Source organism: Saccostrea echinata, unplaced genomic scaffold, assembly GCF_033153115.1.
Source record: "Saccostrea echinata isolate AGI-Se365-2 ecotype Australia unplaced genomic scaffold, CSIRO_AGI_Sech_v1 ptg000036l, whole genome shotgun sequence".
Classification (NCBI taxonomy): domain Eukaryota; kingdom Metazoa; phylum Mollusca; class Bivalvia; order Ostreida; family Ostreidae; genus Saccostrea; species Saccostrea echinata.
The window spans coordinates 4,330,482-4,402,570 of NW_026889785.1; the positions used below are offsets into that span (position 1 = coordinate 4,330,482).

Genomic DNA, 72,089 nt, shown 5'->3' on the forward strand with positions numbered 1-72,089 from the left:
CTAAAACCACAAAGTACAAAAATAGTCCTTGACTAAAATAGATGAACATATGTTTTATAATTTGAAGGGTTTTAAACTATTTATCTTAAATATCTTTTTCTAGTTTTCTTTTTATGGTTAAAATAACCTTTGTTTCTCTAACAATAAGTTTACAAGTCAAGCAGTAGGCTTGTAGCAACGGTTTCAAAAGTTGGGGAGGGGGCACCTTCCCCCAAAAAAATCTGTCAAGCAAAAAAAAAAAAAAAAAAAAGAAAAAAAAAAAAAACTAAACTCACCAAAAATAGGGGGAGGGGCTACTTCCCAAAATAATCTGATGGGCAAAAAAAAAAAAAAAAAAGAAACCAAACTAATTAAATGTCCATTTCGTGGAAATTGACAGTGCTTGACCTTGTAGCAACGACGGGGTGGGGATGGGGGGGGGGGGTGGAGGCAATCACTATAGCAAACTACTATACTCGGAAAAAGTAGGTCCCCCCAGCATTCTACGGGCTTGAGCAGCTTTGTAATACTGCACCTGACATAACTCTCACACACTGACAGGAGCTTATAAATGAAGATAAAAACTTACAGTACATGACGTGAGGCAGCTTATTACCTCCTCAATGTAACCATATGCATGAGGGACGGGAGATTATTAATACAAGAAAGTTGTAGGAGATTATACATTCATGACATTGGGTCAGATTATGACACAGATTTGAGTGATAAGCAATTTTTGTGTCAAGTATCAACTACCAATTAGCCTCCATTTGAGAGTAATAGACCAGGTACAAATAACACACCTTTTCTGCCAGAAGCCTTGAACTTGCTGGAATGACCTTGAGTCAAGGTCAGTTACTCAATACATACATGTAACCTTAGGTTATATGCAATATTTATGATCAGTATGAGCATCTCATGTTCTCCATACAAAATACAGGAATTCAATGTTTTTCTTAAAATGACATTTAACTTGATCAAAGGATCTTGAGTCAAGGTCATTAGCAGTCCTTGTGTGCCATTTTCATCATTTTTCCAAAGGAAAACCTTGTTAAAAATAAGGAAGATGAATTTCCCAGGTTCTACTCTTTTTTTTACATGCAGTGTATTTAGCATCTGTTCATATAATGATAAAGTAATGAAATAATTCTTATAATGAAATGTATTTAATATTGCAAAATTCATGAGAATCAAAATACATTAACATATTGAAAACTTATTTGCTCTATCTACAATTAAAAAAAAAAAAGAAAAATAATTTGTAATTTGACCAAATTTGAATTTATGAAAACTTATTACATTTAGTACCAAACACTGACATTGTATCTAAAAATGATGCTACAGACATGGCAAATTCTGATAACACCAATAATGTATCCACAACTGATGTCATGGACATTTCAAACAGACTGAAGATATATGACTCTTTTCATATAAAACTCTGGGGTCTTTCAACTGAAAAAGTCTGCATTCTGAGATAGAATCCACTTCACTTTTTATAACGAGTCACACACAGTTTTCAATTCACATCTTCCATCAATAACTCCATATCGAATATGTTGGCAATGCCAGTTTTAAACTGCATTCAATAATACTGGGACATCATAGGAAATGATAGTGTATCCAGTGACTACACTTTTCTTGTCGTTACTCAAAACTTAAGTCTAATTCTGATTGTTGCAAGAGAAACTTCTATGTTCACTTGTTATTGTACACCTTCATTCCATTTATTTTTAGACCTGTAATTTTGTCTGCCTGTTTATTGATTGTTCTTTGTGGAAAAAGTTGAAAACTTTTCTCGTCTCATTGCTGATATGATCATGATGTTCCCGCTCTCTGTAAGAAACAATAATCTTGTTTTAGTTATTAGTTCAGGTGATAAAATAATTTTCATTTTAATAACAATCAAATGATCTTGTCCACCTGATCTTGTCAATACAGGCCTACAGAATGGTTGTGGTGTGTGTTGGGGGGGGGGTCTGTCCTCCTAACTTTTTTTCTGAGAATAGTATTTGGCTATAGAGTAAATTTTCATTAAGATGTCAGTTGCACCCCCCCTTTTTTTTTACTAGAGGTCTGCATCAATAAACTTGTTACATGTATATGGGCAGTTAGTGATTTCACATACCTAAACCTGTTGGCTTTATTTCAAACATGAAATGTTTAATAAGTTTAACTATGAAACATACAAGTTGTATGTCCCTATGATACTATAAATAAACAATAATTAAGTATGTTTGTATTTATGTATAATTCATAATATTTAATGTCAAACCTAATATACCAGTTAGTATTCATCAAACAGTTACAATTCTTGCATATGGTTAGTGATGGGAAATTGGGATTTTTTTCATAATTGATTATTGGAATAATGGGATGCACTATAATCGAAAAAAAAATTGATTAATTTCAAATATTATATTTCTTCAATTTCAAATGTAGAATAAATTGTTTAGAAATTCTGGAGTGATTTCCAAAATACATTTTTGAAATAGTTTGTATCATTGGGTTCATTTATTAGATTATTATTTAGGATTTAGTTAAATTCAAAGAAGAATGAATCAAAAATTAAAGGAATAATTTGCTTTTAACTAATATTTTGAGTAATCGATTATCTATAATTGGGGACCATTTCGATTAGATAATTGATTTAATCGATTAATCATTACATCACTACATATGGTACTTTCAACTTTATCTAAAACTTGTCATGGGTATCAACTATGATGTACATGTATTTGTCTAAAAGTGACACATAGGTCTAACTGACTGATTATATGTATTTTTATGTTTTTCTTCATACTGTAATATATCACTACATGTATAAAATACAATTTACTTGCTTACTAATTGTGAAATCTAGCCAATTATCAAAGAAAATAATCTAGTAAGTAAAGCCAAGAAAAATGATTGGTTAAACCTGCTTTGTTTCCACTTTTATCATGTTCATGCTGGAAAAATTTAGAGTAGTGGTAGGTACTGGTAGGCATATTTTTAATTTTTTTTTTTTGTGTGGACTTTTTTAAATAAAACAACCAAGTAACACTGATGTCCAGTCTATGCGAAAGTTTTTTGGACCACACAGGACATTGGGTCCTGTGTAATCAATGAACACACAGGACCGAATCAATTTTTGTTGGACCAAAAAACCTAATGTAAAAAAGTGAAACACGTGAAAATGCAGAGTAATAAGCCTAACACCTTTTCTTTTACAAGGTATTGCTCCCGCATAGTACTGTAGATGGTTCATAGGGTTTTAATCACCTTCATTTACGTATTTGGATTTGTGAGAAATTTTTTACTTATAACAAACATTTACATGACTCCCCATCAAAATAACAATGCTCAAAACTGGACATAGACACATCGGACATTCTGGTACGGTGTAAAAAATGACGCATCGGACCAGAGGCACTGCACATCAGTCAGGTCTGACGGTCCGATGTCTTTTGCATAGACTGGAAGTCAAAGAAATAGTGTTTTATTTATGGTGGAAATTTTTTATACATGCTATTATTGGGGAATTTAAAATGAATATTCATATTTTTCTTGAAAAAGCATTTTAAAAAATTAGGGTCAGCTACAAAATAGGGTCGGTTCAATGGGTTGTGAAAGTGGAAACAATTTTGCCTAACAACACCACAGCCTAACATTTTGACAAATGTAAATGTACCTTAATGATAGCTGATGATCCATAAGTTAGGATATTCACAGCATGAAAGAGCTGCTGAAATGGCATGGACATTTTAGAGCATCTGTCATATCACCCCCAGTTCCATAACCCTCCTTCCAAGTTTCCAGATAGCAGATATTAAGGGTTCCAGATCCTGTTCCATCTCAACTTCATGTTCAATGTCCACAATATTAGGGATACCTATTCAAATAATATACATGTACTACTAAATCTATATAGCTGAGATTTCTTCCCTATCACTGCATATATGTAAATGTAGATGCAGTACATACAAAATGAGTGTTTTATTTTATTTTCATATTGTGTGGTGTACATGATTATGATTGAGTTTCACATACTCTATAATATGTATTGATGCTTTTAGCTTTCATGAACTCAAAAGAAAATTCAATTAAAAAAATGATTATAGTCAAAATTGCAATTCAGACACTCCACCATCAACATAACTTGGAAATAAATAAGGAAAGAAATAATCTTAATAAAAAGAAAAGTCCTGTTTTAGGCCAAAGAATTTAGTGGTAAGGTTAGTTGTAGTGTAGTGAATTTTTTATCTAGTATGTTTTGGAAGAAAATATTGTCTAGACAGTGTCCAACACCTTGCATCTGGTTACCTTCAAATTTCATTGAGTTATAACTGTGTCTCATATGACTTGACATTTATAATAAATTATTGTTTCTTTTAATATATTTTCTATGTTTGCTAAATGTAAAAGCATCAATACATACATGTAGACATGATAGAGTACATGAAACTCGAAACGTTTTTCCAAAATCAAGCGCACCTGAATAACATCAATAAATTTTTGAATTTTTATTCACCAACATTCTGGAATGCAATCATGTCACACAATATAAAAATAAATTACAAAACAGAATTGTATATATATCATGTAAATTACCCCCTCATGTGTGCACTGGTAACCAGTGCTATTGTTTTTATTATAATATAGTGTAGTGCTCTTTATCCCTTTTTCAAATCTATATTGTAAACAACAACTAAGGAAGAATATAACAATTTTTAATCTCAAAATCTCTGTTTTTTTTTTTTGTTTTTTTTTAAAAACTTTAACATGAATCGTCACTAATTTATAATGTTGTGTGTTCACTCATGCCCCCAATTCAGAAAAAAGTACCCAGTTCACTCATATATATATATATATATATATATATATATATATATATATATATATATATATATATATCTTATCTAATACCGGTATTTTGCTGAGCCACAATCACTTTTACTGAATCTGAGGTAATGTTAGTTAAATGGTGTCAAATACTAGAGACAAACCTGGGCAGATCGTTTTTGCTAGGCTAGAGTTGTCATGCGTTTGTGATTCGAATGATGGGTTTAATCTTTGCACAGTAATTTTCAGTCAGACGCAGCTCACCATCGCCTTTTTTTGAGTCAACGAAGCCTTGCTGTACCGCTGAATAGATTTGGTTGATGAAAATCCTCGTTTTCTCCGCATTTCATTCTTTTCGAAACATCCGCTTTGTTTACATTACCGAAAAGTAAGATAAGTCGTAAAATTACCTCGACTTGTTTTTAGTTTGAATCCAATGAAATTTTAGTCACATTTTATATGATTTTATATCAAGTATATCTTTAAAATAAGTTGCATTGTAAATTTTTTTCCCAACTCTACTAAAGAGATGAACGACATACGATTCATTTACGTCATTCGGAGTTGCGCGGTGGATTCAAAATCGTTACTACCATACGTCCTTAAAATTGTTGAAACATTTGCCTTGTATTGTTTTAAATACAAAGCACAACTATTTAAAAAAAAACAAAAGATTTGTAAGACAAAAAGATGAAAAGTGCACATAGACCTCTTAAAGGGAGATGCAAAAGATAGCCAAGAATGGTATCCTTTTCCGTAAACATGATTTTAGAATATAAAATGGTACTATTTTAGAGGTTTCTTTTGCTATGTAGAATTTTTTTTTTTTTTAAATTGATTAAATTGAACATTTTTAATTATGAATTCAAATAGATAAATATTAAACTTCTTAAACTTCTCAAAAGTACAGCTCAATTATTTGAAAATGGTGCTATAAGTTCGTAAAATAAAGAAATGTAAATTGGCTTGCGAAAATAAAATCGGGGTTTAACCAGCTCTTACTCCCTTCAAATTAAATGGCATGTAAAATGTTGAATATCTTTCCATACACTTAATACACATACACACCCTAATACACAAACCCTAAAAGACAGACACACATACACGAACCTATTTCTTCGCTATTCAAAACAAGGAAAACATTTTTTATTTATGAAATGGTTAAAAAAAGAATTCTTACAATTGAATCATTTTTAGTCTCCACGTCCTATCTTTTGGAGATCTGTGATTTTATAATCTTAATGACTTTATCCTTTTTAATCTTCAAAGAGTGCTCAGCCTAACAGTTATTACTGCTATATCAAGGAAGGCTGGTTCAAGATAATTTAGAGTAAGTCCAGTTGATGAGAACTTGCTCACAATACTTCTGGACTCCCCAACCTCAAAAATGTGGAGTTAAACATTCTGAAAATTCATAGATTCCAATTAATTAAATATATCCCATTTGTCTTATTAATTGATATAATCACAAGACAAAAGTAGATTCACATCGTCAACGTGTAGCTCACTGGTGGACAGGAATTATGACCGGGACTGAGTTTTTTCAGCGATTTCGATTCAGGCCGGCATCTGTCCTTATTCCATTCCTACATCGTCAGACCCTAAGATCCTGTGCTCTTACCCTTTTACTTCAAGTTCTTTTCACGCTTAGATTTTTAGATATCGGCGATTTTTACCTTTTACCTTTTCGTAGCTGATACATTTTCAACCGTTTCCCCAGTTTATATGTCTCACCAGAAATGGCAGAGTGCATTGACAAGTATAAATACCCACTATGCTCCCAGGGGAGGGAATCAATGGAGGCAACAGAAACGTTGCTAAGACGGTCTGATAGGCTTAAATCTAAAATATAATCTTATTCTTAATTCCCTTTCAGAGGGCAAGAAGTAAAAGGAGTGCAGAAGTGAAAGAGAAAGAATGGAGACTGATGAGGGACATAAAGTTTTGTGTGGGCATGGGGGTATAAAGGATGCCTGCATAAAATATGGGGAAGGTCTAGAGGAACTAGAAATTCTGGCAGAAGAGAGGTCCCTCAAAATGGATTCTTCTAGGTCCGAATTTATAACACAGTTTCCCTTCTTCTCTGGTAAAGTGAAATCTTATTGACAAAAATAGTTGGATATTGAACGATACCCCCTGCAAAAAGTATACTTGGGTATCAAATGAATTTTGTAAGATGCAATAAGGAATGTTATTAATTGTCATGTATAAAATATTTGTATTAACTTACAGAAAATAATTAAAATGCATTAAATTTGAAAAGTACCTCTAGAGCAGACTTGGACTGGTTTTTGAGACTGGGTTTTCCGGTCAAATATCTGTGTTGTTAAAAGTTGTGTAAAACTACATAGCTCCACTCTACAACAAGACTGTCGGCAAAATCTCTTCACAAGGCACCATAATAACTCCAGAAGTGTCCTTTAGTTTCAGTCTGTTGAATGGCACTTCCTCTCCTGTTAATCTCTTTTTGGTGGATTTCCCTGCCTAAATTAATAACACATTTAAATCATATATTGATTATACAATAATTTAAGAATACATATACATTTAAGAATACATATACATTTTTAATAGGACATTGCTGCATTAAATATTAACAGCACTTACTAAGACAATTTTGCCTTAAACGGAGACAGCTGTTTTCAATTAAGTTTGTAGTTGTGAGGACAGATATGCAATCTGTGTTTTTAAATGCAACCTTCTTTTCAATTTGAACGTTGACAAAGCTGGCATTTCTTGTAAATACATTTGACACTAGTGTGATGACCAGGCTTCTACAAGTAATATATAGAGTACCTTTTAACGAGTGTATCTTCAGATATCAGACGAGTTAAAAGGTACTCTATATGTTTTGTATCATTGTTCTCAGGTATTGAGTTACCCATGATCTATCAGTTTCACTTTAATAGCACGTGATCAACTATATTCTCATGCACTGAGTTACCAATGATCTATCAAAATTTCACCATACCATTTAATGTGACCAATGAAAAAAGAGCACGTGATTCGAAAACTATAGCGCGCTGTCCATTCAATTCTGAACGCCATGGATGACGTTTGTGATTTTATGCTTTCGCAATTCTTGACTAGACACGGAAACCGAAATTTTGAAGGAAAATTCTTTAGATCAGTTAGGAAACCAGATACAGGTTGAAGATTCTTTGGGAAGTATTATAATGATGTTTCATCTACCGGAAGTAAAATTTGAACCTATTTTAGACATGATCCTGGTGAAGACTGAGATGAGTGCGTTAATTTCGCCAGTCCCGAGGTCGAGACAAAAACGCAAAATAAACGGTTTGTACATATGTCCGATCCATTCAGCGTTTGATAGAGTAATAAAAAATCCTAACACTCGCAAAAATACTAAATGGGCAATATATTAATTTAAACGTTCAAGCCAATCAAGGAGTGGCGTGCGGCACGGGAAAATGTCCACTTTTGACCAAGATTAACAGCGATCCTCTAAATAACTAGATGCAGCGATTTGTGTTGGAATTAGAAAACTAGGAATATCCACCTCACTCCCTGTACCACATTGTGTGTGGTTTGTTACGCTGAGACGCAGACATTCATTTAAAATGTGCTTGGGTGAATTCTATTTTGGATTTAAAAATTGACGTACAAAATTTAGAACTTTTTATGTAGACCTAAGGAAAGGTATACCTTCACTATGTTTATATGTGTTTGTATTTTGCTTATAAAGTCAGTTACTTTGTTTATATTCTTTTTCTTTATCAATGAAAAGTTGGAATTGTTGCATCAGTACCCTGGCGTGTTCTATCTTGAGAGAGCATGGTTGTTAGAGCACAGTTAGTCATGGTGTATCAAAAAAAAACACAGTGAACATCAAAGCAAAAAACCGCAGCTATGATACAAGCAACAATGGCAACTTCTGAAGCAATGAAAGATAATTTGATGTTTTTATGATTGATGTTGTTTAACGCCGAGTCGGCGAAATTTCAGCCAAATTTTTGCGGTGAAATGTTCAGGTTTGAAAGATATTTTGGGTTTCTCTGGCGGTCCCGGTGAGCCTACTCTTTTTCGAAAACAAAATCGATCTTTTACGTGCAGAGGGGGTTGTAATCCTTCATTGAAAAAAAAATTGTAATAAAAAATAATAGTAAAATTTACTGTCCATACAATCACTATTTACTTAACTAAATTTTGCTAGGTTTCTTGTACTTCTACTATTTAAAAGTAAATTTTACCAATTCAATTGTTATCTGTTCACAAGTTTTGGATAGTAATTTTTACTAACTGAATAGTATGTTTTACTTTCACAAACTAGTAAAATTTACTTTTCAGTTTACTTCTTGTCTTTCGTGAATTTTCACTGATTATTTAACATATGTAAGTAAAGACAAAAAAAAAAAAAACTTTATGCAGATAAAAATAACATTAATGCAGATAAAAATAACATTATTCACATCTGAAAATTTTTCATTTATTTATGATTGATTGATTGATTGTATGTTGTTTTACGTCCCATTCGAGAATTTTTCACTCATATAGCAATCTGATTAAAATCAGATCTTTGTTACGCTCCGAAATTCTGATGGTCGCTGTACAAAGATCTGAAGACATCCCATTGAGGGTCACCTCAGAATGAACTTTGGATTATCCAATGAAAACGCCGCTGGCAGATTCTTTGGATGTGCTTTACGCGAAACATTCCGAAGAAAACGAGTTCCGAAAATACGCAATGGCGGCGCCCATGACATTGTTGAAATTTTTCATCTGAGCAACATTTGCGTTGTTTATTGATCGATATGGATGCAAAGAAATATAAACAGTGGAGGAAAAGTGACCATGCGGAAGATTTTGATAGATGTGCAATATGTGTCTGTTCCCTCCGACTCTGAAAGTTTGCCGAAAGTTTGAGATGATCATGATTCCAAAAACAATGCGAGAAAACTTCAGATCAGGTGTCAGATCTACGATGGAAATGTAAGTTTAATGTTGAATTTTTTTTCGTATGAGTTACGATTACAGAGTTCACACAATTGTCTAAACAGCTTCTAAAGCTTGCATTTACGTCATTTAAATCACCTCGGTTGCCTTGATGATTAAATACACGTACTTCCTATTATAATGACACAACAGTCATCCCTAAATTATATAACTTCATGACAAAAAAAAATATGCAAGGTTTTAATTTTTTTTTTACTTCTGTTCTTGTAATTCTTACCCCATTCTCGATCTTTAATTAATCTCATCCTAACAAATTCAAATTGAAAGTACTTTAAACTTACATATTGTTTGTTTAATTCATGTTTGTTATTATTAATGTTGTAGGTGAAACATTAGCTGAGTTTTCACCATGCCTGCAAGAATTTCTGAAAGGATTGGAAGATTTGTGGTGCACATACTATAAAATGTAATAATTTTTCACATACACATACTTATCATTTGTAAAATCTAACAAGAGGCCCATGGGCCACATCGCTCACCTGAGTAACTTTAGCCATGTTCTTTACCAGATTCCCCCCTTGTAATACTTATTGTGGCCCCGCCTTACCCCCAGGGGTCATGATTTTAACAATTTAAAATTTACACTATCCCAGGATGCTTCCACATAAGTTTCAGTTCTTCTGGCCCAGTTGATCTTGAGAAGATTTTTAAAGATTTTTCCTTACATATTTCAATGTAAAACTTGGATTCCCTATTATGGCCCCGCCCTACCCCCGGGGGTCATGATTTTTACAATTTAGCATCTACACTACCCCAGGATGCATCCACACAAGTTTCAGTTTTTCTGGCCAGGTTGTTCTTGAGAAGAATTTAAAAGATTTTTCTTACATATTTCAATGTAAAACTTGGATTCCCTATTGTGGCCCCGCCCTACCCCTGGGGGTCATGATTTTAACAATTTAAAATCTACACTATCCCAGGATGCTTCCACATAAGTTTCAGTTTTTCTGGCCCAGTGGTGCTTGAGAAGAAGATTTTTTAATGACCCCATCCAATTTTTGTCTTTTCTTGATTATCTCCCCTTGTAAGGGGAATTGGCCCTTTATTTTAACAATTTAAACTCCCCTTCACCCAATGATACTTTGTACCAAGTTTGGTTAAAATTGGCCCAGTGGTTCTTGAGAAGAAGTTGAAAATATGAAAAGTATACAGACGGATGGACAGACAGACAGACGGACGGAGGACGGACAATGGGTGATCAGAAAAGCTCACTTGAGCTTTCAGCTCAGGCGAGCTAAAAATTGATATATTAAGGAAGCGATTGCAAGGCATCACGTGATCGACTAATGTGATGTGTAAAAAAAGAAGATTAACGGTAACCATTTCCGGAATAACAGCTGAATAAGGAGCGTGATTATGATTACGCCCGTGACAAAAGGTCTTCGTGGCAATATTTTTAAAACAGAGAAAGAATAAGATAAAGATGTGATTTTGCAGAGTGCTGGTGAGCGTCGACGCAGATTTTTTTTTCATCCCTGTGTGTTTTTTTTCTTTCGACACGTCTACTTTTCGCCGTAGTTCTGAACACTGAAATCTATTTCATGAATAAATTTAATTCATGTCTGGCTCTTTATGTCCTCTAGTTTTATTTAAAATATTAGAATTTTATTTGAGTTCGGTTTCTTTACTATAGGATCTACATCTATGAATAGATATTCATTTCCTAGAAGCTTAAATTCAGACAGCGTGATTTTCTAAGTGATAATAATGAATATAAGCCTATATGGATGAACAGATAAACGTATGCGATTTTCATATATACGTGTATAGACCAGTTTGAGGTCGCATGCTTGACATGAACGTATTTTTAAAAATATCGCAGAGGAAATTGTTTTCCTCAGTAAGATCTTCTCTAGCATTTTCAACTCTTACATCGACCATGTAAATAATGAATCGTCGGCACAGATATTGCGGAAGCATTTGTTGTGGTAAAATGTTTTATGCGTCGTATTTGGTAAAAAATTGAAACTTAACACACTTCTGATGACAGAGAAGAAAAGTTTCTTCACAAATCTAGCAAAAAATACGCGTGTAAGAATAACAGACGAAACTAAGAGAGTTAATTCTGACAATCGAGGTACTACGGAGGTACCAGTTATACCAGAGAGAGGAAATTATTTTGAGCACATAACGTTACATTTAAAAAAACAAAACATTTTAACTCATCATGCTCACGGGAATATATTTGAAAAAAAAAAATTATTTTTTTTTAAATTCAGGAGGACATGAACAAAGACGCTTCACCTCAGCATATTTCATGACCCGCGTGAGCATGTTTATAAGCGCAAATTTATACGCGATTATTTTTGAAACAAAACAGTTTGCATTATAGTTTTGACGTCAAGTGTGGCATTATGACGTCACAATGGAGATATGTGTAGGCTTACCTAGTTCATGAGAAAATGAATTGTTTTCTAACTTGCAATGAATCTGAAGGAAAAATGTTTGCAAATGTAAATATTAAATAGCAAATCACTAAAATCTATCAAATAAGATAATAGCTAGGATTTTTATATACGGTATATATTGCAGGTACAAGTTCTCTGAAATAACCTATTCATTAAATGTGTTCAAGTGACCCCCCCCCCTTTCCGATTCCAAGTCACAGTGCAGAGAACTCGATGACTGTTCAGAGCATGAACAATTTGGCCCTTGGACCACTGTGCACTGGTTTAGAATGTACTATATTGATATGATAACGGAATGAATATTTTGGAGATGGGAAAATTAAAAAAAATATATATGCATATTGCTTTTTGTGTACTTTCTGTTCGTATCAGGTGGTACATGATACTTTTATCATTCTGCTCTACGTATAAAATGAGCAACCACCATAAGATTTTCAGAAAAAAATATTTATTAATCTATACGTATTTTCTATAGTTTTTTAAACAGATTATGCATATTAAACGTTCAGCAACAAACCATCAGATTAAAATTTATAAAATCTTTTAATATTTTAGGAAGGGGGGGGGGGTATTGAAATGCATATAGCTTAAAAAAGAATGTGATGACCCCACTTCATATTTTAACCATAAGTCACTTATAATAATTGTTACAAAATATATTAATTTTAGGAAAATTCATTGGGCATTTTTTTTTCAAGACGTTGAAAACTGCTCTTGGGGTGAAAATATTACTGCAAATTTACAATGACTACTCCCCAAAGCAACTGTGGCATTACTACATCTATCAATAGTTTCCGATACAATTTTTATTTTCAATGAATATAAAGCATATTATTTAATATCTGGTGAAAATTATTTAATTTGTTTCAATTTTGATACCTGTATGGCATACTTAAAATTCCACTACATAAATATCAAAATATTGAAAAACGGTGGTTACCATGGCAACCATATCTTCCTTATAACCCTGATGAACTTGGTTGACATTTTCATATTATGATACCATTAACGTAAGGCAAATTATATGTAAAAATGAGAAAAATTCATAGAGCGGATTTTTTTCATGGACCCTTGCAATCTCTTCCTTAATTAGGCCATTCTAACCAAAAGAATCAATTTCAGAAATCCTGATTTTGTTTTTTCCCTGTTTTGTGGAGTTAAAACAAACACACACACACTTAAAAATGGCCTTACTTTTATCTGACTCATTGACAAGATATTAAGTAAATTTGTATTCTCTTAGCCCCCACAGTGACTATGTTACCACTATTCTGTCATGATAGTTTTATGATGTCCTTGTAAATTATAAGTCAGGAAATGACCCAAGAAAATAAGAGCAGCAAAATGATATATTCTACTTTTGTCTTATCTCCTTTCATTATTTTCACATCCTTGAGGCACATTTAAGTATTTAAAACATGGATCCTGGTGGGGCATTTGTATCACACCCACACTTTTTGTTTAAGTATCATGCTAACTGAGTGTAAGGTTATGTTACTATATTAACCTGCAAATTTAAATACATTGTACATGCTGAATGTTCCTTGAAATAAAGTAGAATGTATATATTTTTTAGGTGACTGACACTGTGCATTATTTTTGTTGAGAAAAGTCTGCCATGTTAACCTCTAATCTCCAAAATACTGTATACATTGCCATTGTGTGGGAAATGAAAACACAGTATCCTCTATTTCCTGTATCAGTGGTCTACATCTGGTTCAAGAAGAAAGTAGAAAAGCTGAGTCAGAAAAGACAGCATTTCTTCCTATGAAAAAAAAGGAACATAAAGATATAATGATCTTCACTTTGCAGCAGTAAAAAATATGTATGCCCTCATTGTCCTGAAATTTTGAATGTGTTTTCATTAGCTGTCTCTGATTTACATGAAAAAAAAATCATCACACCGGTGTCAGCAGCCATTATGGTCCTGAATTTTATAATATTAAATAAGTAATGATAAACATAATTCATAGAACTTTTTATTACAATTATATATTTCAAAAAAAAATGCGAATTGAATACTTTCTTTTATTGCATACTTGTCTCTCCAGTTCCCATTTGACACGTGTGATGATTGTAGAATGTATTCTAAACAATGAATGTTCATTGATGCAAGTCTGTTTTAGTACAAATTGGAGTTTCATGAAAATAAACAACTTTAACTTTTTACTACTGTCTAACTTTTTACTATTGTCTATAGATACACTTTGATTGGTATGACAATAGTTCTCTTGACAGTCCACCAAGCTTAAAATGGGGGAAAAACATGCACAATACAAGTTTAACAACTTTCTTGTTCATTGTCCTCCTGGGTATGTGAGAACACAGGAATAATGTCCGAGTCCAGAAACGGGTTTGAATATTAATGGGTTTTGTTTGAAAAACCAGAGCCTGGCAGGGTCTGTCATCATATTCACTGCTCCCTGAAACAATGAAAAACAAGTAAATGACAGGGGTTGAAATGGTTGCTACAAATATTATTTTCAACAATGGCAACAACTATTTTTATTTGTAATCAGAAATAAGTATAACAATCTTAAGTGTCTTTTATGCCATGTATGTTTAGCTGTAGATATTAATAGAAACAGAGGTGAATAATTTAAGCTGCAGGAAGGGATAAATTCTTGGGATTATTTTAGAAAGTAACACGTGGAAAGGATTTGTTTGATGGAGCAGTGTTGCAGGAAATCTTAAAGAATTTTGAACAAAGTATGTAAATTTTAATTAGAAAGCTCTGACATGTTGTGTATGGTAAACAATGAAAGTTCAAAAAATGATTTGATGTGCCGGGGGGGGGGGGGTAGAATTTTAGGGAGGGGGTCTACAATTTTTATTGACTGACAGGCCGTATGGAACAGTGGTGCAAAAAAAGGATTATGGTGGTAATGTATACACACCAGAAAAAGAATGAATACATGTGAGAAGAACTATAAAAATAAGATTGAACTACAAATCAAGTATCATAATTAATGAAATTGAATCAGAAACATAACATTTTTCTTTTTAATGCTACATTTATTGTGTGTAAGATACCTTGTTTTTTATGAAAATGCTAGTCTAAATGCAACTTGTGTCAACAGTCACTTTATTTTTAAAATGCAATATATGTTCTTTACACTTATGACTGCCTTTGACATCGGACAATCCCTAAAATTCAGGTAAAGCCCGTGGATCAATATATGTTATTTAAAAAATTTCGTGTAAGATTTTCTAGATTGACCATTATCATTACCACGATAAAATATTTTGTTGACCTGTCACCTGTCTGGTGCTCCGTCTTGAGTGTCACAACGGGACAACACGCCATAGACTTGCAACAGCTGAGAGAGTGACATCCCATAACCAATCGGAAGCAGAATTCTGCATTTCTGCTTGCACATGAAACATAATTAACGCGTTATTCATTTCATACAAAGAACCGATCTGCACTTCACTCACTTCGTTCTTATTTCGCCATGTTTACGCTATGACCATACCCCTTATATATCCCGATCATTGATTGGCGGAAGAGTTAAATTTTCATTGGCTAGTATAAGGTCGTGAACTTTATACAAAGTTCATTCTGAGGTGACCCTCAATGGGATGTCTTCAGATCTTTGTACAGCGACCATCAGAATTTCGGAGCGTAACAAAGATCTGATTTTAATCAGATTGCTCATATAGAGACGTCACCATATACCGGTGAAGGGCTTCAAATTTTGACCTTTACTCGGCACTCAGGGCCATTGAGCAGTGAGGGATCTTTATCGTGCCAACGCCTGCCGTGACACGGTACCTCGCTTTTTAAGGCCTCATCCGAAGGACCCGAAACTTTCACTTCAAAGTGCCGAGCGCATGGCGAAGGAACAGTTGCTATCCATTTTTTATCGACTTAGGTCAGTCGCAGCCGAGATTCGAACTCGAGACCTCACGATCACAGAGCGAGCGCTCTACCGACTGAGCTACCGTGAACGGTCATTTATTTATGAATAAACATAATATTTGCCAAACAAAGGTTAATTCAAACATTAAAAAAGAGGCCACCCCCCCCCCCCCAAAAAAAAAAATAAATACCAGTATACAGTATAACGTTGATTTAATAGCCCTTATACATGTATCTAGTTACGAATGGATCAATAACATTATTACAATAACACCTCCCCCCCCCCCCCCAACAAAAAAAGGAGATTAAATTTTTTGAAATTTATACAAAATAAGTTCCCCTATCCCAGATCCCTTCTCTATACAAAACAGTGCACAATATGATATGAAAGTTATGTAATAAAATGGGGAATAAATACAATGAAATAATTCATTTTTGAAAATGCATGAAAACATGACAATAAAATGAAAACCTCATGAAGACATCAACACAACTGAATGTGAATTCTGATTTTTCTAAATATCTGTATTTAAACATGTGTATAAAAATCATGATTTCAACACATACCTATTTAAGTTTATTTTTTAAAATATACAGATTGAATAAAAAAAATATATTTGAAATGAAATATGTTTATCTGACTGTTGATGCTCATATTAACCATGCATATTCATATACCACTTTAAAATTTGTTATTCAAAACTCAGGAAGACAAAAAAGATATTTCAAGATATTATCATGCTTATGAATCAGGACATCAGGGTAAAACAATGGACGCATACAGGAGGAGTTTGGACTTCCAGCTCATCTTACAATAGAAAATTAAGTGAAGCTAAACCACTGACAATTCTGTTATCCAAATTAAGTTTTGCCCTGTTGGTCCTTCAGCCCAATCAGTACATTTTGAGTAAATCTAAGGGATTTCACCCATTTTCCAGGATATACTAAATTGAACACATAAATTGACGCAATGTAAAGAACGAATGCCTGGAAGAAATTTTCGCAGCCTTGCAGTTCACACCCTTCTACGTACACAGCAAACTCCTCTTGGGTCAAGGTCATGAAACACCCTTGGGTCATAGGCAATCTTTGTGTGGAGTAGTAGATTCTAATGTTCCTCCGTAAGAAAGATATGGACCGGACATGTTTGCACAGACAGACGGACGGACAGACAGACGGACAAGGAAATTCCTATATACCCCCCCAAACTTCGTTTGCGGGGGGTATAAAAATTTTTATTGATACACTGGTAGCCTTAATATTCTTTTGTTTAACTATGATCCTACCGGTATTTAGTAACTCCTCTATTCATGATTTGAACAAATTTGAGTCTACATTACTTTTTTATGCTGTTATATTGACGATAAATCATGGGTTTGTTGTTGAAGTTCTTGAGAAGAATTTTAACCATTTTTCCAATGTATTCCTGCGTTAAACCTTGATCATCCATTGTGGCCCCACTCTATCCCCGGGGGTCATGACTTGAAAACACTTAAATCTACATTACCCAAGGATGCTTTCATGTACACAGATTTGATATTCTCCAGAAGAATTAAGCATTATGGCCGAATCCTTGCCCAAGGGATCATGATTTGAACAAACATGAATCTACACTACCTGAGGATGCTTTCATATAACTATGACCAATCATGGCTTTGCTGTTCTTGAGATTTAAAAAAAAAATTTCCTTGTATTCCTATATTAAGCGTTAACCCCCATTGTGGCCGGCTGGCCGCCAACCCTACCCCGGGGGTCATGATTTGAACAAACTTGAATCTATATTACCTGAGGATGCTTCCACATGAGTTTGATCTTTCCTTGTCCAATGGTTCTTGATATTGTTCATGTGTATTCCAATGTTAAACTTTGATACCCCACTGTGGCCCAACCCTACCCCTGGGGATCATGATTTGAAAAAACTTGAATCTACACTACTTGAGGGTGCTTCCACATGAGTTTAATCTTTCCTGGTCCTAGTGGTTCTTGAGAAGACTAAATCATAATTATTTCCCCTAAGAAAAGAGTGTGGCCCTTTATGAATCCCCTTCACCAAAGGATGTGGGAAGTTTGGTTGAAATTGGCTTAGTGGATCTGGAGAAGTTAAAATTGTGAAAATTTTACAGAGGGACAGACAGACAGACAAAATGTGATCAGAAAACCTCAATCGAGCTTTCAGCTCAGGTGAGCAAAACATTATTTGTGCATTGCAATCCCCTACCCCGAGGTCCTTCATTTGATGAGATATTTTCGATATCAACATCAGCCATGAGAGTTGACACAGAGGTAACTAAGTTAAATTGTTATTCATCATCCATGATATCCATGGTGTATAAAAAGACCTCATTAAAGTTACACTCTTCATCAATTATTGGAAATCCAGCAACACCACTTTCTAGTTTCTTTGAATATATGTCCCATTTTACCTCTGCAAGTTCCTTGAAATGTGATCTATATGCATGAGGATTTGGACCTTTTTCAATTGGTAGCCCTGAGCAGAACATCCGATAATGGAGAACCATCCAAAATATGATCATGGTTTCTGGTCTCAAGCAAACTCCTGCAGGGCCCGGAATAAACAATTCAGTTATGTTACTGCAGAGAAGCACATTGTATTCTGCATCATACATCACTATCTGCATCTTTTCCGAAGAAATTGTGATGTTAACCAACAATATGGCGTTCAATACTTTATCTAAATATATCCTAGGCCGCTTACAACATACATAAAACTTGCAGTGCTTATATCATTTACAATAGACAAATGTGATAACATTACATCTCCCTTTTTTAAGGACTTTTCCATTTCTGAAAGATTAAAGAACTATTAAATTCACTAGAAACATTGAATCAATTAATTAACAGTTTATGTACAAACAAAGTCCTAAAGATATTTTGGTCGTCTCACTGTACGCTGTGGTCTTGGTTCTTGACGCGGAGTGGTTGACGCATCTGTTTGGTCAGATTGTAGCTGCGGTGGCTTATCCAACGTTGATTCAGTGCACGTGTCATCGGGGACAACAGATGGCAAGGTAGTTTCACCAGTTTTGAGCAGTTGTCTGCGGTTTCTGCGATAAAGCTTGTTATCACCGGTGCGCACTAAATAAGATCGGTCTGAGAGTTTCTGATCCATTATAGCAGGTTCCCAGTGTTTTGAATCTTTCTGTACACGAATTATTTCACCTCTGTTGATGTTTGGCAAAGTTGCAGATTGGCGATCATAATAGCGTTTTTGTTTTTCCTGGCGCGCGATAAGTTGAGGTTTGCAAGATTCAACAACTTTATGATTCAACATGTCCGATGTTATTGGTATCTTTGTACGCAACTGTCTATTCATGAGTAGCTGGGAAGGTGAGTGTTCTATTCCGTCAATCGGTGATGCGCGATAGTTCATAAGACTTGTGTAGATATCAGATCCAGATTCATCAGCTTTCTTGAGCAGATTCTTCACGGTCTGAACACACCTCTCCGCCTGTCCATTTGATTGTGGGTATCTGGGACTTGAGGTTGTGTGAATGAAATCCCAATCTGTCGCGAACTTCTTAAATGCGTAACTCGAGAACTGAGGTCCATTATCCGTGAATAGTTCTGTTGGAATGCCATGACGAGCAAACACAGATTTAAACGCAGTGATTGTTTGTGAACTGGATGTTGTAGGCATTCGGACTATTTCAGGATATTTGGAATAGTAATCAACACACAGAAGGTATTCAGAACCTTTGAACTGAAACATATCTGCTGCCACTTTGGCCCAAGGACGTGAAGGTATCTCCTGTGGCGTCAATGGTTCCTTTCAGTTAGAGTTCCGGTACTTGTTACACACTGCACATTGTCCAATAAAGTTTTCAATATCCTGGTTCATTTTTGGCCAAAATAGTATTTCTCGTGCTCGTGTCTGTGTTTTCACTATGCCCATGTGGGCTTCATGTAGTTTATTCAGCATCTCGGTTTTCAAGCTGATTGGTACCATGAGTCTTTGGCCTTTGTACAAAAGTCCATCTATGGCTGTTATTTCATCACGGTAATTCCAGTATTGAATGATATTCAACGGAACACTCAATCGTTCAACTGGCCAACCAACCAATACTGTATTTTTCAGCGTTTGTAAGGTCTCATCTGCAGCAGTTGCCTCTTTGAGTTGTTGCAGTTTTTCGGGGGACACAGGAAGTTGTGCCTCAATCGAATTAACGTCTATCTCATCATCAACGAGAATCTCGGGAGTCTCTTTCAGGCAAGACCGACTTAATGCATCTGAGATGTGCATCTCTTTACCTGGTACGTACACTAGTTTAAGATCATAGCGCTGTAGCTTCATAAGCATTCGCTGAAGTCTCGGAGTCGCTCTGTAAAGTGGCTTGTTGTAGATCGCAACAAGGGGCTTATGGTCTGTTTCCACAGTCACACTTTGCCCATAAATGTAGTGATGAAACTTCTCACATCCATATACTATCGCGAGCATTTCACGTTCAATCTGAGCATACCGCTTCTGTGTCTCTGTTAGGGCACGCGATCCGTATGCTACAGGATGCCCATCCTGGAGAAGTACTACACCAAGACCTTTTGAGCTTGCGTCACCTGAAATTGTCACTGGCTTATGTACGTCGTAAATACTTAGTACCGGTGTGCTGGAAACTAACTGTTTCAGTCTGTCGAAACTCTCCTGCTGAGGCGTATCCCAGTGCCATTCTACATCTTGTTGTAGAAGCGTCCGAAGTGGAGCAGTCACGTCAGACAAGTTCGGTATGAATTTCGCAACATACTGAACAACACCTAACACACGTTTCACTCCTGATACATCCGTTGGTGACGGCATATCTACTATCGCCCGTACTTTCTCAGGATCTACTTTGATGCCACTGTTTGTAATCAAATGTCCTACATACCTCACTTCTGGTACACGAAACTCCACCTTACTCTTATTTAACTTAAAGTTCATTTCGCGACACCGTTGTAACATCTGTTGTACACGGTAATCATGTTCCGCAGTGGTCTCTCCCCACACTAAGATGTCGTCGACAATGCATTCCACGCCCTTCAAGTCGGAAAACATCTCCTGTACCCGTTTAGAAAACACTTCCGGTGCGGAGCTTATTCCAAAAGGCAACCGTAGGTACCTATACCGGCCAAACGGGGTATTGAATGTCAATAACTTAGAACTGGACTCATCAAGTGTGATATGCCAGAATCCATGGGTAGCATCAAACTTAGAAAACACTTTAGCGCGTGGAAGCCTTTCAATCACTTCATCAACTGTTTGTAAGTGGTAGTGCTCTCTCTTAATCGCACGATTCAAATCCTTTGGATCAATGCAAAGTCTTATCTTGTTAGGTTTGCGCACAGTAACCAGACTATGTACCCAGTCTGTTGGCTCATCTTGCTTCGTGATAACCCCTAGTGTTTCCATTCTCTCAAGTTCTGTTTTTACTTTGTCACGTAACGCTGCAGGGACTTTACGCGGTGGGTGTATGACGGGAGTAATTGTTTCATCAATGTTGATGTGGTGTTTCCCAGGAAGTTCACCTAGTCCTTTGAAAACATCCTCATAGGTTTGCAGTACATGCTCCTTCGTCAACTCTTCTCCCACAGAATGTATCCGCACAATTGATCCGATTTCTGAACATGCATTCTTGCCAAGTATAGCTTGTGCCTTTGTATCAACAATAAAAAATGGTAAGTCATATTTTCGGCCACGCACAGAACATTCCAGAATCTTGGTGCCCTTCGGTGTGATCTCAGCTCCACCATATGTGACTAATCTGATCTTTGTGTGTGTGAGCTGCTGATCATTTAGTTCCAACTGATCAAAAACGTTTTGGAAGAATGTTTGCTTGGGCACCTGTATCCAGCTTAAAGTCTACATTGTGGTCATTAATTGTCACTGTCTCAATCCAATCGCTCTTCTCTTGATCCACTGTGTTAATCTGTAAGGTTCCAATGAAGAGTTCTGTATCCTCTTCTAAGTCTACGTTATATGGTACTCCTACGGTATGAATCTTCTTTGCAGTGTTAGATTATTTTGACAAACAATATTTAGCAAAATGATTCTTCTTCTGGCAACGATGACAAATTTTGCCATACGCAGGACAGTCACCAGTCATGTGTTTTCTTCCACAATTACGACACTGTTTACCTCCAGTACTGTCAGACCTTTGATTTTCAGTTCTTTGTTTATCATGCTTTGTGTTCTTTTGTGAGCTGAGTTTCCTACCACTAGTTGACTTACGTATTACTGCTACTGAATGTTCCTCAGATCCTTTCAGAGATTTTAACTGTTTTGTACTCATTTCTTGGGCCCTGCACACATCGATTGCTTTTTTCAGTGTTAAATCCGATTCTCTTAGTAAACGTGCATGACATGCTTCATCCTGAATACCACACACTATTCTGTCTCTGATTAATCCGTCCGTTAAATGTTCGAATTCACAAGGCTGCGCTTTATTTTTCAAATCTGTCACATAATTGCCTATCGGCTCATCCTGACCCTGATTACGTGTGAAAAACACGTGTCTAATATATGTCAAGTTCTTACGAGGCTCACAGTACTCTTTAAACTTATTTTTCAACACATCTATCTTTTCAGCATCTTCGCCTTCGATACCGAAGGTGTTATAAACACGGCGTGCTTCAATGCCGGCCACGTGCAAGAAAGTAGCTACCTGTACCTTCTCGGCTTTTTCTCCGATTCCTGTGGCTGTAAGATAAAGTTCAAAGCCTTGTATCCACTCCTTCCAATTTTCGGCAAGATTTCCTTCCATCGAAAGATGGTCTGGAGGCTTCAGTTGCTCCATAATCCTTGCTTTGACACTTCTGACACCATGTGATGTTAACCAACAATATGGCGTTCAATACTTTATCTAAATATATCCTAGGCCGCTTACAACATACATAAAACTTGCAGTGCTTATATCATTTACAATAGACAAATGTGATAACATTACAGAAATTAAAATATTTGGAACAAGAACATTTTTAAAATCGGGATGATTTTGCTTTTGAAGTAGGGAAAAGACAATTGCTTGTGCTAAAGTTTGTTCTCTTGCACGCTTTGTTGTTGAATGTTTCACTTCAACAATTGATTTTCCACCAGGAGATCCTTCGGTTTTTTCCAACTCACCTAAAATAATAAAAGTTAATAAAATCAACGTGAAGTAATGACTACAAGTGGTCCATAGGCCTTATAGTCAGCTGAGTATCATGCAACAACTTTCAAACAAGTGAATTTGGTTTGTGTTTTACATTTTGTACACTAGAGGCCATGGAATTTACAATTTCAAAAGAGGCACCTTTTCTTAACTATACAATTAGCTTGCTTACTTTGGTTACTTAATATCCAGAGGTAGATCAGAGAAAATGCATTTCCACTTTATAACCAGTTACGCACCCCACCCTACAGGAACCACTGATCCTGGGGCCACATACCAGTATTTAAATATTTTGGAAAAGGCACCTTCGCTCATGATAAAAGGCTGATTAATGAACTATGTACATAGTATACCTCTTCCAAATTTGTGAATATCAGGGCCCCTGGGGCAGGGACTCTGGTGATACGGCGGAGCTCTAATGATTATATAATGAAGATGTATATTCTTTGAAAACCTTTTCCTTTGCTCCTGGGTATAATGCCAATGACCTAAGAACATACAGTAAACCTCGGTTATGACGAAGTCACTGGGACCTGTGAAATTACTTCGCTATATCTGTAATTCGTTGTAACCATATTAAAAAGACATTAAATTTTTAAAGCTCGGGATCGAAGAGGACTTTGCTATATCCGTAAATTCGCAATATCCGTGTTCTTACTACCCAATTTCTGCTTCTCTCCCAGGTTCCCCCGACCTAATGGGCCCTGAAATTATCCAGGAGCAGAGGAGATTTTCAATGAATTAATGTATTTTCACTTTATAATCATTTGAGCTCCGCACTAACACCAGAATCCCTGACCCTTTGGGCCATGAAATCCACAATTTTGAAAGAGGCATCCATTTCATCATAACAATGTGCAACAAAAAGCCCTCAGGACAAAATGTGACCAGAGCAAAAGGCCAACGGGCCATATAGGTCACCTGAGTATCAGGTAACAACTTTCAAACAATGGAATTTCGTTTATGTTTTAAACCAGAGGCCATGAAATTCACAATTTTGAAAGAGGCACCATTGTTTATCATAATTATACACTTAATGTTTACTGTAAATTCCTAATTAAACGCAATTTATTATCGTGTAATTCCGCGAGATGCATCACTCACGAAATAAAATATACAATATACAAAAGTTTAGTTAAATGTTATTTAGTTAATGTTAGTTTATTTAATACCTAGGAGCAGGGTAGTTTGTTTAATACCTAGGAGCAGAGAAGAGGGTTTTCAAAGAGTTAATGCATTTTCACTATATAATCAATAGAGCCCCGCCCTAACACAAGAACCCCTGACCCTGGGGCCATAAAATTCACAATTTTGGAAGAGGCACTCTTGCTTATCATAACATTGTACTAAGTTAGTTTATTTAATACCCAGGAGCAGAGAAGAGGATTTTCAAAGAGTTAATGCATTTTCACTATATAATCAATAGAGCCCCGCCCTAACACAAGAACCCCTGATCCTGGGGCCATAAAATTCACAATTTTGGAAGAAACACTTTTGCTCATCATAACTATGTACTTAGTTTATTTATTACCCAGGAGCAGAGAAGATTTTCAAAGAATTAATGCATTTTCACTATAATCAATAGAGCCCCGCCCTAGAACCCCTGACCCTGAGGCCATGAATTTCACAATTTTGGTAGAGGACTTAATGCGCATTACATTCATGCCAACAGTTTGACTGCTTGATGTCCAGGAGTATAGAAAGTTTTTTAAAGACTTCATTAATTTTAATGGTTTTGGCCCAACCCCTCAGGCCCCAGGGGTCGGGGACCATGAAATTCACATTTTTGTTCCACTTCACCCAAAGATGTTGTATACCAAATTTGGTTGAAATTGGTTCAGTGGTTTCAGAGAGAATGCTAAAAATGTTCAAATGTTAACACACGACGACGGAGGAAAGCGAATAGCAATAGGTCATCTGAGTGAGCTTAAAACTGAAGAGTTTTGGAAAACAGAAAATTATCTAGTAATCAATTATAATCCAGACAAGGCAACTTTGAGACAACTGTGATAGAATGGTATAATGATGTTTCTTTTCCTTGGGGAGATTGTACAGATGTTGATGCTTGTAAATATGGAATTTCTTCCTACATAGCTCTGGCTTAATTGAGAAATTCAAATTCAATTTTATGCAATGCCTTGATCAAATGTTAAGCAATTTAGCCAATGAAAAGCAATATCATTAAACTGATACAGTTTTCCTATAACTATCACTGAAAATAATATAAAAAAATATCAAAGTGAAAAACTGAAAAAAGGTCAAAAGAGGGTATCAACTTCCATTATAACCAAACAACAATACGTAAATGTAAATGAGAAAACATATTCGCCCATAAAATCAAAACGAAAAAATCATTCTCAACCAAGCACTTTATTGCAAAAATATAGTATATTACATAAATACAGAAGTTACATTATATACAAAGCAAATCTGAATTATAACTGCCCAAAAGGAACAAATACCTATCATGCCTGCATTTTGCTTTAGAGAATCCCGAAATATGTTTTCGATAAAAAATAAAATAGGAGGTGCACAATGGCATATGTAATAAAGAATCTGTGAAAGTTTTTTACAATTTCATTCAGTGGTATAAGAGGAGTTGCGGATAAAAGTGTAACGGACAGTTGAACGTACATTCCGATCACTATAATATTCGCTCCCACTTTTCAAGTATGGGTACAACAAAACTCCCTTAGGTCATGGGCAATCTTTGTGTGAAATGAAAACCTACCAAGTTTATCCATAAGAAAGATATGGACCGGACACGAATTATGAAATTTTTCTTCCAGTGACCTTGAACTTCACCAAATGACCTTGGGTCAAGGTCATGACACACCCTGGGTCATGGGCAATCTTTGTGTGAAATGAGAACCTACCAAGTTTATCCATAAGAAAGATATGGACCGGACACGAATTATGAAAACTCCTCTTCTCGCATGGACAACAATTTGTCATTGACTAGTATATAGATGGGGCACTCCTCATCCTGCTGGAATTTGATGAGAATCTCTGGCTTTTCTTTGAAAAGGAGAGGAATCCTCGCTAGAATTAAGCAGTCTTCCACGTCTACAAATATAAATGAAGAACTTACCTTCAGAATATTTTTTTTCTACAAACATATTCGTGAATTAGTTATTTTCATTAATTCTTTTGTTTGGGGGGGGGGGGGGGGGTATGTATAACTAATCTTTGATATTCCTTGTAAGTACTGATTCATGAAATATTAATAATGAAACATTACTGAAGACTACTTACACTTTCTTTGATCAGCTGTTCTAAAGTGATTTAAAGTTGTCTCCACTTCTTGTAGAAAAGTAGCCTGTTTCTTAAGTTTAGAATAGATAGGATGGGTTTTGTGTATTTCTTTAATCCATTTGAAAGTATATCTTCAAGGTCAAGTGTCTCTAAATTAGGTTCAAGCTGTTCGAACTCAAGTATATATAAAATATAAATTTAGAATTGAGCATACATTTTCTGAAGATCTACATTAGTTACTACATGTACCATGTCATAAAATTTCATCCATGTCCATACAAACAATAAAGACAATTTTAACTCGCAGCGAAAGTGCAACCAGGGAAATTTTTCGATAATTTCTGCCAAGTAATTTTTTTCAGTAACAATCAGTTTTCTTCTCTCGGCAAATGTAAGGGCCATCTTCTGGTCAATAGATGTGAAATCTATATCTGGACCTGTTTTTTCTTCTGAATTCTCTTTTAAGTGCCTGTATATGGATGGCAGTGGATGCTTCATCCTTCATCTTCACTGATTGGAGGCTCTGGTAAATATTTTCCAAGGCCCCATGTAAATACTCTCTCTTCACCTCAGTTGGCTGTTGCAGCTGCTGCTTCTGGTATTTTTTTTTTCGGATCTGGACCTCTGGATGATACCAACAATAGCCGTATTCCGCCATATTTCTTTTAGATACCTTGTCTTATTGTTATGATATATACCCCATTGCGCTCGTCACAATGGTTTGGCTATCGACTAGTGCACATCTCCGATGGTAAAGTATTTTGAAACACATGAATTGATCAAAACGTGTCAAAACCATAAAAAATGTGAACTGTTTTGAATTACAAATGTAAAAAAAAAAAATGCAAGTTTGCAAGATAATCATTGTTGCATGTGTATTTTTTAAGTATGCCAATATTTTAGGAATGACTCGTATTCTTGGCCAAATTATTCGAGTATAACCTGGTTTGGGTCAGTTTACGCTTTATAATCCGCGAAGTGGATAACTATGGGTGTAAAATTTCGCTGCTTTTTATTAGTTCAAATTTGCCGCTCAATAATACAACCATAGTAACGGAAGTGATGGGAAGCGAGGGGAGGTAAAAACTGGTGCATAGGCCTAGCAGCCTTGTTGTTCGTTTACGTGTGGTAAGATCGAATTATTGTTTGAAGTTAAAGGTACATTTATTAAATCTGGAATTTTCCACGAATCCCGAGGACTGGAAATGAGAGGATTGTATGGATACAGATGATTCAGCTGGTTGTCGGGGGGGGGGGGGGGGTCCTCATACCAAACCAAGTTATACAGAAATAATTTGTGTTCCTTTTTGGATATTAACCAATCAGAGGCTAGAATACAAACAAAATTAAATTATATACAGAATAACACTAAGCCTGTAATGATGTTAAATCTTTGTCCCCAAAAGTATTGTTTCAGATACATGTCACTTCTTGACATCAGTCCTCTGTATGTTTCATTCTTCTCTCTTTTCACGGCTAATAGGAAAAGTACTCAAGAGGTCTCCTTGATGAGATAAACATGCCGAGTGTTCCCCTTAGTTAGATAATTTTGATGTTTTCAGTCCATTCCTCTTGTTTACATACGGCCCTCATATGTATCGGGTAGTGGTCAGGGATTTCCTTGTTTATATGTCACATCTGCGGCTTTCTTTTCTTCAGGCCAAAACTATTGTCCCAGAATCTGGCTTGATTTGATTCAGCCCTGATGATAATTTTGTAATAAGCCTGTCGATACTCTCGGGTAGCATAATGGTCAGATCGTGGTTTAGATGCTTGCTAACGCTTTTTGACTTGATTGGATTGCGTCCTAGAACTCCTTGCCCGAATTGTGATTTCGCATTTAATTGCGCGTTTTTATTTTTTTTGTTTTATATTGAAATGAGCTTTTTAAAATCAGTGAAACATAATAAAGTATTGTAAGGCGGAAAGTTAAACCAATCCACGTTTTAATTTTCATACTTATTTGATGTGGATTATGTCTCCTCAAAGAAATATATTCACACAGGTAAGATGGCCATCGAGACCCGATACCCAACTTAAAAAATGTACATTGATGTCAAAATTAGAACAGCTTCGTAAATAATATGTCCAAATTTACTTACGACAGCCTTCAGAATTTTTTTGCCCATGATTCACCTCAATGTTAGATCCTACTAAAATGGTCGGTCCCTTTGTTGTACTTCTAGTGCTTTTAAAGGTTTCTAGTGGCACTGCCAAAGTGGGGATTCTTTCATCCTAATCGAAACACCATGTTTAATTAAGAAACTGAATGTATTACAGAACAATGAAACACAAAAGATTCCTCTTCAAGAACTTGATAAGGGTCAAATGAATTTACAATTGAAATGCAACTTATGTAATGTAAAACCAAAGAAATTTCCAACTAACATAAATATAAAATATAAAATGTTGATATGTTGTTTAACGTCCCTCTCGAGAATTTTTCACTCATGTGGAGACGCCACCACTTGCCGGTGGAGAGCTGCAAATTTTGACCTATACTCGGCACTTACGGCCATTGAGCAGTGAGGGATCTTTTTCGTGCCAGCACCTACGGCGACACGGGACCTCGGTTTATACGGTCTCAATCGAAGGACCGGTCTCCACGTCCCACAGTGGGATTCGAACCCGCGATGTAAGGATCAACTTCTTACTTCGCGACTCTAGAGCAGACGCTCTAACCACTGCGCCACGCTTGTGACAAATGGCAATTGTGTTTCCTACATCTATTAGGTTCATGGTCAGGGGTTTTATTCACTTTGACCCTGTTAACTTGGCTGCAGCTGGTGACCGGTCGGTGTAAAGGAAGTACAACTTGCTCTCGAGGTGTCATTTTCCTATGTCAAAACATTAAAGCGAAAGTAGATTTTTCGGAACCTCTTTTGAACTTGTGATAAAGCCATTTTCGCTTTTGTATTTTGTTTGTGTACTTTAGTCGAAAAAACATGTAAAAAAAAAAGGTGAAAATACAAAAATGTCGTTCTGTTGTTCTTTAACAAGTTTCAATATAAATCGCATTATTTTGATAGTTACTGTACTGAAACGTTTCCATTAAATTCGAAACTAATGTTAATATTTTATATTTCCTTCTCTACAAAGTAAACAATTTATAGTATCCTTCACTATCACATAAATATACTATTATTGATTCGTTTTCTGGATAATCCGGAATTTATTGTGTGTTACGATGCAAAAGTATGCTACATCTGCATTCTTTTAAAGTTTAAAAAAAATGAGTATTGATGAGAGAAACCGAGTCATCATTTTCGTCTTCCCCCGATAAATCAAACATGGCGGGCAGAATTAGGCGTCTTTTTGGGGTCTTAGTAATTTTGCATGGAGTACTACTAGCTCCGTTTGTCGCCTGTTTCCGGTGTTAAACCACAGCAGAAACGTACTTCATTCTCTTCATCTTCGTCATCACTAAAATTCTTTCACTTTTTGAATCAAGAAAACAGCTTAATAAGTTCAGTGATACTAACGGCAGCGACAACTCTGCAAAAATAATCCCGCGCAAGAGGGGAAAGGCGGGAACCCCTGAAACACCGTATTTGGCACATGTGCTTGGAAGCTGTTGAAGGCATAATTGTTCAGGATATTTTCACTTTTTTTATTTGTGTGTAGCTTAGATTGTCTTTTGGTATATGCTTGATTCAAGAATAAAAAAGATTTTAAATATGGTAGAATTACATTAATTAAAAAGGAAAAAAAATTAAAATGAATCTAGACCTAGAGCAACCACACTATCATTGTAGCATGTGTACATGTATTTTTTGCTAGAAATTGCATATTATTCATAAAGCTATATGGCGTTAACTTTAGAAATACGGATTTCTTAAAATATATATTTAAAGATTGATTTGAGGTCCTAGAAGTGAATGGAAACATGCAAAAGCTTTATATAAACAAAATCTTGCCGTGTCTGGGTGGTATAAATAGCTATGTATTTGTCACAGGTGTTATATACCATAACTGTTGATCAATATTTGCAGAGTGAAAATGAAACATGAATGTCCTCTTCAGTTGAAAAATTAAATAAAGGTCAAAACCCTCTGCAGCTTGCAACTAGTCCCTCCAATATCCAATCTAAACTCACATCTGGACGGAATATGTCCTCTATCGAAATCGCTGTAAGTTGTATGTCGTTAAACATTAGGCAATCTCTGAAAATCTCTAGATATGACTGAATAGTGACCAGAACACCAAGGGTTTGTAAGCTTGCCTAAAATCTAAACACATATAAAAAGTATACAATTACATACTTGTAACGAATCAGAAATATCAAATGTTTTTTTGTGTTTTCGTTGGAATGTTATTATAAGGATGAAATCATTACATTGATATAAAAATAGATAATATAAGTTAAATTAAAATAAAGTGCCACGCCACAGCACGATACTGTTATAACATCGTTAAATTATCATAAACAGTTTAGAGTGCAACAAAATCATGTTAACCTTGATAAAAAAAAAAACGGCAGGGTAAAATTTAGCTTTTGTTTCATGAACTATTGATTTCATTACAAAATTTTGATATTTAATATTGATTATAAACAAATGAATAAATTCATGAATTAATTTGAATGAATTAAGTAAGAAATTAGAGAGTGTCAGGAAGAAATAAGGAAAAAAAGCAACTACAGAAAAAAAACCCAGCTAATTAAAGGTAAATTTATACGTGAATTAAATTACAAAAGAGAGGAAGAGAGGAGGAAGAAAATTTGAGGGCTCGCTGCTGTTCCCTGTGGAAGTTCCTTTATGACTTTGCAGGGGACACCAGGCCGAAAGTAGTAGCGCAGCTTTGTGCTGCTGCTTGCACTCCTTCACGTCGACCTGGGCGGCACCCATCTCCTTCCTTTTCTGCTTAAACCTCGATAATATCAACTTAAACATGAAAATGAGTAAACCAATGCTTCTGAAAATAGGAAGCATATGATATCTAGTACGAAACATATGGGATCTAAATTAAAAAATGTTAAGAGTTTCAAATAGAAAAAAAAAACATATAGAGAACTATACACAGAAATGTAGAGTTGACAATAGCATTTACCAACGAATAATGGAACAGTCTAATATTTATTCATTTTACCAGTCAATAATTTCACCCGATTCGGATTTCCGCACCGCAGTACAGTTAAGGCAACATTTTCTATAAAAAGGCACCAAAAACGAGACACTTTTAGTTCAACCGTCTTATTTTTTAGCATGAAACTCTATCTGAAATATCTTAATGGCTTTATGAAGAGTTTGTCCATCGCTTTTCACATCGGTATTTTTTGTCATCATGTGACCCTCTAAAGTCACGTGAGCTCCGATTTTAGGTCAAAATATGAAATGTCAAATTTAACCAAAAAGTGCAAGGGCAAGGCAAACAATATTTGAACTGCACAAGGTTTCATTGTGTCCCTTGGTATCTATCCTATCGAAAAACTGATGCTCATTCAGTCAGATTTCTGAGATATTTAAGTTAATCATTGAAAACAAACACCAGTATTCAAAAATAGGGTATTTTTCATCATTTAATCGGAAATTTTAAATTGCCTAATGAATTACAAAGAAATGAGCATCACTTTTTAAAAACTATACAGTAAAATAAAGAATTTAAAATAAAAACCTACCTCTAGGGTTGTCGCCTTGCCCTTGCACTTTTTGATTAAAAATTGAAATCTTAAAACATTCATTCTAAATATAGTTTTCAAACGCATCATTGACCCAGCATGGGAGATAACTCTGTGGTACTTAGTAGAGTTTGTGCACCTCGCAAATTTTAAACAAATACCTACGGACTGTGCTGGGCTTTATTTCACTAAATCAAAACGGTATGCATAAAAAAATATTTGACTTTACTTTGTTTTGTATATCTTCGTTCTTTTATATGCTACACAAGACGTATTTGACACCTACCGCATTTCCTCCGTTCGCCTAAAATTTGCCGCAACATCCATCATGTAAATAAATTGGAAAATGCCCATGGTTAAAAATATTGAAAGATTCAGTCATTTGTAATAAAAATAAAAAATAGACAGCCCCTATCAATGATTAAACATTTATTCTTAAAAATATCTCCAACAGAACTTAGTATTTTTTTTTTCCATATGTGACTATTTTAGTTATCAAACCTTCAACTGTTTATGGATTCTAGACTACGTTAAAAGTTTTAAGAACAGAAGGAAGGGATTGGGGTGCTTACTCCTGTATTTAATAACCTGTTTTCCTTTCTACAGATCTAAACCCCCCCCCCCCCCCCATCACCAGTTTGCCTCTGGCTCCTTTGATACCATATACTTACTGGCATGTTAAAAATAAATTATTAAACAGTGTTTACATCAGGTTTTACTTACTTGGGTATTGTAGCACAAATCATATCGGCGTAGGGGGCGAAGGGGGGGGGGGGGCTTTAGTCTCATGTTTTTGAGTAATTATCAATCAATGCGCAAACAAGATAATCATAGTAAAAACTTTGTAATAAGAAACAGATACTCTGTTAAAGAACAGGTGAACACAATATACATACTGAAATTTAGATCTTGTTGTACCCCAAAACACGGACAGGCGCATACCAGAATGGAAGTGAAATGTACGCAGAGAACGGCTGGGGTCCGCTTTGAGACCCCCAGTGGGTCCAGATGAGGGCCCAGGGGCGAAGTCCCTGAAAGCTCATGGTTTTTACCAAATATTTCATTCAAAATCACGCCATTTCGATTTTCTTTAGAAAATACAAGACATAGTAATATTGTTTTTAACACAAAGTTAAATACTTCCGTGCAAATTTATTGTACATGTAGAGGCTGAGTATTTTTTTTAAAAGATATATTGGTATCATCTTTCGGCAAGAAATATAATTAATAATTTCAATTTTTAACAAAAATAATATTTTAAATCATATTCTAGTGGATCACAGCATTCAACGGTTGATATTTTCTCTAAGTTCTTAAAATAAATTATCAATGTGTTGTAGAAGAATACAAATTAATGAATGTTTTATTTGGTTTTGGCAATGATTTAATAAACATTACATTTTTTTTTATTTTTTTTTTTTTTAAAAAGACATGGTAATATAGAATTTGAATCGAAACAGTATGAGATAAAATAATTTGAAACACAAATATTTGCTGGATGGTATTGATATTTTTTCTATTCTCACAAATCTCTCCCTTCCCCCCCCCCTCCCCCCCATTTTTTTAAATTTGTAAACGATATGTATGCACCTGCGTATTTGCGTATAAGCAGCTATGCGCCTGTCAGAATACATGCAAGTAAAGATACTCAAATCTTAACAGCCTTCAAACTTTCACACCATTGTACTGTTAAAAATTCAAAGTATTAGTTATCTAGAAAATTTATTTAATTAAAAACAGCCTTTCAAATTCAAAGACAAGCTGTGAAGGGATTTCTGAGCAGGTGCAAAATATTTCAAACAGTCCACAGTTCAAACAGTTCTTCTGGATGAAATTAATTCTGAAAACAAAATGAAATACCATTATGGAAGGTTCATTGGTGTTTTAAAAAAGTGATACTCAAAACAATGCATTGAGTAACATGGAAAGCATATACATGACTCTACTGTTTTTATTATCAAAACATTTCAATAATCTTGCTAGGAAAATGTATGGTTTAGAGCTTATATGGAGCATAACTTTTTATTTTATTGGTGGAAACACTTGCTGCCTGAATGAATTGTTCAAATTGTTTGGGAGTAGCTACAACACAATATATATGTAATGAGTGAAAAACATAATGATTACTATTGTAGAATGAAATGACATTGCATTGTACAAAACAAACCATGCTATACTATATTATCTGAAATTCATAAAATAAATGGAAACAAACTTTTGATACAAAACTTTTCTGGGAAATTGAAACCTATAACATTTGCAAAAGTAGAAATGGTAGCTATACTTAATTTAAGTAAAAAAAAATCAATATACTAGAGATAACATTTAATTCTTTCACCTATACAACATTTAAAAAAATATTTAACACTGGCATACTATAAAATTAATGTGAAATGATTTAGTGTGATCATACCCAGTGGAGAAATTGATGCATCTATTTTGATAGTTCTAGCTGATGTAAATGCCAGTTTTAACCAGTTCTGTGACAGCTACAATGACAAAAGAATTATACATATAAACAGTACATAAATACATGTATATACATATAAGACTGACTTAATGTACATGTAGTCAGACAAATGAAAATTCAAACATTTTATCTTCATTAATGTAAAAATTCTACAAATTTACAGCCTAGTGATATAGATAGTAAAAGTTCTATGATGAATTTAAAATATGAAGCACTGGTAAAAACTGAAATCTTAAAATTCACATATTTTTCATTGTCAGAGGTAAAAATTAAAATTTATAGGGTCTTATACTCTTGTATGTACAGTGCACATACATTGTACACTGTGCAGTTTGACTTCACAAATACACTGTAAGTGTGACTGCATCTAAATTATGCTATTTGATATCATGACGTGCTGTGCTTATATTATGTTACATGTTTGTACATGTATGCCAAAGGACAACATCATTGCATATTTAAAAGTGTGGAACTTTCATAATGTGTGTGTTTTTGTGTATGTGTGTGTGTTGGGTGGGGGGGGGTACACACAAGGCACCATTGCAGTTTGTGACGGACTGTAACAATACATCTTATTGTATATGTTCAAGGTTATTTTACATCGATGTAAAGAATAGTATGTCTACATGTTAATACCTATGCACATACACACCTTAATGAACAGAAAGGGACCTAGGGAGGTAGTGCGGATCGTCTCAGTTTTCCATGATTTCCCGAAATAACGTCATCATCTTCTCATCAAAAAGATAAACAAGGCCCAGGTCTCTTATTTTATCCCTATTCTCTTTAAAGATTGCCTGATTGTTGCATTTATCCACTGCATATCTCAGCTGCTGTCGCCACGTTTTTAGATGTAAACAACATTCCGTGTCACCGAGTGCAAGCGCTTGGCTGAAGCCGAATGCAGCCAAACGACACAATAAAAAGAAAATTATTTCGAAGACGTGTTGTTACTATATAAGAGAAAATCACTGTTTATTTATTTAAACCTGAAAATTCAGACATTCATTACAAATTCTCGCAATCATCATTAAATAGCTTTTTTGAGCTCTATTTCCTTATATGGATCTATCAAGGCGGAGCAACTGTCATGACGTCAAACCTCATTATGACCTCATTACCATATTATCTTCATGTGTAGCCTTAACTGTACTGCGACACCATAATCAAACAGAATTTATGTGAATGAAGGAATGCGTTTCTGGGCAGCCATTAACACTACAATTTCGCCATTTAGTCTTCTTACCTTTAATTTCGTGTTTGGTTTTGTAGCTGAATGGTTGATCAACCGTCCTTTTGTCGATTCAACAAAATGCAGGTGGCATTAACAGGGTAACTTTGAGACGTCACAGGACTTTTTTATGCCTTCCGGATTTTTATAAAATAAAAAGTAATTTCCAGCAGGGTCCTCTCCGTATTTTTCATCCTTTCTTCTCCCTCGGAGGCGCAATATGGTCCCAATGTTAATTGCACACTACATCACCCCTCTCAAAATCCCTCTCCATGGAGAATACTCCCTTCTCGAACTTCCACACCCCATACCATTATAATCGGCCACTTCTGGGTTTCAATCATTCCCACAATGTCTTTTTCAGTTAGACTGGGCCTTGATCTCTCAATGTTCCAAAACCCTTCCATTTTCCTTTTCAACAAATCATTTTCTTACTTTTGACCTCTCGAAATGTTTACAGGAACATTGTGAACTCTGGAAACATGTGTCTCCTGGTCCTTTATGTCCTTTTTAGCAGCCCTTGCCTCCCTCTTCAGCAAATATCGTGCAACATCTTCTTGAATTCTTACCTTTCTCTGGCTACATTTTCTCTGTTAATTTTTTTGATGCCATAATCCTTCAACTCGGACGGTTTAGGAATTGTTACATCTGCAAGGTCTTCATATTTTCGGGTCAGCGCCGCCTTAACTCTTGTTTTTCCAATCGAACCTGGATCCCTAGTTGGTGTCCTTTTAGTTGGGCGGGGACGTTCTATGTTACCTTTCTCTGGACTGGTTGTTGCTTCTTTCCCAGCTTTATCTGTTGTGTTTTTTTCCTCCTTACCTGATGTGGCGTTGGTCCTTTCTCTTTTTCTGCTTCAACTGTGGCTGTCTTTTTTTTTTACCTTCCTTGGGGTTGGGCTTTTCTTTCTGTTGTCATTGCCTGCTGTGGCATCGTTAGTAGACGATTCTGGGTCGTATATGTGGTACAAGGCTTCACAGGCAGATTCATAGTTGGCAAACCTGTAAACCTTGTCTCTTGTGTCCTCCGAATGGCACATGAAATCTGAAATGTTTCTAGCTTGCTTACCTGTATTGGCTTGATTGAAGGATTCGTGAGACTTTCCAGCATCCGATGGTGTTATATGTCTTTTTAAATCCGTGCTTTTTCTGCATTTCATTAAATCATCACCGACTGCAGGGTTGTGGCTAACATTTGAAAACTTAGGGGCCATATGGACTCCCAACTTTTCAAATTTTACGGGCCCAAAATGTGATCCAGGGGCCCACATTATATGTTTAAAATAAAAACAAAAAATCCTTATTTTTTAAAACTGATTTCTTTTAATTCCTAGTATCAATATGTTCGCAGCATTTGAATTTTCGTCAGGTTGTCTAAAAAAATCTTTTTACAATCATTTGTAGCATTTAACCATACAACTGAAGCATCTATTGTTTAACAGGGCATATTAAATTACATACAAACCTGTAATAAAGTTTGATTCTAATCTTTTATTGCATGCATTTGACACGATTATTCAAATTCTATCTATGAATAACTAGTCCTGATGGGGTGTCTCACAGCCATAGCCGATTGTTACAATTAATATTTGTATACGAACAATCTCAAACGTTTGCTCTCGTATCATCAAGATTGCAGATTAACCGCTTCGATAAATCGCCATGTTTGATCTAAGTTACGTACATGTTTCACCAATATGCTTGCATGCAATACAAATAATCTAGGTTAGTAGAGCGTTTGTTCAAAAACTGAAAGTACATAAAAATTGTGATTATGTTCTGGAAAAAAAAAATCGTTCGCCATGTGGGCGACAAGATTTTTAATATCTAATCGCCCACAGCAGATTATACTCGCATATGCTAGTGGTTATCCACAATCCTGCAACTTTCACGAAAACTTCTTCCTTACTCTGCAGAAGGACATTATCATGCGTGGACCAGGTTTTTTTATTTAATTAATCTTGCACCTCACCAGTCGCAAGTACCTCTCCATAAATGATTGCAGGAAAGGATCGAGAACAATCTTGGTCAGGAATTTATCAGAGGTCTTATGTTCATGGACTGGGACTACAAGCATCTTCTGGCCTTTAAACTCTATGTTGTTTTCCTTTCCCCTGATTGCATAATGTAGGTCTGAAGTTTCCAGTTCTCTGCCACTCCTGTCCGATGTCCTTGACGCAAACAAATCCCAGAAGCTATGTATCTGTTGAGTAAATATGTTATCCCTCTTTAACTCCTTATCTTTTTCGATTTTATCCATTTTTCTTTACTGCAGTGACTCGAAGTACGTCCACATGTTCAGCAATCTGTGCTGGCTGGTATGGCTGAGGGGGATTGAGGTTTTTCAGTCTATTGGCTGCGTGCGTCCTTTGAGATACCCACATTGAGAATTTCCTTGACATATTCTCTTTCCAATTTAAGTCTTTTCTCTCTTCCTTGTCTTCGTGGTAAAGATTTGATGCAAGAAAAAAAAACTTAAGGAATTGATCAAGAGACTTGAGGTAATTTTGACATGTTTGGGTATTGACACCATGAGACTTCAAGATGCCAATGAATGCATTGATTCAAATTGATTGCATCTGTATGGATGATCTCCGTGGAGAAGGCAAGCCTACCCTTTCCCATTTTCCAACACATTCTTTGTACGTTTTCCAGATGGTTAGCCTTATTATCCTTTTCTATACCGTATGATTTACAGTACTTACCTCCAAAATTACTCCATACTGGTAAATTTAAACACTCTTCTGGGACATCATAGAATCAAAAATCATGCAATTTCTTTTTTCAATTCGGTTTTGTTTACCTAACCTTTCCTGCCGTACCCTGGTGTGGATGAATCTAGGAGGATTTCGTCTTCTACAAATGTATTCATGATTCTCAGTTTCTGATAAACTGCTGAGGTCCGTGGTGCAGGCCTTTTCTTCGCTTTCCTTGGTAGGTTGGTATGATGCATCATCAACGGAATCATCTTCTGACTGATTCTCAAAGAGCCTTTTTGTGCCTTCTTAAATTGCCCCCTTTTCTTACCTTGTCTTTGTCTCTGGCTCTTTTCTTCCGTCGAAACCTCTTTCTCTGATGAATGATCACACAGATCCAATTCTCTTAAAGGTAAAGGCTCCAGCTCTTCAACAGCAACGAATGGAACAAGCTTCTCACCTTGCTTACTTTGGGGGTGTTCTCCAGCACATCTGGTGCGTCCTGCTTTTCATCTGAAACGATACATTTTTACCACGCTTCGGTGGGGGTGAAATCTCCAGCATACCCGAGGAATCTGTATCCTGGACCGTAGCCTGAAACAGAAAAAACTGTTTTCGGAATATCTTTCATCTCTTGAAATAATTTTATTTGCCGTTAAATGGGGCTTGACAGACTGGATAAAAATATCAGAGCACACCATACTTTGCCTTTCCCCATCAAAATCTCATGGAGGAGAGGGTGATGCATCTTGTTTTGTAGGTGGCTCACAGTCTGTCTTGATCCTTTTGCTCAGTTTTGCTCTCACGGATCGTAGCGTCTCTGTCGGTATTTCCCGATGACCGTATCTCCGAAGGATCTCGATCACATCCTTTTTCCCTTTTTTTTTTGGAAAAAAGTCACGTGACATATCAAGGTATGGCGGCTTAATCTGAGCTCCAGAGTTTTTGGTCAATTTAGGGCATTTCTAGAAGGATTTAATATTCGTACCTCGGTTTATAGTTTCCTTTTGTGTCTGGAGAGTGTTATTTATGATATTTGTGCATATTTCTGCATTTACAATGCCGTCAGACACTAGAAGGAAAACCGGGACAAGTTCTAAAAAACAGACTGAGTGTTCACAGAAGAATCCAGGTAACACAAAGTCGCCTAGTTCTCCCAGTAAAAACAGTGTGAGCGAACCTATAGAAGAAACAACCGTTAATCGGTCTATTGTTGACAGCTCTCAGTCTCGCTCTATTGATGACATTAAAACATCTGTGGAAGCTATAAGAAATGATCTATGGGAGGGTGATCAGAGCGTAGTTTCAAAATTAAAATACGTTGCAGAACAAAGCGAGAGTAATTATGATGACATATCTTTGCTACGTCAAGAAAACACTCAACTGCGGAGAGAACTGGAATTACTACGGTTAGTTGTAATTCGAATGGACAGAAAAATGTCTCTTATGGAACACGATGTTACGGATCTTAGGTCAAGGTCTATGCGAAACAATATCCTTATTCACAATTATCCTTACGAACCCAATGAGGACCTACCCACATCAATGCCAGTAACTTTTAAAGAACTTCTAGGGGTGGATGTTAGTTTTGTAAGGATTTATAGGAATGGGGCACGCCCACAATACAATTCTGACCGACCTGTATCCATTACTGCAAAGTTGACCGACCATAGTAAAATCAACACAATTCTTAATGCCCAAAAGCTAAAGAAAATTGCCATACAACCATTACCCTTCTTTATTACTACACAACAACCTGCATCCATTGTATCCGCTCGAAACAGGGTATATGATACAGCAGAGTCTTTGCGCAGCCAGAACATCACTGTTAAGATTCAAAAGAATCAGGTCATCTTGCCCAATGGCTCCAGTTATAAAGATGACGTACCATTTCTATCAAATACGGACGCCTTATTGGTAACGCCTGAAGAGACAGAACATCTAGACTCAATTGCAACAAAAACTCGGACCCAATCAAAAAGGACGGCTCGGAATTTATGGCTTTCGGTGCTCGAGTTAAGACTGTGGAGGATGTCAAGAATATGTACAGCAAAGTTTTAATAGATTCATATGCAGCAAGTGCAGATAATCGTATCTTAGTTTACAGATTTTCTACAGAAGATGGTACCGTGCACGAAAATTATCATGATGATTGAACAAGGGGCAGGCCGCAGACTTTTGCGATACATAAGAGAAAATCAAATTCACAACGCAGCTTTCGTCATTACAAGATGGATGGGCGAAGCCCATATTGGACCTCAAAGATTCGCAATCATGGAACAACTGATAAACGAAGTCGTTAATTCCATGGAAATTTGACATTTGCACGGTAATCTGACAATTCACAACTTTTACAACTGAGTAAAGGACATAATAGGCATCTTATGAAATGTGGCCTTTATGATTTTGTAAATATGTTTTTCTTTTCATAAGAGAATACGAATATTAATGCCGTCTTTATTTCAATTTTTAAAATATTGAAAGTTGTGTTTAAAAAATCTTTATTTTTGTTAATACGAATGCAAAAATCCGGATTCAAAAATAATTTCCGACTTGGAAAATATATTTGTAGTTTTCCGGAATTTAAATGTTCACTCTTTTTGGTTTATTACTTTATTTTCATGGCGGCATATCCGATATGATTTGTTTTCATAAATTGTCTCTGCCCTTCTGACCAAATCTCTAACAAGTCCATATCTACCACTCTATGATGCATGTGTCTTTATTACTAAACCCCTCTCCAATCTTCTCTTCTACCTTTAGAGCAACTTCTTTTCTGTTTCTCATTTTGCATGTTTATGAGTTAATGATGGTAAGTGAATGTTTGTCCAAGTGTTTTGCAACAGTTCAATTTCATATATCATGTCTGGTTGTAAAGTAGTTTCAGCAAACTGTCAGGGTCTGCATGATTATAAAAAGAGAAAGGATGTACTCCAATATTATAAGCAATTTCAATGCAATATTCTGTGTCTACAAGATACTCATTTTACAAGTGATATGGAGAATGATATAAGAAATGAATGTGGATATGAGGCATATTTTAATTCATTTTCATCGAAGTCAAGAGGTGTAGCTATATTTTTATGCCCCGGGATCGAAAGATCCCGGGGGTATATTGTTTTTGTCCTGTCTTTCTGTTTGTCTGTTTATCTGTTTGTCCGTTTGTCTGTCTGTCTGTTGTCAACTTTAACCTTGCCCATAACTTTTGATTGGTTGGAGCTATGACTTTCATATTTCACATGTGTATTCCTTGTGACAAGACCATTCTTTGGGTACCATCATATTTGACCTTGACCTTGGAGTTTGACCTACTTTTGCAAAATTTTATGAGACTTTAACCTTGGCCATAACTCCTGAACAGTTTGGGGTTTCAAACTTCACATGTGTATTCTTTGTGACAAGGCCTTCCTTTGGATACCAACAACTTTGACCTTGACCTAGGAGTTTGACCTACTTTTGAAAAACTTTAACCTTGGCTATAACTTTTGAATGGTTGGAGCTAGGGCTTTCATACTTCACATATGTAATCCTTGCGACAAGACCTTCCTTTGGATATCAACCACCACTTTGACCTTGACCTAGGAGTTTGACCTACTTTTGAAAAACTTTAACCTTGGCCATAACTTTTGAATGGTTGATGCTAGGGCTTTCATACTTCACATATGTAATCCTTGTTGCAAGATCTTCCTTTGGGTACCAACCACTTTGACCCTTTGACCTTGACGTAGGAGTTTGACCTACTTTTGAAAAACTTTAACCTTGGCCATAACTTTTAAATGGTTGGTGCTAGGGCTTTCATACTTCTTATATGTAATCCTTGTGACAAGATCTTCCTTTGGATACCAACCACTTTGACCTTGACCTTAACATTTGACTTTTATTTAAAAAACTTTAACCTTCGCCATAACTTCTGAACAGTTGTATCTAGGTCTTTCAAATTTCACAGGTGTATTCCTCGAGACAAGACCTTTCTTTGGGTATCAACATTTCTTATCTTTTGGCCTGGATTTTGACTTGCATTTGAAGAAACTTTAACCTTCGCCATAAGCTGCCATACGGGGGCATCAGTGTTTCACAAACACATCTTGTTGAATAATAATTTTGAGTACAAGGTTCATAATAAAATATCTGATGGTGCAGGGAATCTTTTGGCTCTAGATTTGACAATTGAAAACAAGCGTCTGAGCTTAATTACAATATATGGACCAAATGAGGATACACCCTCATTTTATGAAAGACTATCAGAAATTATAAAGGATTTATCAAATCAATATGTTATTTGGGTAGGAGATTTTAATTTAGTTTTGGACTCAGAAAAAAATTATTTTAATTATCTCCATATTAGCAATCAAAAGGCAAAAAGTAAAGTTTTAGAAATCATTTCTGATTACAATTTCAGTGATATTTATAGAGAAATGAATTCTGACGAAACAAGATATACTTGGCGTAAACCTTCCCCATGTAAACAAGCAAGATTAGACTTTTTTCTTATATCAAGTTCTTATTTAAATAGTGTTGAAGAAAGTAAAATTTTGAATAGTTATAAATCTGACCACCCACTTATATATCTAAAGATTAAATTAAATGAGAAGACACATGGAAAAGGTTTGTGGAAATTTAATAACTCACTTCTTCAAGATATTAAGTATATTGAAACAGTCAACAAAGTTATTCAGGAAACAAAAGAAAATTATGCATTACCTATATATTCTAAAGAATATATCAAAGATATATCACCTGCAGAAATTCAGTTTACTATAGATGATCAGCTTTTTCTTGAAACACTCTTAATGGAAATTAGAGGCAAAACCATTTCATTTTCTAGTTATATAAAGAAAAAAAAGCATTGAGAAAGAAAAACAGCTAGTGCCTGAAATTGAAAATTTGGAAAAAGACTATGATAAAAATATCCAAACAATTAATGATAAGAAAAAGGAATTGGAAAATATAAGAGACCACAAACTTATGGGAAATATTATAAGGACTAGAGTGAAATGGATGAATGAAGGAGAAAAACCTACTAATTACTTTCTCAACTTTGAGAACAGACACGATACAAATAAAATAATCCCAAAATTGATTAAAGATAAATCAATTGATTCGGAAGTAACAAATCAGAAAGACATTCTTCTGGAAATTGAAAAATATTATAAAATACTCTATGAGGCTAATTCTGAGGTAATAGATGTTGATCTAAGTGATCATACTTGTGATATTTCTGCAGAAAAACTTAGTGATACACAAAAGAATGGCCTTGAAGGGGAAATATCTTTGAATGAAGCATTGCTAGTTCTGAAAAATATGTCAAATGATAAAAGTCCTGGAAGCGATGGCTTTACAACAGAATTCTTCAAAGTTTTTTGGAAACAGTTAGGTAATTTCATAGTAAGATCAATAAATTATGGTTATAAAAAAGGAGAGCTTTCTGTAACACAAAAACAGGGAATTATCACTTGTATACCTAAAGAAGGAAAAAGTAAATTATTTATAAAAAAAAAAATTGGCGCCCAATATCTTTACTAAATGTTGTCTATAAAATAGGTTCTGGCTATATAGCAAGTCGAATGAAAAATATCTTGAACACAATCATAAGTTCAGACCAGACAGGTTTTGTACCCGGAAGATACATAGGTGAAAATACTAGGTTAATTTATGATTTAATGCATTATACAGAAGAAATAAATATCCCTGGATTGTTGTTAATGATTGATTTTCAAAAAGCTTTTGACACAGTGTGATGGAATTTTATTGATAAAGCTCTTACATTTTTTAATTTTGGGCCTTCTCTAAGAAGATGGATTTCAGTGTTTCAATGTAATATTGTATCAGCTATCAATCATGCAGGTCATTTATCCACTTTTTTTTTAAACTAGGCCGTGGCTGTCGTCAGGGTTTTCCAATTTCACCATATTTATTTTTACTATGTGCAGAAATTTTAGCTTTAAAAATAAAAAACAACAAAAAAATTGAAGGTATTAAAATTGATGAGGAGGAATACTTGATGTCTCAATATGCTGATGACACGCTAGTTATACTACATGGAACAGAACAATCCCTAAGAAACTGTATTGAAGAAATAAATAAATTTTATAAATTATCAGGACTTAAAATTAATCTTTCTAAGACGCAAATAGTATGGATAGGAAACAAAAAGTATGCAAATGAAAGATTACTTAATGAAATAATTTCCAGTGGACAACACAATTTAAAGTATTAGGTATTTGTTTTGACGTGGACTGAACTAGAATTCCAAAACTTAATTATGACAAAAAATTGGTTAAAGTTAAGAATATAATACTACAATGGAGTAAAAGACGTACAACTCCCTTGGGTAGGATTTCACTTATAAAATCACTACTAATAGCACAGTTAAACCATCCCTTTATTGCTTTACCTTCACCTTCTGAATGTTTTGTTAATAATCTAAATAATGTTATGTTTAATTTTCTATGGAGATCTAAAGTGGACAAGATAAAAAGATAACAAATTACTCAAGATTACAAGAGTGGTGGATTGAATATGATAGATATAAATAACTACATTAAGGGCTTAAAATCATCTTGGATTAAAGACTACTCAATGGCCAGGATTCAAAATCACTGATTAAAAAAGCCTTTAATATTGAAAAATTATTTAATACTGGTTCAAATTATATTGAACTAATTTTACAAAGTATAACTAATAATTTTTGGAAAGATACATTAATTACCTTAAAGAACATATAAGACAAAACGAAAATAGATTCCTGGGAAGATTTCATCTCTCAACCATTATGGCACAATAAAAAACTCAAAATTGATAGTAAGCCCATTTTTTACTCTAAATGGTTTATCAATGGTGTAATATTTATTTCAGATTTGTTAGATGAACAGGGAACTTTTCTAAAATTAGAAGAACTTCAAGCAAAATTTAATATAGAAACTAATTTTTTAACCTATGCGAATCTACAGAAAGTTATAAAAGTAGCTATGGCTGTAGAAAAAGTAAACAAAGAAAGATCAAACCCAAAGCCCATTGTACCTTTTTATTTAAAATTATTCTGTTTATCTAAAAAAGGAACAAAACCTATGTATAATATTTTGAATACAGAACACGTAGTACCTTTCTCAAAAGTGAAATGGAGTAAACATTTTGAAATTCAAGATTCCCTATGGGAAATGCTATACAAAATTCCTTTTCAGTGTACAAAAAGTTCTAAATTAAAATGGCTACAATTCAGAATAAATCAACATGTCTTAGTTACAAATAAAATTTTATATAAAATGGGTTTGAAAGATACTAAATTGTGTAGCTTCTGTCAGACATGTGAGGAAACAATTTTTCATATTATGTGGGAATGCCAGAAGGTTCAAGAACTTATAAATAGTTTTACCATTCTTTGTGAAACTCATAATATAGAATTTCCAATAGATAGTTGTACATTCATACTTGGAAACCCAATACCCAATAGTAAGGAATTAAATACAATACTGTTATGTATTAAATCATTTATATACAGAACTAAATGTCGTAATGAGGTTTTGAGATTACAAGGATTACGTGGAGATGTTAAAACATTACTATCTACCATGAAATATAGTGCAACAAAAAGTAATCAAATTAAAGAGTTTAATAATAAATGGAAAAATTGGCTTTCACTTATGTAAGACTCTGCGAGTAGGCACTTAAAGACATTTTGCACAAGGCTTGGACATACTCTTACCAGTACTTTAATGCACAGATATTTGTCTTTGATCATGCTCTTTTTTTACCTTTCTTAACCCCTCCCATCTCTCTCCCTCTTTCTCATGATTAGTCATACTATTACAAAAGTGTCCTCGGGTAGTGTAGATTCAAGTTTGTTCCAACCAGGACCCCTTGGTTTGGGCAGGGCCACAACAGGGGAGTCAAAGTTTACCATAGGAATATATAGGAAATGTCTTTTAAAAAATCTTCTTCTCAAGAACAGCCTAGCCATTATTAGACATATTATTACATAAGTATCCTCAGGTAGTGAAGATTAAAGTTCCAATCATGACCCCTGGGGGTACGGCAGGGCACAGCCCTGGGGGGGGGGGCTCAATGTTTACCATAGGAATATATAGGAAATATCTTTAAAAATCTTCTTCTCAAGAACAGCTAAGCCATTATTAGACATATAAATACATAAGTATCCTCTGAGAGTGTAGACTCAAGTATGTTCAAATCATGACCCCTGGGGGTTGGTGGGGCCACAACAGTGGGTCAAGGTTTACATAATTATGATAAGGTATAATGGTTAAGGGGCATTGGAGTTAAACGCATTGAAGACTTCAAATAGTGGAATGACCTGACAACCCTTGGAATGGACTAGTTTACGTGTATATAAAGCAAAGCGTTGGTAAAGTCAGTCATTTAGAAGGTAGCTGAAGAAGTTGGACGATGAATCGGCAATGAAGAAGTTAATGTATTCCATCCTAATAGCAAAATATTCAATGAAATTGAATACATAACAGATGTGTAGGTGTTGAATACTCGGTATATTCAGACATAATTCCAATTTATTACTATTAGCATGTAGGGGTGGGATATGTCCTTATTTATGACCTTGAATTTTGGTAAGTGTTATCTCCCTCTGTTTTTAATTAATTAAAAAAAATCAATTTTACAAATCTCATCTGGTAAAAAAAAATCATTTTTCAATTGTCATTCTATTTTCTAATGTGTTTTAGTGCATTTTTTCACTATAATATTTATTGATATTATTTGAATTTTTATGCCCCAGGATCGAAAGATCCCGGGGGTATATTGTTTTGTCCTGTCTGTCTGTCTCTCTGTCTGTTGTCAACTTTTTACTAGCCCATAACTATTGTGCTGTCAAGGGTAAGGCTTTAATATTTGATATGAGAGTTCATTATGACAAGACCTTTCCTTGGGTACCACAATATGTGACCTTTTGACCTTGACCTTGGGAGTTTGACCCAGTTTTGCAAAATTTTACCCAACTTTAACCTTGGCCATAACTTTTGAACGGCTGGTGCTAGGGCTTTCATACTTCACATGTGCAATCCTTGTGACAAGTCCTTCCTTTGGATACCAACAACTTTGACCCTTTGACTTTGACCTGCTTTTGGAAAACTTTAACCTTTGCGATAACTTTCTATACATGTGTAATCCTTGTCACAAGAGCTTTCTTTGGATACCAACAACTTTGACCCTTTGACCTTGGAGTTGGACCTAATTTTGGAAAACTTTAACCTTGGCCATAACTTTTGAACGGTTTCTGCTAGGGCTTTCATACTTCACATATGCAATCCTTGTGACAAGACCTTTCTTTGGATTCCAACAGCTTTGACCTTGGAGTTTGACCTACTTTTGGAAAACTCTAATCTTGGCCATAACTTTTGAACGATTGGTGCGTCGGCTTTCATATTTCACCTGTGTATTTCTTGGGAGAAGGCCTTCCCTTTGGCACTATTAATTTTGACCATTTGACCTTGTTGTTTGACATACTTTTGAAAAAACTTTAACTTTTTCCATATCTATTCAATGGTTGCTGCTAGGCCTTTCATATTTAGGTTTATTCCTCCAGAAAAGACCTAACTTTGTGTATCAACAACGTATCAACACATCTTATTCACTCTATACGTGTTAATTTATGATCATGGATGTTTTATATATTAACATGAAAGAAATATACGACAAACACATGGGCAGTGCTCATTATATACAGAAAATTAACAAAAACATTTGCACTGCCCCTCGTGTTCCTTCTTCCAAAAATAAGTAATTTGCCTTACTTTGGAAAGTTAAAAAAAAATAGTCAAAGATATGGAACGTTTGAATACGCAAAGAGAAATGTGCTGCATATTGCAAGAAAAAAAAATTTCAATTACAAAATTCAACGAAACAAAAGAAGACCAAAGAGGAGACCATTAAGAAACCCAAAGAAGACAGTATTACAGGCAAAAATAATGAGCAAGAAATAACAAATTTACATTTAAAGAGGGAGAATTCTGCATTGCAAGAGCGTTTCCGGGGAATAAATGTTAGCAACATGAATAGAAATTTAAAAAGGAAAAAAAACAGAGAATTGAAATTTAAAAAAAAATCAGGTGGAATGAAATATATGGAGATAAAGAACAGTATTCAAGCTCAAAAGTCCATTATACAATACGAAATTAGAGCAGAGCAAACACGGACCTCCAAACATCAGAGGTGGGATCAGGTGCCATGGAGGAGTGAGCATCCCCTGCAGACCGGTCACACCCGCCGTGTGCTCTTTGTCATGATCGGGAAATAACGGAAAAATCCGTCGACAATTCAGTGTGTAAATAATGGTCTAACAATTAGTATGAAAAACGTCAGTCAGCATTTGACTCAATGATAAATTGTATTTGCTGACAAGGTCATTGTATCGACCATAGAACTTACGAAATGATGACTTTAAACGAGACAGCTGATATTCTTGTTTCATCAACTTATTTGTCAATAATTTACCTCGTTTTAGAAATTGTACATACGTAGAGCATGATCTTGCGTATCGAATCAACTGAGAGATATATACCCCGTATGTAGGTGATGAAGGTATATTGATGCATAAGTAAGGGAAGTTGACGATTGAAAAATTAAAGTCATCACGTTTATCATAAAGCTTGGTTGTTAGATTACCATTAACGTCTTTTTCAAGTAAAATATCCAAATATGAAACAGATGTGTCAGACTCTGTGGTATCTTTTATCTCAAGTTCCCCAGGATATATCGTATGGACATAAAGAATGAAAATAGTCATTGTTAATTGACAATACATCGTCGATATATCTAAATGTCGAGTTGAACGCCACAGCAAGCGTTTTCTTCTTTTCACGTACAAGATTTTGGACAAATTCTGCTTCATATGAATACAAAAAAAGGTCTGCTAATAACGAGGCGCAATTGGTACCCATAGTAATTCCAATAGATTGTTGGAAGACCTGGTCTCCAAAAACAACATAGATATTGTCAATCAGAAACTCAAGCGTCTTTTTAATGTCAACTTCAGAGTACTTGTGTGTACAATCAGAATGTTTTTTAACAAAATAATTTTGCAAATGACCAATGACAAGGTAAGTATATTTACGAGTTCCATTTTTATTGAAAAAGCAGCTGTCAATTATATCAAAAAGCCTGGACTTTAATTTATCGTGGGGAATGGTTGTGTATAAAGTTGAAAAGTCGTAAGTTTTTAAGCTGTTGATTTTGGTAAAATCTTGTGATTTCAAATTTTCCAAAAGTTCCTTGGAATTTTTAAGTATCCACATCTGATTTACACCACCTCTCGAATATATTGTTGCACAGTACTCTTGAAGTGTCTCCTTCACCACTGTTAATATCTTAGTGGGGAGTAAAGATAGAGGCTTGGTTGAACATTTACTGGAACCCGCTATGTATCTTTGTTTGTAAGGATTTTTATGAAGTTTCGGAATCCAATATAAATAAGTTTTACAGCAGAGAGAAAAAAGTAAAAAAAAAAAAAAACACAACAGAAAAAGGTGTAGTGTAACACTTTAAAAACATATCTAAAAACATTAAAAAAGAAATTGATGTTAAAGAGAATATTAAAGACAGTTCAAGTGATGTTGTACATATAGAAAAAAAATAGATTTTGAAGAGATGTCAAAAGGAAAGCCTTTTAATTGTAAATTAAGGAATTTGTATTATATTTTTATAAGTCACAATGTTGGCATTGTACATATAGCACCAATTATTGAAGCCGTTTTAAATTTGTTTAATATTAATATAAATAAAATTACCCAGCAAAGTTACTGCTGCTGTTTTAACTACTGAAATGGGTGTTGTTTCTAAAAACCATTTGAATGAAAAACTTTTAACTTCTGAAATACAACCATGCATAGGAACTTTAACCTAGCCCATGACTATTGCGCTGTCAAGGGTAAGGTTTAAATATTTGACATGAGTGTTGATTATGACAAGACCTTTCCTTGGGTACCACCATATAAGACCTTTCGTGTAATCCTTGTGCCAAGACCTTCCTTTGGATACCAACAACTTTGACCCTTTGACCTTGGAGTTTGACCTACTTTTGGAAAACTTTAACCTTTATTCCTCGAAACAAGACCGACTTTGGGTATCAACATATTTGATTTGCGTTTGAGAAAGTTTAACCTTTGCTATAAGTTGCCGTACTGGGGCAGCAGTGTTTCACAAACACATCTTGTTATTTTTAAAAAGTTGCACCATAGTCTTCAATGCAATCTTTGTTAAGTTCTTGGTGTAGTAAATCTGAAGAAAATTGAGACAACTGGTTCTTACCTATGCAAGTGGTACCTTACCCAGTCCCCGTCTCTAGATGAAAGAGAAAATTTAAGTACTATGTGATATACCCTCAGACAGAGCTGTCCTAATAACCATTCCATTCCATTCATTAACTCAGACGGAGTAAAAGGAAAACCTATATATTCCTTGTAAGAACCTGATCATACACGTTACAAAGGCAATGTCTTTGAAATCTTCTTCTCAAAAACAAATAAGCCATATTAGTCATATAAAAACAGAAGCAACCTCAGGTACTGTAAAATCAAGTTTGTTCAAATCATGACCTCCCAGGGGTTGGGACACAACAGAGGGTCAAAGTTTTGCATCAGAATATATAGGAATCATCTTGAAAAAATCTGCTACTCAAGAACAGCAAAGCCATGATTAGTCATATTATTATAGGAGCATCCACAGGTAGTGTAGATTCAAATTTGTTCAAATTTACCGTGGATAGGGTGGGGTCACAATGACCAATCAGAGTTTTACATAGGAATACATAGGGAAAAAATCTTTAAAATTCTTTTGTTTAAGAACATCAAAGCCATGATTAGTAATATTAATATATAAGCATCCTGAGGTAATGTAAATTTAAGTTTGCCCTCCCCCCCTCTTTAAAATTTTCTATATACTGAACTGATTTCTGCTTCTTCCTAGCCAGTGTGCTCAGGTGAAAGATGTGGCCCATGTTTATTAATCATGTCGCCCCGAACGAAGTCGGGCGACATAATGCTATTGTACGCCTAAAAACCTTGTCCGGGAATTTTCTCGCAGATGGCTGGGACAATCTTCCTGAAACTTTCCACAAAAGACGAAAACTAGTTTTACTTGTGCAGTGCAGACTTTCAGTTTCAAAATGGCTACCGTTGCCATGGAAACGTATGAAAAGTGACGAATTTTGTCCGGGAGTGTTCTCACTGGTATCTTAAACATTCATCATGAAACTTTACAGAAATGATGATCAGTAATTGTAGTTGTGCGATTCGCATTTAAAATTGTCAATTGTTGCCATGGAAACAGAGGAAAGTGAAAATTCTTTAACTTCGATTTTCTCAGTAACTGCTCAAGCAATCATTTTCAAACTTTAATGGATGATTCCTTGCATTGTGTCAAAGTGATTTCTATTTTTTTCAAAAACCTGGAATTAGCCGCACACAGTTACCATAGAAACAAAACAGAAAAAATGTATTATGCTCACATATGTTCTCAGAGGTAACTTGGACAATCTTGATGAAACTTTATTGCTTGCAATAGCAGACTTTCTAGTTTTTGTTAAAATTTTATATTTTGTTCTTTTGATTTATGTAGGTTTTGTTTGTTTCTTTCTTGTATACCGCCCCTCTCGAGAATTTTTCACTCATATGGAGACGCCACCACTTGCCGGTAGACAGCTGCAAATTTTGACCTATACTCGGCACTCAGGGCCATTGAGCAGTGATGGATTTTTTTTTTCGTGCCAGCACCTACTGCGACACGGGACTTCGGTTTATACGGTCTCATCCGAAGGACCGTATGACACTACTCGTGATTAAGAAGACTGGTAAAGTTTAAATAACTGTTTTATTATTACAATTCCAAACTGGCAAACAAACAAAGAAAGGTTTGGGTCAAAGTCAAAAGGTACTTAAAGTCTCTCTAAACAACAAGCGTTCCCCAAAGGTCTCGGAGCCAAGGATGGTAAAAGGCTGCTGATACCAAGTGCGCACCAGGTTTTATACTGGAGGGTACAGAACGAGTGTCACATATTTGGAAACAGGAATCAGATCACATCTTAATGAATCTTCATTGTTCCTCCCACCAAAGCGTTCTTAAGGTAGATTTAATTAGCATATTATTGTCATTTCCATATCAGAGAGGATCATGTTCATACAAGTTCACCAGAATGCAACACTGAACATTAGTTCTTCTTGTCTCTGAAGCCGATGCAGTGGTTCCCTTGTATAAATATCACGAAAAACCCCTATTTCAATTTTATTCGAGTTTATTAAGTCTTTGATGCTACCGATTTAAAAAAAAATCCTCTCCTTCAGAACATCGGTGACAGTAGTATAATGACCATAGTTAGTTTCAATTTCTCGCGTATTTTAAAGAGATGTTCAAGGTCTAGTGTTCTTACCATGTTTCCTTCAACTCAAAATTAGAAATGTGCACTGGATTTCGCGAACCTGAAAGGAAAGATATTGCATATCACAAAGATGCTACAAACTAATAAATAAAAAAACACATAACAAAAACCACAAGTTCTTTTGACAACTCTAGGTTTACAATCAAGAATATATAGACATGTCATTTTAATCCTTTCGTAAAGGAGACTTTGTAAAGACAATCCGACGGATGAACATCATATTATAGAGATTTTTGTACATATATTTAGCATGTGTGAAAAGATACGAGTTAAAGATGTCGTGTACTACTTTAAATTACACAAATTCTAAATTTTATACACGGCGGGTATGACCGGTCGGCGGGGGATGCTCACCCCTCCATAGAACCTAATCCCACCTCTAAAATTTGAGGTCCATGTTTGCTCTGCTCCAAATTTGTATCGTTTCATTGGACTTTCGAGATTGAATACTGATCGTTATTTTCACTTATATGCTATTTCCTTCAGTAGGAGGCTTGTTCATGAACAAATCTTGTAACAAAATTGTGCTTGTTCCTTTGTGAAATGAGATTTTGACGAAAGGAAAAATGGTTTAATATCAGTCCTGGTGGAAGATAATCAAATATTTGCAAGGAACATATCACCTGACTTCACATATCCAATACACCACAATAATCGACCATGGCAGCGTCGGAAGTGGATCCAGGATAGAGTTCGGAACAATACACAAGAGCACCGTTTTGACCTTGGTGCTTTCCCCTCGTGGTCTCTGTAATTCCTCGTATTCTTATTTTTTGGTGGCATATCCGCTCGTTATATTAAGTAATAAACATAAAATTACTAACTTTAAATTAACTTTTTTAATGGAATTTGTTACTGTGTAAAATTAGAAATTCAAATATGGCTGGCATGTTACTTAAAACTCGAGCTTTAAATCCAGCACAATCCAGAGAAAATATGTACTTCGGATTAAAATAATGTTAAGAACATAGAACTTTACTATCTATTAACAAGATTTTAAATATATTGAAAATCGATACAAAAAATTCTTACAAATATTGTGAAAAACAAGAGGCCCATGGGCCACAGCGCTCACCTGAGTAACTTTGGCCTTGCTGTTTTTCACCTGATTTCTCCCCCCCCCCCCGTAGTACTTATTGTGGCCCCGCCCTATCCCCAGGGGTCATGATTTGAACAATTGGAATCTACACTACCCCAGGATGCTTCCAAGTAAGTTTCAGCTTTTTTGGCCCAGTGGTTCTTGAGAAGAAGATTTTTTTGCAGATTTTTCCTATATATTTCAATGTAAAATTTGGATTCCCTATTGTGGCTCCGCCCTTCCCCCGGGGGTCATGATTTGAACAATTTAGAATCTACACTACCCCAGCATGCTTCCACATAAGTTTCAGCTTTTCTGGCCCAGTGGTTCTTGAGAAGAAGATTTTTCCTATATATTTCAATGTAAAACTTGGATTCCCTATTGTGGCTCCGGCCTACCCCCGGGGGTCATGATTTGAATAATTTAGAATCTACACTACCCCAGCATGCTTCCAAGTAAGCTTCAGCTTTTCAGGTCCAGTGGTTCTTGAGAAGAAGATTTTTAAAGATTTTTCCTATATATTTCATTTTAAAAATTGGATTCCCTATTGTGGCCCTGCCCTACCCCCGGGGGTCATGATTTGAACAATTTAGAATCTACACTACCCCAGCATGCTTCCACATAACTTTCAGCTTTTCCGGCCCAGTGGTTCTTGAAAAAAAGATTTTTAAAGATTTTTCCTATATATTTCATTGTAAAACGGATTCCCTATTGTGGCCCCGCCCTACCCCAGGGGTCATGATTTGAACAATTTACAATCTACACTACCCCAGCATGCTTCCACATAAGTTTCCGCTTTTCAGGTCCAGTGGTTTTTGAGAAGAAGATTTTAAAAGATTTTTCCTATATATTTCAATATAAAACTTGGATTCCCTGTTGTGGCCCCGCCCTACCCCCGGGGGTCATGATTTGAAAAATTTAGAATCTACACTACCCCAGCATGCTTCCACATATGTTCAACTTTTCAGGCCCAGTGGTTCTTGAGAAGAAGATTTTTAAAGATTTTTCCTATATATTTCAATGTAAAACTTGGATTGCGGAGCGCAATTGGTACCCATGGGAATTCCAATAGATTGTTTTGGAGCCCTGGTCTCCAAAAACCACATAGATATTGTCAATCAGAAACTCAAGCATCTTTTTAATGTCAACTTCAGAGTACTTGTCTGTACAATCAGAATGTTTTTTAACAAAATAATTTTGCAAATGACCAATGACAAGGTAAGTATATTTACGAGTTCCATTTTTATTGAAAAAGCAGCTGTCAATTATATCAAAAAGCCTGGACTTTAATTTATCGTTGGGAATGGTTGTGTATAAAGTAGAAAAGTCATAAGTTTTTAAGCTGTTGATTTTGGTAAAATCTTGCGATTTCAAATTTTCCAAAAGTTCCTTGGAATTTTTAAGTATCCACATCTGATTTACACCACTTCTCGAATATATTATTGCACAGTACTCCTGAAGTTTCTCCTTCACCACTGTCAATATCTTAGTGAGGAGTAGAGAAAGAGGCTTGGTTGAACATTTACTGGAACCCGCTTTGTATCTTTGTTTGTAAGGATTTTTATGAAGTTTCGGAATCCAAATATGGTTATTCAAATTCATTTTGGTTGTTTGGAATATTAAAAATATTTAAAACTGACATATGATTTTGAAGAATTTCTTCCTTAGAAAGGGAACTACGAGTATAAGTTGGATTACCACTTGTAGAATTAAATCTAAGTTCCTCTAAAATACATTTAATATAATGAGCCTTACAAACAAAGACAATGTTGTTACCTGCTTTGTCAGCAGGGACCAGTACGTACTGATTATGTAATCTATCTAATTCTTTTTTCACTTCTGGATTATTGAATACAGAAGGATAGATGGTTCTCATATTGCCCCTCAATCTTTTAATGCGTGATTTTAACATGCATCTGATACATTTAATCCATTCTGACAAAGTGTCAAGGTCTTCTTTTTCATGTCTGGCCCATCGCCTGGCGTAGTCCTCTACAGAATCCATAATATTTATGAAATTCCGACGCCAGTTGAAGGATCGGGGTTCCCTAAATTTAGGACCTTTTAAAATTAGTGATCTAAGGTCCTCATTATTAACTATATTAACGTCACCAGTAATAACGTGTCCAGCAGGACTATAGTTGTAGGGCGAAGAAGAACATGAACACGATGGAGGATTATGTTTCAGATATTCGATATCCAGGCCCTGTAAAGTTTTCTTGTAATTAAAAAGTTTGGAAGCAATAGTCGATGTATATTTGTAGGAAATACAAGGTGTAGTCTTTAACTTGAAATATGGTGGAATACAAGACTGGATCCTTTTGTGATTAAGAATATTACTTGTATTAACCGCGTCAATTCCTTTGTTGGCATATTGAAGTTTAAGGAAAAAACGGATTGTTTTAGCTTCATTTTCTTCAGTAAAACGCGGGGGTATAAAAAGCCTATGATTTGCAATATCCATAATCACAGATCCGAACCTATATTCTGGTGTCGAGGTATCAAAAAAATGGACTTTCCTTGACCTTTTCAAGAAGACTATTTAAAAGTTTCAAAGGGACAGAGTAAAGTTTGGTGCGAATATGATGTAGACCTAACTGTTGATTTACGTAAGGTAGTAATGAATTAAAAGAGACATCGTGTATTAAAGGTTTATTGTAAGACCAATGCCCATGACTACGCTTACGTCTCTGTGTATGGTTAAAAAGTCCCATCACATTTACATTGCTACACTGTGGACTGGAAAGATTTCCAACACTATCGACATTGTCATTACATCCATAGGGAAAGGCCGTCCCTAGCTTTCTAATCCAAAATTCTTCTCGTTTTCTACGGAAAGGTGTACTCAGTGATGGACTGTTTGTGTGGTGGTAAATCTTTTCTAGAATTCTAACTTTCATGGACAAAATTGAATGATCAGGTAAATTAAAATGTTTGTATAAAAGTTGCTGACCCCCGTTATTTATCTGAAATCTATGACCTGATGTTCTTTTATTGAGTGATCCCTTAGTTTCACCAACATAAACAAGTCCACAAAGATTACATTCTATTCCGTAGACAACATTAGAAGATTTGCAGTTCAGATTTTCCCAAGTTTTGGTACAGAAGCTCTGTCCAGTAAGATTACTGGTGAAAGAAGTGTTAGTTATCAAAATGTCACAGGTTTTACAGTTTTTCGCAGAACATTTTGAAATAGAAGACATGGGATCGGAAAAGGAGTCTTCGAATATATCTCTAATAGAAACTTTACATTGAATTTCTTTCAATTTTTTTGAATGAACTATTGGATTTATACCAAAACTAGGAATCTGAAGACTGTACATATGACGTATGTTTAATATCCCTGAGGATAATCCGAGGGACACCGAATGAACTCCTCGAGTCTGTGTCCCTTATAGACTCAAATGAGTGACGCCTTTTTATACTGGGCGACGCGTCTGCCAGTATCATTTCGTTATTCTGTGTACTCATGAATGAATAGGTACCGAACGACAAGTATCCTCGGGGACAGACTGTCCACCAGCAGAGATACATGTTCGGTGGTTAAAATAAAATAAAGGAGATAACGAACAGTATTCAAGCTCAAAAGTCCATTAAACAATACAAAATAGGAGCAGAGCAAACACGGACCTCCAAACATCAGAGGTGGGATCAGGTGCCATGGAGGAGTTAGCATCCCCTGCAGACCGGTCACACCCGCCGCGTGCTCTTTGTCATGATCGGGAAATAACGGAAAAATCCGTCGACAATTAATTGTGTAAATAATGGCCTAACAATTAGTATGAAAAAACGTCAGTCAGCATTTGACTCAATGATAAATTGTATTTGCTGACAAGGTCATTGTATCGACCATAGAACTTACGAAATGATGACTTTAAACGAGACAGCTGATATTCTTGTTTCATCAACTTGTTTATCAATAATTTACCTCGTTTTAGAAATTGTTCATACGTAGAGCATACTCTTGCGTATCGAATCAACTGAGAGATATATACCCCGTATGCATGTAATGAAGGTATATTGCTGCATAAGTAAGGGAAGTTGACGATTGAAAAATTAAAGTCATCACGTTTATCATAAAGCTTGGTTGTTAGATTACCATTAACGTCTTTTTCAAGTAAAATATCCAAATATGAAACAGATGTGTCAGACTCTGTGGTATCTTTTATCTCAAGCTCACCAGGATATATCGCATTGACATAAGAATGAAAATAGCCATTGTTAATTGACAATACATCGTCGATATATCTAAATGTCGAGTTGAAGCCCACAGCAAGTGTTTTCTTCTTTTCACGTACAAGATTTTGGACAAATTCTGCTTCATATGAATACAAAAAAAGGTCTGCTAATAACGAGGCGCAATTGGTACCCATAGTAATTCCAATAGATTGTTGGAAGACCTGGTCTCCAAAAACAACATAGATATTGTCAATCAGAAACTCAAGCGTCTTTTTAATGTCAACTTCAGAGTACTTGTGTGTACAATCAGAATGTTTTTTAACAAAATAATTTTGCAAATGACCAATGACAAGGTAAGTATATTTACGAGTTCCATTTTTATTGAAAAAGCAGCTGTCAATTATATCAAAAAGCCTGGACTTTAATTTATCGTGGGGAATGGTTGTGTATAAAGTTGAAAAGTCGTAAGTTTTTAAGCTGTTGATTTTGGTAAAATCTTGTGATTTCAAATTTTCCAAAAGTTCCTTGGAATTTTTAAGTATCCACATCTGATTTACACCACCTCTCGAATATATTGTTGCACAGTACTCTTGAAGTTTCTCCTTCACCACTGTTAATATCTTAGTGGGGAGTAAAGATAGAGGCTTGGTTGAACATTTACTGGAACCCGCTATGTATCTTTGTTTGTGAGGATTTTTATGAAGTTTCGGAATCCAATATAAATATGGTAATTCAAATTCATTTTGGTTGTTTGGAATATTAAAAATATTTAAAACTGACATATGATTTTGAAGAATTTCTTCCTTAACCATTTTGATGGTCAAAGATATTTCAAGTTCATTAATTTTATTTTTATCATAAAAGTAAATAAACACCAACCTTTTACTACTTGGAATAACCTTCTCCTGTCCAGGATCTGTGAAGAATAAAAACATTATTCTTAAGCAGGATTAAGCACAATTTTATATTTTCATTTATTTCAAGTAAAACTAATGCATATTGTTTCACTTGGACAGATTGAATTAAAGTCTCTGAACTAGAAACTTACCAGGGGATGATAAAGGAGTTTTACGTCGGAGATTCCTTGTATTTCCATGAATTTAATACATACACACATACATACATACATATATATATATATATATATATATATATATATATATATATATATATATATATATATGTATGTATATATATATTAAGAATGGCAATCGATTACAGAAGTGCTAATCGGTTAACCGCAAGACGTTCCGACCGATTAACCGGTTAATCGTATCAAAATGCACGTTTTCTTCACAATTGTTTTTCAAGTAGCTCTGTCCATATGCACAAATAGACCCAAATAAGACGATAGAAGTTAAAACATTCCATTAGTCTTGATTCTGGATCAGAAAACTATTGGTACATATTTTATATTTAAATATCAGTAGACAAGAAAAAAAATGAGAAAACCATGAAAAAAGCCGAAGAAATCTTTGATAATTTTCCAGAACAGAATGTCACAAAAGTTCTTTCTGCATTTTCACTATGATAATCAAAAGTACATGTGAACTCTATAGCCCTTAAGGTCAAGATCTAGTAAATGACTTTAGACTGTCTTTTCGGTGCTAGATCCATTATGACGTCATAATCAATTTAACCTTTCCTTTTCCCGTACTTTACAGCTCCAATAGAATTATATAGAAAATAAAGTATTTGATTGGCATTCAATTTGAAATCATGTGAAAAGTAATCCCGATACCTATATTCAATTTTACGTTATTTTAAAGAAGAGGCTAAGAACATACAAATTACCGTTTTCTGAGAGACTGTAGGCAATCTGAATACATTTCCTTCGTCTGATATGGAAAAAACTCCCATAATCGTGACTGGCTTTCTTAATTTTTCATTGAAAATGACAGTTTACAAGATGGTTTTTCGTCTTGTTTTCTTGCAAATTATGCCCCGATACACCTTATTTGACCGAGCTATAGTTATAAAGCATCATAAAAGGAATTTATTTCTCAAGTTTGAGTAATCTGTAGGCTCTTTTCATTTATTAGATCTTGACCTTAATTTACAATGTTTGTTTATTAAATTGGATTAAAAACTGAAAACGACAAAACGCAAATTCACATTGCTCAATATTTCAATTATTATCATTAAAGAATTACAGGACAGTCGGGTAAACGACATGGTGTTTTCATAGTAATTAACACTACATAAACTGACCAACTACGCTACGGTCTCAACCTGGAGTTTCATAATTACATGTACGTCCCAAATTAGATACGTTAAATCCTAAACGATCAAACGATCATTCTTTGTGATGCAGAGATTTCTTTTTTTTTTTAAATATTTTTTTTTTTAAAATGTGTTTAATTGAACAAAGTTTTTATTTTTTATCCCGATTAACCGATTACAGATTTTCTTATCGATTGCCATCATTCCGACCGAATAATCGGTTAACCGGTTACAAATTGCCACCCCTAATATATATATATATATATATATATATATATATATATATATATATATATATATATATATATATATATATATATATACTCATTTAATCATTTATCCAAAATATTTTTAAAGACTAAAATCTAATGAATAATGATCAGCAAAATGTTAATTTTTTTTTTGTATATGTTTACCCCCTGTGTATACAGTGTACCTATCATCTGTCTATCTATCCATCTATCCTCCATCAGAAATTGATATAATATATAACATTCAAGCTTATGATTAACAAAGACAAAAATAATAATACCGTAAAATCCCAATTCATCACCCCTGCCTCTATAAGCGCTCCCTAGCTTTTCTTCAATTGTCAGGAAATAAGGGCCCCCTGTACAGTGGTTAAAATCATCTAGAATCGTATCAAAAGTCCGCAATAATTTGAAGAATGTGAAATTGAAACTTGGTAATATGTAGATTACTATAGTAAACATAGATACTATAGCTTGTGCCCCTCAATAAAAATGTCTGATTTCTTCGCCCATGAAAAATCATACTCCCCGAGGGCAACGCCAGAGGGAAATATGATTTTTCCTGGGCGAAGAAATCTTCATGTCTCCCTCACTATTATGCAATAAATTGTTTATAATACCGAATTAAGCACAATGCAGGAATTATAAAGGAGATCCAATGATTAAAGCAAAAATGCATTTGATGAAAACGATATGAAACAGGTGTAAGTTCCTACGTGACAGGTTTGTGTGATTTTCACACCAGTAACATTCAAACACCACCCATTGCATTTTTACACATTTAATTCGACACAATCAATCAACGATAATATGTTGACGGTGCGACCGTTGGGGCGAGTGCATTGTTCACTTAACTTTAAGATCCGCCTCTTCAATCCGCACGAGACATTTGGGACGTCTAGACTATGACGTCGTATGTTAGCTGTATTTCCATAAACGAATTTTAAAAAGTGCAAAAAGTTTAACAAAGAACGTTTAATCTACTATCTATATGCAATTCCATTAATTAAGGTGATTTTTGGTGAATTTTTAGTTGTTGTTACTGCGCGAACGAAGTTTGCAGCGTGGCTTTTAACAATCTAACTCCTCAGTGGTTTAATTGTGACGTCACAATCGTGAAACATGACATTTTGTTGCAGAGCAAACACGTGACCTTCTCAGCCAATCAAATTCTATTGTACTAGTGATTTTTCACTTGTAAGATAGTTTCACAGAGGTATAATGAACGCTTTTTCAGACCATACATCGAAATAAATTATCATTATTTCTATAGTCGTAATTTATTAGCTTTAAAGGTTCATTGTAAATGTTTTATGCCCGATTTGGATACTGAATAAGGTGTGTTTTTGAAACAGTGATGCCCCAATATGGCATCTTACGGCAAAAGTTAAAGTTTCTCAAATGTTCCATGGTCAAGGTCAAAAGATAAAAGAAATGTTTTTACCCAAAGAAAGGTCTTGAACAGAGAATATACTGTGAAATATATATGAAAGCCAAAGTAGCAACAGTTTAAAATTTATGGCAAAGATTAATTTCTTTAAAAGGTAAAACCCCAAGGTCAAGGGGTCATAATTGTTTGTACACGAAGGAAGGTCTTAATTGTTACAAGGAGTACACCTGTGGTATAAAAAAGCCTTAGCACAACTGTTCAAAAGTTAAAGCTTTTCAAAAGTAGGACATACTCAAAGGTCAAGGTAAAATGGTCAAAATTGTTGGTATACAATGACAGGCCTTGTCACAAGAAATACACCTACGAAATATGAAAGCCCTAGTACTAGCCATTCAAAAGATATTGTCAAGGCTAAAGTTGTTTAAAAGTCGGTCAAACTCCAGGTCGAGGTCAAATATATTTATACCCAAGGAGGACTTATCACAAGGGATACAGAAGTGAAGAATAAAAGCCCTAGCACCAACTGTTCAAAAGTTTTGACCAAGGTTATAGTTTGGTAAAATTTTGCAAAAGAGAATCAAACTCCCAGTTCAAGGTCAAGAGGTCAAACATGTTGGTACCTGAAGAACGTCATTGTTACAAGGAATACACATTAGAAATATGAAAGCAATAGTTCCAACTAATCAAATTTTATGGGCAAAGTTAAAGTTTTTGCGGACAAACAGGCTAACACGGGCTTACAGACAAATAGACCATCGGACAGGACAAAAACTGTGTATACCCCCTGGATCTTCGTTTACACCAGCATAAAAAAATGTCGGCGTCTTTGGCTTTTCGCACTGGCCTTAAATCTGAAAATCCATAGGATTACAAACTGCATTACGATACGCTTTCACTTCATGTTCTATAACGCAGAACAAAGATAAATATTTAATTCAGAATTTAATTTTAATTAGCTATGCATAATTATCTACTAGAATGTTGTGTTCATAAGGAAATATAACAAAAAAATATATTTCTTTTATATTTTTCGGTTGAGATATACAGAAAATGTTTTCCAATCTCAAGTCCCATCTCAATACACATTTTCAAACAATAAAAAAAATGTGTGTGTTGGTGGGGGGGGGGGGGGTCATTACATTTTTGCTGGGATTTGCCTATGTATGACCGTAGAGGAACAAAGAGTGGGGAGGGGACAAGCAGCAACTATATAAAAATTTGAACAAAGAGTGGGGAGGGGACAAGCAGCAACTATATAAAAATTTACACATTAAAACTACAGCAAAAGACTATTTTCAGAAAAGTCTGCTCCCCCCCTTTCCCCCGTACAATCCATACAACGGACCTGTGGAAAAAAATCTGATCCTACATTCAGAGTCCCAGGGCACCAGGAAAGAGTGGCAAAAAGAGAATATCAGTTATTTCAGTCTATAGGTCGAATCAAAATATCTTTTCCTCAAGAGTCTTTTTTTTAGTTCATCCCAGTGATCGTGTGATTCATATCATTTATTTTACGTTCTGTACTGGACTTGGAAAATGAGGACATCTTTAGGTTCCTGAACTGGCCTTGAAGCCCACAGAACAGATTTCTGCTTTACCATAAATTCAAATGATAAATTCAAGTTATATGTAATTCAGTATTAATTTTGTGTTGATTTTTTTATGTTGATTTCATCAAGAAATATGAAAAATCAATTTTTTAACTATACCGTCGCTGCGTTTCCAAAACCACGCAAGTCAATATTTGATAATTTTCAGGAGAGGCAAAAAACTGTTTATGTGTTTCCTTTTAGTGACATATCAAAACTGTTTTCAAAATTATCATTAATAACCATTGTTTTGAAGATGCCGATTTGCAATCTAAACTACTGTGCACAGTACAGAGCATAGCGGACTTCAGATGATTTGTCTCAATATTTTGTAATTTTTTGGTACTTACGACCTTTTGTCACTCACGGTTTCTACATAATAACTAAACTATTTTGCCCCATAATTGATAACATTTTCAATCATACACACCAGAGATGAGATTGACCTACGTGGTTTGTTTTCTCCTTTTTATCCCCTTCATGATATGACAACGTTTGTGATCTATAGTATTCACCGTGTAAAATTTGATTCTTAACATTAATTAATGATAACGTATTAAGTGATTGAAAAATTTACTTCCAATGCAACAATGTAGAACAAGCAATTAACAAAAAAATTAGGCTTAAATATTCATGGTTCATGAAAGTGAAACAAGACTTGCAAGGTTGCAACGTCTTAACAGTATAGCTTTACTGCAGGTGAAAATAAAAACATAATAAACAGTAGAGTTCACAACGTTCAGGTAAGTACGGCATACTCATGTGTGTGGCAAACTGTCATAAAAAGGGTGATAATCGCCAGGAATAACCCCTTTCAACTCTTGAAGATGGGCATATTTCACTGCTTTAATTTCAATCCGTTGCCGATATAAATTTCCAACAGCATCATCATCTGCAGGTGAACGAAGCTTAGCCCGTCTTGGAAACTCCATGAATTCATCCCCGTCATGATGCAGCTTGTATTCAATTGTACCATTAGGTAGGTATCTCAACACCCTGAGATCGGTAACGGTAGGTTCGCCAGCTTTGCTTCCAGGTCGAATCGACTGAAATCTTTGAAGAAATCATGTGTCAAATACTTCACGGTATATGGCCGAGATGGCCTACATGCCTTCATGATGTCGACATAATTTTGTGGAATATAGATCGGTTTGATGCGGAGTTTCTTCTCTATTACACTGTGAACACTGTCTACCTCCATCTGCGTGTGTTTTTCCAAAATCTTCTGAACAATTCGAATTTTTTTATCATGTGATACTATTAACAAGGCGTTAGTTAGCACAACATTCCTATTTTGATAAGTGCATCCATCACTGTACATGATGACTTCTTCGATTCTTTCATCAAGATTATCTACATAATCGTTACACATGAGGCAAATGCATTTGCTGTTAAATCGCCCTCCGCTTCATGCCAAAAGAAGCATGTCACATCTTTCGTACACAAATCAAATACTGTGAAATTGTAACAACCCAATTTAGTCTTGTAATACATAGAGCTTGCTTTCAACAAAGGAGAAAGAAGCAGGGCCTGCAAATCAAACACTATAACTTTCAGATTGTCCTCTATAAGTGACCTTTCTTTATCTTTTTCGTTTGCTGTGCGTGCTGCCAACTTCATCTCTAAATGTTTCGCATAGATCGCTTCTGATATATTTTTGGTCTCAAAGCCACAACAAATATCACACTGATCTCTCCTAGGACTGAATAAAGAGAGGGTCTGGCTTTCAAATACTTCTGTAAACATTTTCCTTGCCAGGAATGCTTTGTTACATTGTTTAGACTGTTCAACGTATTCATTGTAGAGTTCACAAAAGGAGTTAAAAGTTCGTTCCAAATATTGTTTCGAGGTAGACGATCGGCAATAATGTGAAGGCATCTTTGGTAGTTGTTTCAAAAAGTCATTTGCAAAAGTAACTTTTTCTGGAGCTCGACTTTGTATCTGTTGTACGGTGGGTGGCTTAGGAATTCCCCTATCAGCTTTATCTATCCAGGTATAAACAGTCTTTTCGCCAATGCCAAAGGTAAGCAGAAACATGGATTTGCAAACTGGAATCCTTTCATGGTTTCGTTTGAGATGATAAACTAGAGATCTAGAACGCCTGCTTATATCTTCATCTTGCTTTTTCTGTTTACAATTTTTCACATCCACCAAAGTTAAGATGTAAACTTTTTCTGATCCCAGTTCATATTGTTCCAGAATTGATTAAAAATGCTTCTTCTTTCTTCCTCGCTTATCGAAGAACAGTTCTGGCATTTTCTTGAGCACTTTCTTTCTTTCATCACCCTTTCTGGTCTCTCCACTCTAAATTTGTAGTGACCGTCAATTTTCGTCATCCCTTTATACCCTTTACCTTGCATTCGTAATGCTTTTTGTTTATTTTTCTCCCAACCTGAGATGTTTCTTTTTCTATGTTTCTTGGGTTCCTGTATGGTTTCCATGTCATTGACCTTCTCTGAATGAATTTGTTGTATATCAACAATAGTCTGAGTTTCAACATCTGATTGTTCGCGTTCCAACTCGTTGTTTTCGTCTATGTGCAGTTGTGCAGGAGGTACAGTTTCTGACTGACTCTGCTCCTCAATAATCACTTCTTTTTCAAACGGGATCTATTCGTCGTTAATGTGATTGTTAGAAATGTTACTTGGATCCTCTCGGTTTTCAGCAGATCTCAAGATTTCCTTACCAATACAATCGATTTTTGCATTTGGTTCATTGACTGATTTGTTCGTTAAATTAACAGTTTTGTTTTTATTGATCTGCTTGTTTTTTGACGTTTTTCCTCTCTTTCTTTTACGTTTATTTCTACAATCTGTTTCGCTGTCCGAGCTGCTTAAAAGCATTTCTTTTCTTTTGGGCTTCCAGATTGGATCATCATAACTATCGTATTTTTCATCATCAGACTCATTATGTACATCATTTTCAAATTGAATGTTTTCATTTCCATCACATTGATTTTTTTCATTCTCGTCTACTGATTCTGTAACAACGGATCCCTGGATTTGAAAATTTCTGAATTCGTTTGTTTGACTCATTTCCTTGTTTTTATTTAAAGATATTTGCAAAAGAAGTTGTCCACTTGACAGAGGCAAATTAACAGCCATTCTTCAGACCTGTTTACTCTTACGATTTCGCCGTATTTTGTACGGATTTTGAGTCCTAAATACGTCTCACGTTTTACTTTAATGAAAATACGGAAATCCGAAATCCTTTCGTTTGGATTTTAGTAGATAGTTTTCGTTATGATCTGTCTCAGTTTGACGCTTTTTAATCACTAACAAAGAAAGATTTCAAACACTTAAGTGATGTCGGGTTGCCAAAACGCGGTGGTTACTCTAGTAATATATTAAAATCGATGGAAAATAAAATCTTACTGGAATATGTCAAATCTCACTGACAAATCTAATAAAAAATACTGAGAGACAACGATATGGGTAAACAGGTCTGCATTCTTACACTTAGGATGAAATTTGAATTCAAGTTTTTTGTAAGCGTTACCACGTCTTTCAATGATTATTGCTCTTGGTGCTGTTTCTTGAAACCAAGAATAATATTTTCTATAAATTGAAAATGCTGGCCTTTTCTCGAGAAATCACCACGTTCTCTACTTTGTAAAAGTGATACAAGTTGAATTGAATGTACTCTTTGGTTGACATCTGTGTAATTTCTTCCCCATTTACAAGGTTGTTGCATTTTCAGAATCATGCCCCAGTCATAAACCAACCACAATAATGTATGTCTGTAAAGTCTGATTCTTTGACGTTTTTAGGAAGATTTGTTGTACAGTTCAAATGAAATCGTTTATTACACATACATCGCACCCATTTTTCTCCATTTACATCAACAAGTATTACATGTTCCTTTGTTATCTGCAAATCAAGGCAAACAGAGTTCACTGCAACGCGATGGCACTCAAAACAACTCCACTCTGGCCATTCCTCATCAGAGTCCGACATCTAAAAACCATTATTTAGATTATAAAATGATAAAAGTAAAAATACATGTATATCGTTTGATTTGTTAGACACTGGCAGATAAATATTATTTTGCACCTTCAAATGTAAGATATAACTCCAATTTTTCGTATATTGATCGTATATATACAAAACATTATAATTGCATACTGATCTAATTCGAAAATGGATGTCAACTTAATCAAAGGATCTTTCAAATTGTCGTATGTCAGGTATCATTCATTCAAGTTAAAATTGCAAATCATCGTATCTCCAGAAAAAAGTTTGAAGGAAGTATTTATTGATTTAATCAAGCATTAAAAATATAAACCTTGATATCAAAATGATATAGACATATTTCCTACACTTCTCGAAGCCAAAAATAGGGGAAAAATCGTTCATTTGCTGCTCATCAGATGATTTCTACTCTCTTTCACACTATAATATTAAATTCAGCGTGAACATGTATTAAAGTAGCACATTTTTTGCATGTTTATTTATTAATTGAACACAATAATAAACGAAATAACAGTTTACCTGTATTTTCAGTGATCTGCAGCTGCATTTTCACATGGTGTGTTTGTCTCTTTTGACATACGATATTTTGGAATAAGCTCACACGACCAATTATTTTACGAGGTTTTGTCACATGTATAATGTAACGACTTCTGATTGGCGTAGATTTACGGTATTTTGATAGTATACGGAGGCTGGGGTATCAATTCTAAAACGGGAAAAAAAGTATCCCGCGCATTTGTTGACTAACGAGGTTTTGGAAGCGCAGCGACGATACATAATGAGGAATTTTTTGTGTGGAACTATGATTTTGGGGTTTTCACGATATTTTTCATATGGTACACATGATGAATAAGTGCAGAAAATATAATTTGTGAAAAAATGTACCAGCCCTGAGGTTGAATATCGGGGGGGGGGGGGGGGGGGGGCTAGTCCACAAGTACCTGTGGTCAAGCCCGTAGAAAGCCATTTTTTTTTTCAGTGTATTTTTTTTTCAGTGTATTTGTGGAAATTAAACAAATAATTATACATTTATTACATCAACTTACAAGCTACATGTAATCGCTGAGAAGGAAGACCCATTCTTTGCTTTGCAACGAGCTTTGCTCTAGTTTACTATTATTATTTTTGGTCCTCTGGTACAAGTAACGTACACTGTAGATATTATTTGGTTATTGGTCCGCTCCTACTGCGATTGTATTTACCAATAACCAATTAATATCTGCAGTGAAACTATAACATAGATTGTGGTGCATAAAAGGAAGGTAGACCTTGTGTTAGATTGTTTAATTATTATTAAATAAAAGTTTAAGTGCAGGTTCGAAGCAATGCATGATGGAGTTTGGGTACATAATGCATGTATATTTACATCAATTTCCAAGTTTAAGCATCCATTTTGTTTTAGTGTTATTTTGAGAGACAAGGCTAGCCATGATGCCAATCTTATCACTATGGACGTTACAAAATTGTCAAAAACATCTGCACGGTCATGTTCACTGAAAAGAATTAACAATCTGGTATTACAATGTATATCCAGAACGCTATGAATTCTATCATTTGAAGTGTCATGCACAAAGATCCCTTAGAAATAGAAGAAACCGAATGAACAAGGACCATTCAGATTTATTCAGATGTAACAGCCATGAGAATTATGGAAATCTAACAAAACAGGAAATTCAACAGAGGCTCATTTCCTATAATATGTCTATTTCTGAAAATATTGAATACGGCCTGCAAGACCTCAAGTTAGTTTAGAAGACATCTAAAATCCTGGCATGACCATAGCGATATTCTCAACCACAGCTACGCAATATGTAAAAGTTTCCTCCCTGTACGGCCCAGCTGTATACAGTAAAACACGCTTATAACGAAGTGCCAGGCACGGACACTTTGCTTCTTATAAATGTAAAAATCGTGTAATTTTTACTGTCTAAACCCCTTTTATCAGAGATTTGATTGTTTGAGCATAATGTAAACAAACCTAGAGATTTCACTGCATTTAGGTCATGTTTTGCTTATTTAGTGTATTCTATTTGACATTTTATTCATTTTAATTTAATTTTGACATGTACATCAGTAAGACTTTTTTGGTAAAATCTATTTTATTGTTATATTTACAGTTTGAACCCTCTCCGTAGGTTTGGATCGCAATAAAAATTGCACAGTACAATATCTTGGAGCTAATCTTCATCAGAATGGCAGATGGAAAATCATTCACGGAAATACAAAAACAACAGCAGAAGATTAAGAAAAGGCTGAACAGATGAGGACAAAATTTATTTGGTGAATTTTTTGTATATAGTACAAGGAGAAAGATGTGGTAAGGAATAAAACATCAAAGTACAAAAAACTAACCAAACACACACACACATAAAACAATTCTGAAGTTATTATTAGCCTATCTTAAGAAATTGTTTGTTTATTTACAGGTTTTTATTGAAAAAAGGAAAACACAAAAATAAGAGCAATCTGCTAGTATGGCCCTCATGGATGCACCTAAATACGCGTGGGAGTTGCCTCAGATAGGTCGGATGGCAGTGCCAGGAGGAAAGGGAAGGCGGGAGGATTGGGTGGAGAATGTTTCCATCGAGTATTTTATTATTTCGTTTTCTCCAAATCCATCTGGTAAGATCCCAAGAAATGTTCAGGAAGCAGTGGCAGATCCAGGAATTTTGAAAAGAGGAGGGCGACCAGTTTGGGGTTCGGGTAGGGACCCACAGCTCCGCCAAAAAAATAATTAAATCTAATGTATATTTGGACTTGAAAGGGGGAATTTTAAAGCCGAAGTTATTCCTATCCCGACTAACTAACATATTTACATAATTATTGTTTAATGAATTAATTTTAACTTTAACACTTTAATTGGAAAATTAGTTCGGATTTTTCCTATTTGTCCCGAGTGATGGAATCAGGTTTTAATGACCACATGTCTCCTATGTCTCTACTTTCTTTTTTCCTTTCCAAGTTGAAGAAATTGTCCAGGTATAAATACGATTTCTCCTCATCACTACAGCTTTCTCCTCATCGCTATAGCTTTCTCATCACTACCCATTAACTGTTGAAAATCAATGTATGCAATTCAAATAACAGTAAAATAGAAGGATTCTTTTTTTCATCCCAGTGGAGCAATGTTGATCCAAGTAAAATTGGATTTAGAAGAGTTTTGCGTTTAAGTTTGATAAATTTCTGTTTAATGTAAGCTGTAGTTGTAACAAACATGGACTTATTTTAAATGCACGGTTCCAATGCAGTTTTAATGAAAATTTAAGGATAATGCATACATATATGTGTATGTATCATAATTTCAATATCATAGCCAGAATAAATTCTTCTTACACGTGTTTGAATTTTACTTTGCATATCTTGAAATCTAGATGCAAAGAAAAGCCCCGCAATGCTTAAGGCGAAATATTTACCACAAAAGAAAGAGAAGAAAGGGGAGAGGAGCAGTGTTAATGTGAGTGACGTGGTAGTGGTAATACAATTTTTTTTCAAAATGATTCAATTTTTTTCAATCTTGTAAGAAATCTAGGGTCTTAGCTGTCATCTAAGTTTTGATACTTAAGTGCCAGAATTCATTCATTTTCAATGCTTGAAAATGCTTTCTTTTGATAACTGCGTGCATAGTTCAAGCAAGAGGGTTTCAATAAGAAGTATGTAATTCCTGACCCATATCTAAAAGGTTCAGGACTATAAGCAGTACATGTATATAGTGAAATGCCTTCATTTTTTGTAATTACAAAGATGTATTTTTTGGCATGTCTGTAAAAAGGAGTGAATAGTTTTATCATACAATGACATGCATTGAAGTGGTAATTTTTTTCGTTTGAATGGAATGGTTGGGTTTTAATTTTCGAACATCAATAGTAACATAATGACACGCCAATTTCTTAAGAAAGAAGATTAAAAAAACCCGAATATTTCACCATCAAGAAAATTTCTACCTCCGTTTTCCGCCATATTGCTTTTCATCTGCCCGCTCGAAATTTTTCGGGCGATCCGGGCTACTTTCTGACCGCCAGGCGGCTTAAAAATATTTGAAACAAGTTGCTTGCCCGGAAGTATCAACCGGCTTGACCCGGCTTATGAAACAAGTGCGCCCAAACTCGAGATAATAAGGAACGCTATCCCTGCGAGGCTCCGTTTGGGATATCGATTAAATTTTATTAATGGCAATTGTAATTAAATATAATTATCCCCCTTGAGTGACCTCTCAAAGGACAGGTTGGAGGTCAAAATTTGTTCTCCCGTCTCCCTCCCGTCACTTACGGTCGGTATTGAAACATTTGCTCAAGTTATTATATATTTAAAAGGAATATTTTGCATTTTAATTAAGGATTCAGTTCTATTATAAATTAACAATTAGAAATATTAATTGTGAATTGAAGTTAGGTCCGTCCGTCTGTCTGTCCGTCTGTAAACAATTTTTTTAAAAACATTACTCCTCCTACAGTTTAAGTCCGATTTCAATATAATTTGGCACACAAGTAGTCTACACTTAGATACATAATTTTTTGTATCGGTTTTAGATTTCGATGAACGGTGTTGCCATGGTTACTATA

At 35.1% G+C, this 72,089-nt stretch overlaps 3 long non-coding RNA genes and 1 pseudogene across 3 annotated transcripts; 2 read left to right on the top strand and 2 right to left on the bottom strand.

Annotated features, from left to right (window-relative positions):
• Positions 1-1,248: 1,248 nt before the first annotated feature.
• On the bottom strand, positions 1,249-5,153 carry LOC133200052 (uncharacterized). Its single transcript, XR_009722878.1, has 3 exons — positions 4,968-5,153; positions 3,653-3,853; positions 1,249-1,815 (listed from the first exon to the last, which is right to left on the bottom strand). It is a non-coding gene; the product is annotated as an uncharacterized LOC133200052 (long non-coding RNA).
• A 4,386-nt stretch (positions 5,154-9,539) lies between these two features.
• LOC133200053 (uncharacterized) lies at positions 9,540-14,352 on the top strand. The gene is made up of 3 exons (XR_009722879.1): positions 9,540-9,753; positions 10,102-10,183; positions 13,762-14,352. It is a non-coding gene; the product is annotated as an uncharacterized LOC133200053 (long non-coding RNA).
• A 19,739-nt stretch (positions 14,353-34,091) lies between these two features.
• Positions 34,092-35,434, bottom strand: LOC133200054 (uncharacterized). Its single transcript, XR_009722880.1, has 3 exons — positions 35,181-35,434; positions 34,472-34,547; positions 34,092-34,140 (listed from the first exon to the last, which is right to left on the bottom strand). It is a non-coding gene; the product is annotated as an uncharacterized LOC133200054 (long non-coding RNA).
• Positions 35,435-39,513: 4,079 nt separating this feature from the next.
• Positions 39,514-40,773, top strand: LOC133199906 (uncharacterized; annotated as a pseudogene).
• The last annotated feature ends 31,316 nt before the right edge of the window (positions 40,774-72,089 follow it).